The 70362-nt window shown below is 37.1% G+C and overlaps 1 protein-coding gene, 1 non-coding gene and 1 pseudogene across 2 annotated transcripts; 1 reads left to right on the top strand and 2 right to left on the bottom strand.

The window, feature by feature from the left end:
- The first annotated feature begins 376 nt into the window (after positions 1 to 376).
- Positions 377 to 1117, top strand: LOC145766714 (protein CFDP2 pseudogene; annotated as a pseudogene).
- A 16595-nt stretch (positions 1118 to 17712) lies between these two features.
- Positions 17713 to 17819, bottom strand: LOC145767720 (U6 spliceosomal RNA). Its single transcript, XR_014288871.1, has one exon. It is a non-coding gene; the product is annotated as a U6 spliceosomal RNA (small nuclear RNA).
- A 14127-nt stretch (positions 17820 to 31946) lies between these two features.
- On the bottom strand, positions 31947 to 46838 carry LOC145767582 (heme transporter HRG1-like). The gene is made up of 3 exons (XM_082579436.1): positions 46685 to 46838; positions 41975 to 42145; positions 31947 to 32080 (listed from the first exon to the last, which is right to left on the bottom strand). Exons 1-3 carry the CDS (start codon positions 46836 to 46838, stop codon positions 31947 to 31949), a joined length of 459 nt encoding a protein of 152 aa, XP_082435562.1.
- Between the last annotated feature and the right edge of the window lie 23524 nt (positions 46839 to 70362).

The raw sequence follows: 70362 nt of genomic DNA on the forward strand, positions 1-70362 counted from the left end.
GGCCTTCAGTTCGCATCTTGTCAAGGCCTGTGTATAATGTATATAGATCACTGTGCTATGGACATTGTGATTGTATTTTGTGACCATTTATTAATTTTATTTTTGGCATTAATGCGTTTGGAACAAAAAAGCTGCTACTAACTACAATAGTCGATATAGGCCTACCAGAACGACAATGAATGGAAAAAAATGGCAAAACCTTGGAAGGTTTTAAACATGCCTGAATACAGTGAATAGTATATAAATCATGTAGTAGGCTATGAGATGAACAAGTGTGATGAACGTGTGAGACTATGAAAAGATTTAATGTTTGGAACATGGAACGCAAGAAGCTTAATACAACCTGGAAAATTAAATGTATATAGTTAGTGAAGAAATGAAACAAAAAATAAAAATACTTGGGCTCAGTGAAACAAGATTGAAAGGGAAAGGTACTTTCAGAACAGCTGATAATAATTTTCTCATTTGCTCGGGGAAGGAGGATGGAAATGGATACTGCCATGGTGTTGGTGTTTTGTTGGAAAGGAATGCTTCGAACAGTCTTATGGGATCTCTCCCAGTAAATGACAGAGTTTTAATGATAAGAATCAAAGCAAAGCCTTGCAACATCACAATTATACAAATATATGCACCGACTACATCAGCAGAAAATTCTGTTATTGAAAAATTTTATGATTTATTACAAGATACAATGGACAAAATTCCAAAAAGAGATATTTTAGTGGTTATGGGAGACACAAATTCAAACATAGGAAAAGTTAATTGTGCATCAAGTACACATGGAATCCATGGACTTGGTCAACAGAATGCACAAGGAGAACAACTAATAGAGTTTTGTGAAAACAACAAGCTTGTAGTAACAAACACAACATTTGCACAGCATCCTCGTCGACTGTATACCTGGACATCAACCGATGGAAAAACACAAAATCAAATTGATTGTATCATGATCTCACAAAAATGGAGAAGCAGCATTAAAAGAATAAAAACTTATCCTGGAGCTGACTGTGGTACCGATCACCAATTGCTAAAAGCAACAATAAAGCTTCGACTACAAAAGATGACACATTCTTTGGCCCCACTTCAATTCGATTATGACAAAAGATTATTCCATTGAAACAAGTAACAAATTTGAGGTTTTATTGGGTATAGATGGGGAATCATCACCTCAAGAGCTTTGGAATAACACAAAGGAAACAATTTTAAAATCAGTCAAGAGCACATTACCAATGAAAAACAGGAAACGAAACAACTGGATTAGAGAAGAGACATTAATGAAAATAAAACAATGAAAAAAATTGAAAGCAAAAATTTCCCATTTAAAAGAGGCCAGACAAGAGTATGCTCAGCTCAATAGGGAGGTACAAAAGGCCATGAGAAAAGACAAACGAGACAATATAGAACAACAATGTTGTAAAATCGAAAAACACGCATCAAATAACTCATGTCGCGATTTATACCAAGTGGTAAAAATCATAACCAATAAGTTCAAACCAAAGCTAGACAACATAAAAAGTAAAGATGGTGAAGTTTTGTGGCAGAAAGAGGAGGTAAAAAAGAGATGGAAAGAATATTGCGAAGAATTATACAAAGAAAAAGACCCTATCGATAATGTACAAACAAATCTAATTACACGTAATGCAAAGATGATAATGATATAGAGCCATAACCACTGCTGAGTGAAGTAGAAAATGCTTTAAACACTGTTAAAAACAAAAAAGTCCCGGATCTGATGATAATTATACCCATCGAACTATTGAAATATATTGGAGAAAAGGCAGTGAGAACAATTCATCAACTTTGTATCAGAATATGGGAAACCAACATTTGGCCAGATGATTGGGTAAAGTCAATATTTGTCCCATTACCGTACCAAAAAAAGGCGATATAACGGAATGCAGCAACCACCGAACAATTGCTTTAATTAGTCATGCCAGCAAGGTAACGTTAACAATAATTAAAAAAAGACTAGAAAACAAAATTGAACACGAATTAGCTCCTGAACAGGCTGGTTATAGACCCCGCAAAGGAACAAAAGACGCAATATTCAATCTTAAAATGCTGATAGAGAAACGAAGAGAACGCAACCTTTCAACTCATTTATGTTTTCTAGACTATCGAAAGGCTTTTGATTCAGTGAAGCACCAACAATTGTGGACAATTCTGAAAGGTTATGGCTTTCCTACACATCTGATCAATTTAATGCGAAGCCTGTATATATACTGCTCAAAAAGCAGCAGTAAGAACTGGAAATGACCTCACCGAGTGGTTTTCCATTGGAAAAGGTGTCAGACAGGGATGCATATTGTCACCATATCTTTTCAATCTATGTACTGAACACATAATGAGAAAAGTTTTGGAGAATTTTGATGGCTCTGTGAAAATTGGAGGAAAAATGGTAACCAACTTTCGATATGCTGACGACATAGTGTTGGTCGGTGGAAGTGTAACGGAACTGCAAGAACTTTTGAATAGGGTCAAATCAAGAAGTGAAGAATATGGTTTGCAATTACATCCCACAAAAACAAAAGTGATGGTCATAAGTAAAAAGGATGAAATTTGTCCAAACTTATACATTGGTGGTAATGTTGTTGAAAGTGTAAGTAATTTCTGCTATCTTGGCAGTGTCATAACTGACACTTATGATGATAGCATGGAAATTAGAAGGCGAATTGCTATGGCAAAAACAGCTGTGACATCACTTACAACGGTGTCAATTCAATTCACAGAGGAACAGAGGTCAATTGGTAAAAACACAAAATTAAGATTGCTACAAACTCTCGTTTTCCCAATTTGCCACATATGGATGTGAAATTTGGACATGCAAAAAACGTGACCTTAAAAAGTTTTGAAACGTGGTGTCACAGAAGACTATTACGCATCAGCTGGATAGAAAGAAAAACAAATGAATTTGTTTCCCAACAAATAAACGATAAATGGAGTCTGATTAACGACATTAACCTTAGAAAATTGAGATATTTCGGACACATAGCAAGAAGCAACTCGTTGGAAAATTCAATGTTGACTGGGATGGTGCAGGGCAAACGAACAAAAGGACGACAAAAAAATGAAATATTTTGACAATATCAAGCAAATTACAGGATTAAAAAGCATGCCGGAAACACTAATAAAAACAAAAGACAGAACAAAATGGAGGCAGTTCATAAGGGAGATCACAGCTGATCAAACATGATCAATCTGTTGAAGAAGAAGTAGGCTATATTATGTCTGTAGTCAGCACGCCACAATACCCAAAAACAAACAGCAAAAAATAAAACAAACACACATGTAGTAATAAATGACAGCCTACTAAAAAGTGTTGTGGATTGAATTTGCCAGTTTTAATATTGTCATGGATGAGCAGTCATCACAATATAATAGCTGCTGCAGTTCCAGAGAGGTAACCTACAGTACTGCCCAAACACTTGCTCAATGCTCATGCACGTTCTAGTAGGGTGTTCCATTTCGAAAAAGTTTTTTTGTAATTAGTGATTATGAGATGGGATTTTTGGTCAAACGAAGTATCCTTTTGAAATTTTTGACCAACTCCAATTTTTTGAGGTCCCACAACCCACACCCCCCTTGGAATATTGAGAAATACCCTCTCGGTAGACATAAAAGTCAAATGTTTAAATGGTCATAACTTCTGGTTAGAATGTAATAAAGCCATCATCTTTTGATTAATTCTGCATAATTTTTCATGCTAAACAAGATTACATGGTTTTTAAAGTCCTAAAATAAAAAGAAAAAAAAGCGATTTTTAAAAATTGCAAAAAAGTAGATTTTGATATTTTTTTTGAAACAAAACTTGGTAATGGCATTCACTACTTAGAAAGCAATACAAAGAATTTCAATACACTCCACAGGCAACTCAGAAAATACACGATAAGAAAATACAAAAGACTAACCAAAGTTAATGTAAAACATTCATGATAACGTACTAAATTTTCATATTAAACTTGTAACATGCTAAACCATAACTAAACATGCATTCTTATTGCATCATTGCAATCACATATTGGCGAATATCATTGTCAGTCTTTTCTAATTTATCATTATTATTGGCATCTGTGCTAAACTCGTTTTTCGATGACACATCGTTTCAGCAGTCCAATGACTCTTTGATTATTCATCTGATTGTTTTTGAACGATCTCCATGCATCTGGTGTGCCCAATGAAAGACATGGAGAACACTGACTGGTGACATCATAAAATGAAATGAGTATCTTTTTACTTGATAGCGCAAGCATTGACTCAGTTTTTTTGGCCTTTATTGACTTTCTTGCAATCTTGCTGACGTTTTCTGGCAAAATTGGTGGTTTATCAATAAGATGCAATGTTGACATTTTTTGGGGAAGTTCACAAGCTTCCATGCCTGATAAAACTTGGCATCGCATATTGAATAACATGATCAGACGCTGCCATCAAATCTCTATTGAAAAGTGTGATGGCTGGTCCGTTTACAGCACAGGGTGCAAAAAAATGAAATAAACATTGAAGCATACAAATTACACATCAACTATAAATTGGCCGATAGACCTTAATCCAGCAAGTTGAGTGGCATTAAGTGCAAATGGCTTAAAAACTAGAATACGAAGATAGCCATTGGCCTTGGTCAACTAGCGAGCATGATGGAATGCCTCCTGTGCAACGAACAAGTATCATATTGTTTCAACTCACCAGGAATGTCCTGGGATGTTGCACAACTTAGGACTAAGAGTGAAGCTTGGTCAGCTCTTATGGATTTGTTTCCTGGAGTTGATGTTGCTATCTTTCCCAAAGATTGGATAAGAATTTTTTTGCTTTTCTCTAATAGCTTAATTAAAGTATATCTGTAATTTTGTAGTTTATCAACCATTAAATGATTTTTTGTTAGTTGGCTAATGAAATTAAACACAGCTCCATCACGTAAAAGATTCGGTGATTTTGTATAGCCATCAATAGCTGTTATGACATCTCCTAACAGCAGCTCAATGCAATGATATAAACATTCAAGCAATATTACATCATGGCCCTATTTCAGGATTGCAATATTTCACGATTTTTGTCACTATTCCTTTTTTGAGCCTGTGTAAACTGCATTACTGTCAGAAATTACACACAAGATATTTTGCATGTCATCGTCTGCAACAAGCTTTTTATAGCTGTGAAACATGCCTCCCCACTAGCGCTTACCTTTTCTCTGAACGTTTTGAGGGCAATGAAAAAGCAACCATATAAAATTGGCAATAACAGCCAGTCTTTCCAGATTGAACAGCTTTTTTTCATCGAAACAAAGCTAATGGAAAACAGCATTCCTTAATTTCAACAAACCATCATCAGTGATCTTCTTACTATAATTGGTACTATAATCTTCTTACTTCTTACTTCTTACTTCTTACTATACTTCTTACTGGCATTGCGATACCATGTTGAATGACTTGTCATTGCTGACGGTGAGCCCAAAGTATCAGCAGCACAGATAAGCAACGAACCAGCTGCTCTAATTGATACCAGCTTTTTAGCAGCTATTACTGATTTCTCAGTAAAAACCGTTTTACGCTTTGTATGAGTGGAATGTTGCACATTTTTCTTCTCCTGCTCTTGTTGCTGATCAGTATTGGCACAAAAATTGTCATCAGTACTACTAAAACCATCAGATTCTGAACTTAATTTGAGTTGTTCTGCTGTTCCATCTTGATCATGTTGGTCAACAGGTAATGGAAGTTTCAATGCTCGCTTCTGAATCTTTTTAGTTTGAAGCTTATTAACACTACTGATTACCGTGGCTCTATAAGAACATACCTTAAATGACAGATTTTTGCTTGTAAAGTCAATACGTCGCGAAATACGGTATTGCAATTTTTTTGAAAATTTGCAAAAAAAAATTCTTTTTTAATTCCTGTAAGACCTTAAAAACTATGTAATCTTGCTCAGCATGAAAAACCATGCAGAATTAATGTAAAGATGATGGTTCTACTACATTCTAACCAGAAGTTATCATCATTCAAACATTTGAATTTTATGTCTACTGAGGGGGTATTTCTCTAAATTTCAAGGGGGTCGTGGGACCTCAAAAAGTTGGAGTTGGTGAAAAATTTCAAAAGGATACTTCGTTTGACCAAAAATCCCATCTCATAATCACTATTACAAGTGCAATTTCAAAAATTTTTGTCAAAATGGAACACCCTAACGTTCTAGCTCTTCACTTTTCCATCTTTACCATTTACTGATGTGCTTGTATATCACGTATTATACTGAATTAGCAAGTGCTTTCATCACAATTCACAATGTCAGCGCTCCAAGTCTACACTGCTTTCTTGAATTGAGTTTTCAAATTCAATGCTTGATTTCACCACAGACATCTTATTATAACTAGACTGCGCTTCTCGTATTTCGATTGAAGAAATTGAAAAAAGGCGGCGGCCATTGTTAGTGTCTCAAACTCGCGTGAAAGCTGCGCTGTTAACGATAACATTTCTGAGCTGGTTGCGCTTCTGCAGAAAACTAACTTGTTAACTATAATTTAGAACTTTGGTGTAATAGAGGTTTTATTCATCTATGAAATGAATAAAAGCATGTGTTAAATTGCACAGAATTATACATACAGTCTATAATATAAAGCATAAACACTGCGATGCGAGAGCACGTATACGATACATTGAATGCAGCAGTTCAGCAGAACTCTTACCGTATTCAATTTGGCGTTACAGCTGAGCTGATGATTAGCCTATTGTAAAAATAGCAACAAACAGTTTATTACATCAAACCTAAGCGAATGATACGCTATATTATAGCGGCTATAACGTAGGCCTATAGCTCAACAAAATCAAAACAAATTAAATATTCACCAATACTGATGTGATGTCGAAAGGAAGTGGTTTATTGGTGTTTGAAAACCACTGTTTTGTTAAGCGTTTTACGAACCAATTTGCCTTGTATTTGCTTGCAGGTTTCCTTACCAATGTGGTAAAACCTAATTTTTAAATAACATTTGGACACAGTTTTGACTAGCGTAAAAATGTGATTATCGGTAACGGTGCATTCAAACACATGATCCGTGAGATTAGTAAATATCTTGGAATGATTTATATTTCCAAGCACAGCTACCGCAATAGCTTCCACAATGCCTGGACAAAGAGGTAATCTCCCAGCTGTGGTAGTTAGTAACCGTTTAATGCATAATTCAGTTTCCTCACAAATATATACAACACTGAAAGAAGGTTTAAAAAGTCCACTTCTATCTTTAAACGATAAGAAGCTGGGTTGAACAGGTAAAGTGTGTGAACTCAGTTCAAAGCGGCACCTTGCACATAACGTTATCTTTGCGCACATTTTGGCAGCATAACCAGCAATGTACGAAATTGCAGCTTTTTTGTAAACTGACAAAACGGCCTACTATATTATATGTAAAACTTGTTTGTGCGGAGGTATATAAAGCACTTTCAAAACAAAAAAAAAGGAAGCAATTACGTAATTTAAAATTAACAAATTCCAACAATATGTTTGCGATTATAGAACAGCAAAGGTGAAATCATATAAAGATTTCGTCATACTAGGTGAATTGCGGAGATATTTATTAGTTGTTATTTCACAGCAACTTGAAACTGAAGCTATTTCTTTAAAAGTTATTGTTGATGAAATCACACGAATTTACGTCATAATGCAACGTTTTGCTACAACGGAGAAAATCGAAAGCCATCAATCTCTATTGAACAGAATCCTGGTAAAAGCTGCGGTTGTGTTGTTGCATAGAAAACTATTTGTTTTGTCAATTATTTGTTCACAACAACTGAGTTTTTTAAGAAACGCAAATATTATAGGAGAATTACATTTTGTAGAAAGTTAAGTTGTGTTCAGTCGTGTTCTCATTGCTTTAAGAATTGGCGCTCCAGTTGTTTCAGGAACGAGGAGGCGACTGATTCTTAACTAATTAATTCATCTACTTCTACTTGTTTTAAAGTATCAGGTTTGGTGGCCGTGCTTAACTACTGTATAGGCCTATTTATCGATTCATATACCGCAATATTAGATCCTTTCATGCACGTCTTAAACAAACCATTATAGTTTTGCCACCTTTTCCTTTTGTTGGTTTTGTTCCTGTATTTCTTTTTCACAATATCATTTCTTTTTCATTCTGACAAGGAAAAATGAATTGAATTGAATTCAAAACAATGAAAATTCATTACGGGTCCCTACAAAAGCATTGGCAAACGCGCGGAATAGGTACACTAATAATGGCTGACGTCTGAACCTGCTTTCTTCAAAAATCGTAAACGAGAGAAGTGACGATGCGCGGTCTAGTTATAATAAGATGTCTATGGATTTCACTCATACTTGAAACAGTGTTGCCACTTCAGAATTCCATCAACGAGAATGCATTGTAAACCTGGTTGGTTGGTTTTGAATGTTTATCCTCGGACTGACAAAACCTTGATTGGTTATTTCGCATACTTGGAGAGGCTCTTGAAACAGGGCCGGTTACCTAGATTGACAGAGTGAAGTTTCCCGATTGTTGAAGTGTTTTTGCCGGGAAATTATTCCATTCACTAGGTGCCGCTGAATGAAGAGCAGCCCTGAAAATGCGTTGCTCAAGCGCACACCCCGAGAGTCGAACCTGCGCCGCGTGATCTTTAGCCCGGCGCGTAACCACTGAGCTAACGGAGCAGACCTAAACTCATTGGTCAGCAAACGACGTATATTTACACTCATCATCATCATCGGCAGGGGCGATTTTAACTGATGGAGGGCCGAGGAACTTTTAGATCGAGTATAGGCCCCGGTTAAAAAAGTTTTCGCGCAGAGGGTGCAAAAAGCTTTACAACATAACTTGGAAGTCACCCACAATGTTGCTAATGCCTTTACCACAAGCTCAGTCGCCACCTTGTGACTAAAAATTAACCTTGAAAGAAAAAGGAGGCATTTTGCAGAAACTTCAAAGGATGAAAGAAAATAATAATAATAACACAAAATCACATTTTTCCACGTCGGGGTGCCCGGGGCAACTGCACACTCTGTCCCCCTAAAGCCGGGCCTGAATTCATCGGCCATGCTTGAATAAGGCGTCGGCTACCGTGAGTCTCCACAACGATCGATTGTCCATAGTTCTTACAAAGTTTACAAAATCTTGGTTTGTCCATGTTGAAAGATTTTTGAGGATTTTCAAATGTGGACACCCCCGGTGCCTCTGACCAGGAAGTCTCCCCATCATTTCCGAATGTTCAATTCCGCGTTTGCGGTAGACATGTAGGCCTACCAAATTTATGTGCTCTATCAAAAATGAAGCTGTTTTGAAAGCAATTTTCAAAGAAAAAAGTGATTAATTGACTTTTGCGAAGGCAATTCAAATTGCTGTTGAGATTGAAGAGGCAGCTCAGGTTGCAAAAGAAACTGTATAGGGGAGACCCGGGAGAGTTGAGCCGCAAGGAGGGTTGATCCACCCCCAAAAAATGCAATTTATAGTATTGAAATCTAATATTTGGGTTCCTCTGCGTGACATATGCAACATTACTGCCATTTTGACTCAATCAATTTTGTAGTTATATCTAGTAGGCTATAATAGCTTGTTGAAGTAGTAGCCTACAATGTGAAAATCAAATCTAAAGGTGGATTTCTAAGTTACAAGTCTTTCATCTTATAGCCACAAAGTAGTGGCAGATAGTGTCCTTGTAAGATGTGTAATATATTGTCAATGTGATGCCTTTTTATCATGATAAGTAGCCTATTATTAATTTTGCAGCGCTGTTTTAATAAAACTCTCAAGTTTTACCGAACAAGGTGACATAAGGAGAGTTGAGCCATTGGTGTCTACTGTCTAGGAGAGTTGAGCTATAGCTTTTAGGCTACATGGTTTAGATAGGCAATGCCTCAACTCTCCTCAATACTATTGGTTTACTTTTTATCAAAATCATTTTTTTGGTATTAGATTTATTAAAAGCTTGCAATTGACCAGAATAACGTGAATGATCAAAAGACTTGCTCACAGCAAGGGGCCAGAGGGCAATTGTGAACTCAATATTTCCCTTTTGAAACATCTGTGACGTCATGATAATTGGATATTAATGATAACAGTATTTATTATTATTATTGATTCAATTATTTTGCTGTCAAACAATTTCCAAAGGGGCACTTCCTCTTCTTGGGCTGCAATTTGAAATGGGTTAAACTACTTTTTAGACCAAAAAACTATTGGAGCCGTCATTGATGGCGGATAACGTTACCGCAACACCACCATTTTGAATTAAATAGTGAAAAAAATAAATCTCACAAGTGACATTGTAACACTGTGTACTGAATAATATTGGATAATTTATTTTGTATTAGATCTTTTGTGTTTATATGGTTTTGGTAGGCAATGGCTCAACTCACCTTGAGACTATGGTCAACTCTCCTCCATCGGCGGGAGAGTTGAGCCAACTGACTTTTTTATGTCATCGACAAAATACACATATATGCAATGATGTTAGGTTAATTTCCTTTTTTGTGTATGAAGGTGAATGGTTACCCTTCAGTTTACTAAACAAATTATTTATGTAACCTAAAAGTTTCGATAGATAAGCCTATTTACCAAAGTAGAAAAATTGGCTCAACTCTCCTGGGTCTCCCTCAAATGTTTTTCAACAAAGCCAAACCAACATTGTTAAGCATCGCCAAGAGTATAAAAACCCAAAAAAGAACCGCTTTTCTAGTAAATATTCAGGTGCTGCTAAAAACCAAAGTGAAATGGGTTTTGGCCTAACTTGCATTCGCTGCGGCAAGAAAGGACATCTACCAAAAGTTTGTCGGTACCGTATAAAAATGCCAAGTGTCACAATTGTTATAAAATAGGTCACATTGAATCAGCCTGTATAGCCAAACGAAAAGATCAATCTGTAAAGACAATTAGCTTACTCCAGCTAAACTACAAACTGTGAAAGCTATTAATGCTGTTCCGCAATTAGAACAAACCATTCAAATTGATGGGAAAAACATTTCGTTTGAAGTTGATACTGGAGCAGGTGAAAACTTTTTGTCAAAAACAAATTGGTTGAAGTTAGGAAAACCATGTCTGCAGAACATTGACACAACTTTTGAGTCAGCTTCTGGACACAAGCTTCCTATACTGGGATTGTAGGGAAAAGTGGGGCGTGTTGTCACAATTTTTACAAATCAGCATATAGGCTAGGCTATCTCGTTCTGTGCTAATGGTATCGAGATGCTAGATAGTGCAATTGAAAGAGGTATCATTCGACTTCTTTTAGCTACAGCTAAAGTTTTTCTAGATTATTTTGTTTTTTACATAAATGCATGTTTAATGCAAGTAAATGGGCTGTGACAACACGCCCCCACCCTGGGGCGTGTTGCCACAGAGCACAGGGCGTGTTGTCACAAAATTTCTGCACATGCTTTATGATTAAAATATGACAGAAACCAATAAAAAATGGTTTTAATACAGGCTGAATGAATAAAAAATATGCGAAATGCAAAGAAATTAATTTAAAACATAGCCTATTGGTAAAAAGTTTATGCGCATTGTCAAAAGCAATAAAACTGTCATCTTCAGAATTATGTGTCACTATCGAATATATGTGTGTATCATTTATCTAATATTTTTTTTTCTCTAAAAAAGCCTTGTATTTTAACAAATACGCATATTATCTCGTTGTATAAGCAAAAATATTTTTTTATGTTTCTTAACATCGAAAATGCACACCATGGGGCGTGTAGTCACAGCTGTGACAACACGCCCCGTGGTATGAAATCACGAGGTTTCAACAACCATGTGTAGCCTACATCTCTACTTGCATGTCTTATCTGTTTGGTATGATGAAAAGAGCAGGCTTAAAGCAAACGAATGGTATCTTTCCTGATCAGTTATGATCATACCTTAGTTTGCCAGACCATTTTTTAGTTTAGTTATAAAACCTGATTTTGCCCAAAATTCAATGGCACTCCTCATAATTTCTGCTGTGGTGACAAATTTATTAACCTTCCCTGCTTGTACGAAAGAAAACTGAAAACTATGCCTTCCATTGAAAATCCGTAGTTATACGCTTGGGTTATCACATGGAAATCGTGCTGTGACAACACGCCCCTGTAACAACACGCCCCACTTTGCCCCGAGTTAACCTTATCAAAGATGGTAAGAAGCTGAATACTGACAACAACAAGGATGTGACTTTCATCATTACGGAGGTACCACATTTAAATCTGTTAGGTAGAGATGCAATTAAAACATTGAAACTATCAATTGATTCCTTAATTTTTCCTTACAAATCAAGTAGCCTAGCCTACTTCTGTAAACCATGTTTTTGATTCATTGAGTCCTGATACATTATTGCAAAAGGCATGCCAACAACTATGTCAAGAATTCCCTGAATTGTTTGAACCAGGACTAGGGTGTTTAAAAGATTTTGAGTTAAACATCAATTTCAAGAATGATGCAAAACCAATGTTTTGTCTAAACCACGCCCTGTACCTTTTGCATTACAAGATGAGCTAACTCAAGCCTACGATGCAGGTATCGCCAAAGGTGTCTGGAAAATGACCCAATTTAATGACTACGGTACTCCAGTTGTACCTGTACGCAAAGCCAAACTTCCTGGCCACAAAACTGCATCTATTCGCGTATGTGGTGACTAGGCTACTCAGCTACTGTTAATTCTCAACTAGAGACGCATAGGCAACCACTGCCACTCCCAGAAGAATTGATGCAAAAGCTAGGAGGAGGCCATGGTTTTACAAAAGTAGATTTATCTGATGCCTACAATCAAATTCCATTGACCCCTGAGAGTCAAAAGTTTCTTGCCTTGAGCACACACAAAAGTGTACTGTTACAAACGAGGCTTCCATTCGGCATTAGTTCTGCTCTTGGTTATTTTCAGAAAATAATGTCTAAACTAACAGCTGATCTTAAAGGAGTTGCCGTATATCTCGATGATATATTGGTAAGTGGTTTAAATGCCGAGGAGCACCTGCAAAACCTTCGAGCACTTTTGCAGCGCCTTCAAGAGAATGGTTTGAAATGTCGTTTAGAGAAATGTGTATTCGGTCAACCTAGTGTCGAGTACCTTGGACATCGGCTATCAAAATCGGGGATAGCCAAAGGTGAAAAGGTGGATGCCGTATTACAAATGCCACCACCTCATGACGTTTCTACATTGAAATCACTCCTTGGATTTGTACAATTCTATGGTAAGTTTTTACCTAATCTCTCAACTGTTACTGAACCACTCTACAAAATAACTCGTAAAGGCATTGCATGGGAGTGGAATCATGTACATGATGAAGTTTTTCGAAACCTTAAAGCAATATTATGTGCTTAACATGTTTTGGCACATTTTGATTCATCATTGCCTCTGAGAATTTCTTGTGACGCTTCAAGTGTTGGAATTGGTGCGATTTTATTTCATCGTTTGCCAGACAGAAGCGAACGCCCAATCGCTAACGCGTCAAAAACCCTAACGGAAACACAGCGACGATACAGTCAAAAACAGAAAAGGGCACTTTCCATAATTTTCGCATTGCAGAAATTTCATCAACATTTATACGGACGAAAATTTATCTTGATTACAGATCATAAACCGTTACTATCCGTTTTCAGTCCTTCTAAAGCAGTGATGGACAACCTTTTTGTGACTGTGGACCATAAAATTTTTTTAGAAATCTCTGTAGACCATCTTTTTTGTATATCAGATTTATAATAATTGTGGCTTTAGTTTAGAAAAACAACATATTTATAAGTAATAAATTTAACCAAATATTTATAAGTAACAATTGACCAAATATCATAAAATTTTACGTCAGTGACTGCCTTGTTCTTGATGTTTGTCACACATTAAGTCATAATTGCAAGTAAAAGTTTGATTCAATCTTAATCTTACTGTATCACGCTTATTAATATCAAGTCGGTTTCTTTATTTTACAAAAAATGCCAATGATATGTCACAAGCACAGTGAAAACGGAGTTAAATTACTAATAACTTAGCATTGGTACAATACCATAACAATATGGAAATAACTTTACCGAAAGTGTGTGTGTCTCTCGAATTATTTTATCCGTAGACCACCGAAAATTCTCTGTGGACCACGTTGCTCTACACTGTTCTAAAGTAACTCCAGCTTTAGCAGCTAACCGCCTGGCTCGATGGGCTTTAATATTGAGTCAGCATGATTACTCTATTGAATGTAGAAAAACTGAAAATCATGGCAATGCCGATGCTCTTAGTAGATTACCCGTTGGTCCGGACTTTGACTTCGATGAGGAAGAACAAGAAGAAAATTCACACATTGTCAACGCAATTAAAACTATTAGTTTGCAACTAAATCATGTCAACTCTGATTTAATAACCAAGACTTCTTGCAAAGATCCAGTTATTGCGGCTGTCATGCGTTACACTCGTGAAGGTTGGCCGGATGCAAAAACTGCTGATACGATTCAAACTGACAGCTATTCGGTGGAAGATTTCAGAAAAATCTCTTCATCTTTGTCCACGGAAAGCGGATGTTTATTGTACGGATCACGACTCGAGATCCCACAAACACTTCAGAAACAAGTGCTGCAACTGTTGCACCTTGGGCATTTTCGAATGCAACGTATAAAACAATTGGCTCGGACAGCTGTATACTGGCCGAGGATTGAAGAAGACATTATGCAGGCTTGTCGCTAATGCATTAGCTGCGCTGAACATCAGAACAAGCCTGAGAAGCCAATCAATCACCCATGGATGTTACCTGAAAAGCCATGGAGCAGAGTTCATATAGACCATGCGATCAATTTCATGGGGAGGAACTGGCTTGTTTTAATCGACGCCTTCTCAAAATATCCTTGTGTCCATTCCACAACCTCTGTAGGTAGGCTACTGAAGCTACAACCCAACTTCTTGAGCAAGACTTTGCGCACTTCAAGTATCCCCATACCATTGTGTCGGACAATGCTACAGCATTCAAGTCCGATGAATTCAAAAAGTGGTGCAAAGAACGAGGAATCGTGCATTTAACTGGTGCACACTACCATCTATCCACCAATGGTGCAGCTGAGAGGTTAGTGCAATCTTTCAAACAAGCCGTAAAAAAATTCAGCTTGCCACCACAACAAGCCCTGCAAGAATTCCTCATTCAATACAGAAGAACTCCTTTACCAGGAGGGTATTCACCATCCGAACTTCCGGAAGAACCATTCGTACGAAGATAGATGCTCTGATGCCTTCACCAGCTCATCTGCACAAGGCAAACAAATGAACAACAACCGACGAGATCAACACGACGTCGTCGTCAATGAACGGTGTTCAGTGGGCACACCTTGCTATGCGTTGACTTATGGAACGCGAAATTCAAATTCTAAATGGGTGCCTGCCACGGTAGTAAAAGAGTACGATACCCGAACTGTGAACGTGCGAGTCCAACCTCGAGGTCCGGTGTGGCGACGGCACGTGGATCAACTCCGACCACCATACGAGACGCCAAATGACAATGATCTTGCATTCGACGAAATTTGTTTCAACGAATGTATAAATTTACCCGGTGTTTCCCCAGCTAATGATAGATAGCCTTTAACCAACAGACGATCTACAACACGTCGTAAGCCACGAGCTATACATGATTGTTGACTCTTTCAATTATTTTCAAGAGTGGGTGTGAGGTGTTGCATCGCCATCAGCTTAAATTGGTAATAGATTTTTATATTTAAAAGTGGAAACACCAATTTTGTACAATGACTGATTTTGTTTAAAATGTGCTTGAAGACTGAAGTCAACTAATAAGAAGCTTACTGTAACTTAATGTGTCAATATACGGTACTTTCTAAATCATGTATATGCTTGTGCTGAGTATTCTTAGACAGTCTACAAACACAACAGTTTTGGTGGACATGCATCAACACAACATGAGTAGGCTGCGGTAAGTCTTTTTTGTGTCATTGAGCTTATCAACCACGTTTTCAGGCGTCTTAGAGCAGAAAAAGAACTTTCCGATGATGCAGCTGAAACCGAGAGGCAAAGCTCCACGAATTTTCGCGTTTCTTTGAAAAGATCTAGTGTTTGAGGCATGTACTTCTAGACTACCTAGAAGTACATGCAGTAGCGTAGCCAGGAAATTTGAAAGGGGGGGGTTATGACGACCCAACGGCGGGGGGCCTGGGGGGCCTCCCCCAGAAAATTTTGAAAAATTACTTTGAATTTGGTGCATTCTGAGAGCATTTTCAACAAAAATGTAGTTACGAATATTTCTGTAAAATGGTGGTGTCTGGTGGCATAGCAAAAGGATAAGATCATGTTTTCTTCGGCATTTTTCAGAAGTAAAGCTAAGTCTCTATGTTTTCTTGTTGCTAATTCCTGGCTGAGATGTTTGGTATTGGCAAAACTTGCTCTTTTAATGCAATTTTGTTTAAAATTAAGCAATTTTTTTTAGACTGAAAGCATCATTCTCAATATCGTGACGTCACACGCGTGCCAAAGGGGGGGGGGGGGTTGTAACCCCCAACCCCCCCCCCCCCCCTTGGCTACGCCACTGAGTACATGGTTTGGTAGTCTATAGAAGTAGGCTACATGGTTTGAGGGTTTAGTTGCGATAGTATTTTAGCAACCTTTTGAACGGAGGTTACGGATTTTCCACTTACAACATCGCTGAGCAAGGTAAGTTCCGTTTTTAAGCGATCTTTTCTAAAGGCATCAGGTAAGCTGATCTCAGTATCAGCTCTTTCCTCACCGTTTTCACAGCTCAGAATGGCCTTCTCTATCTTAGCTGCTGTAAGCAGATCCGCCTGGTCGAATCTTCGATCAAGCTCAGCTTGAACCAAATCAAGGGCTTCGATGTATTGCCGTTTCCTCACTTCTTCTCTCGCAGACGACAAAGCATCCGATTTCTGTGTGTTTCGAAATCTTGCTGAAGTTTTGCTCACTCGAGGATCCTTTGGTGTATTTAAGTTATTGCCAGATGCAAAGATGTTTGCTGCTTCCATGTGCTTGGAAACGGATTCATCTTTTCTGAGATTTGTGATCCGTTTGCGGAGAATAGTGATGGATACCACAGCTGAAGAAGCAGAGATCTTCTTGTTTTGGAGCTGTCTTGCGACGGCTTCTACAAGCTGAAAAACTTCACCGCTGCAGGTAATCACAAAATAAAGCCGCTTCGTGCGTGCTTGTCAGACATTGCAATAGGATAAGGTAGCACTTAACAACACGAGCGAGGGCAGAAGCAAGAACGCACCAACGAGTAGGACACAAACCAAGCAAAATGAGCAAATTGCAGGCAACTTCATCGGAGCCAAAAAGCGACATGAGTAAAGATTTAGCCTACGTTTAGAGTCCAGGGGTCACCAACTGGCGGCCCGCGGGCCGCATGCGGCCCGCCACGCTGTACCGCTGCGGCCCGCGGAAGGTATCAGCGTACAAGTAGGCTATAACCAAAAATACTTTTCTTGAGGAGGTAAAGAGCACGAAGGCAAAAAATACTTTCTGAGAAGCATATTTTCGCTTTGCATACGATTCCACCGACCGACCAATCAGATTATAGTTCTAGGTGGGGGTTGCTTAAAGTTATTCCAATGCGATGTCCAGCCACATTGACCCAGTGGTTGATTAAAACGTCTGTTTTCGATTTTCTGTGAGCACAGGGTTGCTTATTTTAAGTTTGCAAATATCATGTAAACACTAGTGTGTGTTTCACCGTTATTGTGTTTCACGAGCAGTACTCTCTCTATGCAAGTTTTTGTAGACAAAATAGGTCGGTGTGCCAACTCAATTTATAATAAATTGGCAAAATATGGAACGCTTCACGATTTTGCGTGTCATCCTTGCGCAGGGACCATGTTAATCTTCTCTGTATCGTTCCAATTTTAGTATATGTACTGCCAAAGCAAGTACTGCAAAATGTTGTTAATCAACAAATTCTTGCCACGCTAATAAGCACCACAAGTGACAGTTGTCTATAATAATAAAAGAAAGACGGTTTTATAGACTCTCACAAAAAGGATGAAAAACCAACTCATTGCTTTTTTTGAGGGAAGACTGTTCATGAATTACGATTTTTCGCTGATTTCCACAAACGTTTGTTTCATGGTGCCTGGTGTCTTTTACTCTGTTATTCGAGCCTAATTTTCGCTGATATGTTTGCAGGTCACTATTGTTGCCTGTATTGCGATGTGTCAAACATTTCCTTGTTTGCTGAAATTGTTAATTGCAAGATATCATATGTGAAGCGAAGTGACAACACCACTCTTGCTTGGCGATGAATATTCTGATGAAACCACTCGCCTCGCTATAAGTGCGCAAAACAAGTGGCCTCGTTTATTAAACATTGTTAAAGAAGTCAAAAGTGTTGTTAAAGGAGCTTGGCCTGGTTGTTCGACTAATTGTGTTGCTGCGGTATTCTAAGACAAATATTAACAACATGTAACGCTGGATAGGCTACTGGGTACGAAATCCGTTATTTTTTAGCATAAGAGTCAACCTACCTGAAATTTTATCAGTGCGGCCCGCCACAGCTCTCCTTAGTGCCAAAGTGGCCCGCATGCAAAACAGGTTGGTGACCCCTGGTTTAGACGATTAACGAATTACAACTGCAACACTTTGAACGAAGTTTAAGGCATCGGCAATAAGCCTCACCTCCTTTACAACGCTTTGTAAAATCAAATCGAGAGCATGATTAGGCTACTGCGGTGAATGTAGGCTATAACGATCCAGGGCATAGCCTAATGCTTTAAGTTTGGCCCGCACTCCGTTATAGCAACCAGACACATTGGCTGCACCGTCAAAACAGTAACCTTGAAGGTGTTCAATCCGCAAATTCGGTCATGAAAACAAGTCGGAATTAGTATTACACGAAAACAACGTTTCCGACTTCAAATCGGGCGCATTATAAAACTCAAGAAAAACGTTTTGCAACACGAATTCCGAATCATCGTAGCCAATTATTGTTCGAATAATTGTTTGAAAATATGTTATGCTTACCAACTGTCAGAATTGTCTAGAGGGCTGAAGCAATTATCGAAAATTCCAGGGGGGCTGAACTACCTCTAGGAGGGGCTGCAGCCCCTTGAGCACCCCTACTTCCCGCACCCCTGGGGCAGCAGACTATCCACACTGCTAAAGGTTTTATTTTGTTGTTGTTATTTTGTTCAAAATAACTAGAAGTTGTTATTTTGACTAATTCAGTATGTTTTTATTTCTGACCATCACAACGATAAACAATATATGCCAAACATAGCAAAGGTCTAAAAAAAGGTAGAAGTGACAAAACGCGGACGGACCAGCCTTGGTTGGCAGGGCCTCTGAGAGAAATTTTCACTAGGGGTACGAATAGTCATTCCTGGCCCCCCTTCTCACTCCGGGCTCCCTTTGTCTTGGGCAAAAAGTGTGATGTTTGCTTAAGCGTATTGCACACCACACAACATTTTACTTCAGAATTGGACATCTGTGCGCAATAATAGTATCAGGCTGCAATAAAACTATTATTTTGTGTTGTGCAGATCATGTGATCTGTCCCTCGCCAATTTGTGTATCCTGCATTAAATTCGTATGTCAGTTGACTGTTGATGGTGCTGTCGCTTATTGTAGCCTACATCTTTAATGTAAAATTTTTAAATTCATTTTTTTATTTCTCTTAGATGTACGGTAGCTTATAATTATTTCTGAAGAGGACACTATGTGATGTCGAAAACGTTGGATTTTGTAATTTTTACATGTTTTTTTTTGTGTTTAATGTTAAATCCGTTAACTTTACTGAGTGTTATATGTAGCCTATCTGGTACAAGCCAAGCTACCAAGGCTCAAACATAACATCTTGTTATTCATCTGACAAATCCTAACCATTCTTCATTAACTTTTGCATTCACCACATGCCCAGCACTAGCAGAGGTGAATGAGAGAAGTCACTTTTTTTGACTCCGGCTCCGGTACTGCTCCGAAAGTAGGCTATCCTCCGGTTCCTGCTCTAACTCCGAAATTCATTTTTAAGTGAAATAAGCGTGAAACTACTTTTGTCAAATAGTTTTTAAAAAACACAAAAAACACCCTGGCTTTTTGCCGTTTTTTTTTCAAACCTGCTTTTGCTACACTATGCCCCTCCCCCCAGGACAGGCGAATAACTAACTTTTATGATTTAATTTAGGGTGCTTTTAACAGACCATTTTTGCACGTAAAGCATTAAATTATCACTTTGGGCCCCTAATTTGCTCGCAAAGCACTCGATTACCTTTCTGGGCCCTTTTGCTAGATTATGGGCCCCCAGGACTACAGAATAACAACTTTTATGCTTGAAATCAGTCGTTTGGGATGGTTTTAACCAAACTTTTTTGCGCATAAACTATAAAACCACAACTTCGGGCCCCCCAACAAACACAGACCTGGCCCCTCAAGAGTACGCCGTACCCTCGGTACTCCTCTCATAGGCCTTGTTGGTTGGTTTTGAACCTTTATCCTGACAAAGCCTTTGATAGATTGTTCCTGGAGCGTCCCTCTAGGCCAGTGGTTTTCAAAGTTTTATCCTTGCATTTCATAGGAATTTTATAAATTTATATTTATTTATGTCTCTAATCATAATCTATTGCTACGGTTTCGTGATAATTAGGAATGCCGGTGTCAGGAGATCCTATAATATCTGCAAGCATTTTATTACCGCAGTAGTCAAGTTTAGTTAACCAGTTAAGTGCGTATGACGGAATATCACGTCATGGAAAATTTTCCTTACAGTGCGTATGACGTGATATCACGTCAAGGCGGGGTCTCACTACAAAGCGTTGTGCAGCTGCGACGTTTTGTTTTTTTTCGTATGAGAAGTTGTTGCGTTATCACGTTAAAGGTTTATTCTCAATCTCTGTATCTTTAGAATTTTTGTTTTCATAGATTTAAGAGGATTAATGCAAGATTTAATGCCGCCTCCACTCCTCTCATGATTTACATTATAAATTAGTCAGTTATAGTTCAACTCATTTGTCCCTTATCGCTATAAAAACAAGTTTTAGATTTCTATGTTTTAGATATTTCACGGTTGGCTAAATACACATTGGTTGTTATTGGCAATGTTCTAGCCAAGAATTGGTATAACTGCGTGCAAATGAAGAGTTATCTAACAAATATAGCTTAGGCTACCTGGCGTAGCACAGAATGCAGATTGAGAAAGGGAAGCAAGTATAGGCCTACTTGTAAAGCTAATGATAACTTTTTGGTAACGTTTCAGAATAACCACAAGTTTAGGTACATAAATATAGCTAAATTATGGCTTCTAGGCGTAAAAGAATATGTTTGTCTGATATGACTGAAGAAGATATTGATGAGCTTCTTGCTTCAAGTTCAGATGAGGATGATAGTGACGTCATTGATATGAGGCCATTATGACGTCATTGATATGACGTCATCATATTGCAGCTATTTTCAAAGATAATTTCAAACTGAACATTTTATTAATAGATTGTTTTGCTGTAGCTTCAACACAAAAAGTGTCAGAGTCGATTGAAATTAACCACTTAAAATTGCGAAAAATAATTCCGCACTGTGCGGTCGACCAGCGAAATTTAATTACGCACTTAACTGGTTAAATACGAAATAGAATGATTGTGCGACGACTTTGGAAAATTAAAACGACGCACCAGGGCATCGCGACGCACAGTTTGAGAACTTCTGCTCTAGGCTGTTAAAGGACACGTAAGGTAGCCTACGTTTAGGGAGCTTGTCTATTAATTATTCCTATCCTGTTCTGGCAGACGTATATACTCCATCAACAACTTTTTTATTATATTTTTCCCTCCATACAGAGGTACAAATTCTATAGAGTTTTACTTTACTTTCTTAAACACAAAATTATTGAACAAAAGTCACTGCCGTCCTAACGATACCTAATTTCAAGCCTTCACTCTTCGAAAGAAGCAAGCAGTTTTGAGCCTGTGCGTAATGCAAATGAGCCTCTGGAACAATTCCTGGCAATTTGCATATTTTTATAGGCTTGGAACGACTGACGCCCCCATAAACATTGGTCGTAAAGAACACGTGAAAAACACGTGAAATTCTGAGGAAACTCGTGTAATACACGTATATTTCTCGTGTTTTTACGAGCCAATGTTTATGGGGGCAGGGCCAGTTACAGAGATTGACAAAGTGAAATTTCCTATGGTTGAAATATTATTGCCGGGGAACTGTTCCACCTACTAAGTGCCGCTGAGTAAACAGCAGTCCTGAAATGCGTTGAACGCACATCATGAGAGCCGAACCAGCGCCGCTTGATCTTGAGTCGGGTGCTTAACCATTGAGCTAAAGGGGCGGACCCTTCTTGTGTGCAAGGCTTGGTCTTTTTACATAAGGCAGGTAGGCTAAATCACTTATACCTTTCCCGCCTACAAAAACTCCTCCCTAACGACAGACAATTAGGTGGTGAAAGTAAACGCTTCAAAAATACAACGAAAACCTCTATAAGAAAATTCTTCATCGATGATCAATCCAACACACAAAAAACTACTCAACATGCAAGGGGCATTCAATCAATCATTTTATTTTTCGTCATTAACGTTTCCAGGACGAAAAAGATACCACTAACTACAATAGTCGATATAGACGTAGCCTACTAGCACGTTAATGAACGGGAAAAGGAAAAGCAATCTGTCCTCGAGTCAGCTGCTTTAATTAGGCTACCATTGATTGTGAGAATCTTTGTCCTCAGACTTTGGAAGCTTCTTTGAGACTTCTCTGACAGTTTTGCATAAACGTTGTGGAAGCTTTGAACCACTGACGCGAATTATATCTGTGAAGTATTTCATCCGCTATGTGCTGATAATTGGAGAGGTGTTCTTGAAATGCACACCCCAAGAATAGAACTAGCGTCGCTTGATTTTATGGTATGTCAAGTTAGGCGCTTGACAAAATGAGATATTGGAACAGAGACATCAAGCCTTGCCGAGAGACACTGCTGTGGAGTGGTGTCTGTTTGGTTTTGAATCTTTATCCTCGAACTGACAAAAGGTTATTCCTGGTAGTTTCGCATAAGTTTACTTGTAGAGGCTTTTGACGCAAGGCCGGTAACCATATGATTATTCTGAACGATGTCACTTCGAATTTCACAAAGACGCTCTCACCACTCTGTCGCGCACTCGTTACATTTAATGCTTGTACCATACCTAAAAACACCATATTTTCGTTAGCTGCAGTGCGTCGTCAATTTTGTTTGGAGGCTATGGCTATTCTACTTGTAGGCTATGTTCTAGTATCATTTACTTTTAAGAAGTAAAAGAAAGATGAAATTATAGCAGCACATCGACTACAACAGAAGGATGATGCGAAACCACCTGCGGTCATTGTGCGCTTCAGCAATCGCAACGTGCGCAACCGCATCTATAAAAATCGCAAAGCTGCTCGAGACCAAGTATTCCCAATAGAAGGAATGAGAGAACTGTATATCAACGAAAATTTAACACAGCAACGAAAGAGGCTTTTCTGGCTCTGCAAACAAAAAGCAAAGAATACCGATATGTTTGGACTACAAATGGACGGATATATGTGAGAAAGAGTGATGGTTTCGATTCAATTATAATTAACAAAGAAGACGATCTAAAAAAGCTGTGATGGTGGGTGTATTTGTTATTCCTCTTGTCTTTTCTTTACTTATTACTTTTACCTGTTTTGGAAATACCACAACGGTATGCTTATGGAATTAATAGATGAAGACTTTAGTAGTAACTATCGAAATGTATGTGAAAAACACACAACCACCAGTGTCATAAAAGAATTACTTACTACCACGACGTCAGATCTAACTGTTTGTCATGTTAACATAGTGAGTCTAAATAAAAACATAGAAAAACTAGATCAACTCCTTTCTGACATTTTAAAACCAATAGATATACTCTGTTTGACTGAAACACGACTAACGACTAGCACTGAAAGTCTCGTTCGGCTTCCTGGGTACGAATTAATTAACGTGAATTCCAGCACAAAAGCAGGAGGAGCTGGTATCTACTTATCAAATAAATTAACTTTCAATAACTCAGACACTCTCCGTCTTAATTTAAAAAACTGCGAAGACGTCTGGGCTGAAATCTCGTTGCCTAACAATGAGTTCCTTATCGTCGGATCGATTTACCGCCATCCTTCTAGCGACATAGGCTCCTTTCAGGAAAGCTTTATTAATTTGATTAAATCATTCAAACCTAAACAGAAGTATCTGATCCTAGGTGATTTCAACATCGACCTTGGAAAGTATAAAGAAAACAATAAATTAAAATTTTACTTTGATGAAGTTACCGCTGCGGGTGCGTTACAACTAATAAACATACCAACTAGAATAACTACAACTACTAGCACAATTATTGATCACATTTACACCAACTGTTTACACGCCCATAAAATGAAACCCTTTGTAATTTCAAGTGACGTATCGGATCACTTGCCCATTATGGTCAAAACAAACTTTACGGCATCACATAAAGAGCAGTCGAGGCCATTGATTAGAAAAATCACCGCACAAAGGCTTGAAAAATATCTAGCTGATCTTGACTCTAACCTTCAAACTTCAACCGCAATAAGCAATAATAGTATTGAATGGCTTATTGCTAAAATGATCTTCTTAACAAACCTACATTTTCCTAAAGTTAAACAAACACGTAAACAACATTCCTCATCAGGTAAACCTTGGATTTCTAATCGTATCTTGAAGCTTATCAAAAAACAAAATAAACTTTTTCGAAAATTTCTCAAAAATAAGGATCCCACAATACACAATGAATATAAGCAATTTCGTAACAAACTAACTCGCATAAAAACCAAAGCGAAAAAGGCTTATTACAAAGAAATATTCAAATTAGGTAGAAGTTCCTCAGATACTTGGAAGACTATCAACAAGATAATACGTAAACAAAACAAAACTAATGAATTACCATCCAAAATCTTGCTTAACAATCACACAACTACAGAAAAACCAGAAGAAATCTGCGAGGAAATGAATAACTATTTTGTGAATATTGGTCATAAACTAGCCAAAGGTAAACAAATAAGCACAAATTACAGAAATACTTTAAAAAATGGACGGTCTAGCCCTGTTACTTCCGTCAGCCTGCAACCAACAGATAATAACGAAGTAATAAATATAATTGATGACCTCAAGCATAACAAGTCCCCAGGATACGACGACATTCCCTTGACCATTATAAAGAGCTCCAAGTTCTTAATAGCTCCTTATCTTACCCGAGTCTTTAATAACTGTATGATTAGTGGACACTATCCTGAAGCTTTGAAAATAGCCAAAGTCATACCTATCTATAAATCAGGCTCCAAGCAGGAACCTCAGAATTACAGACCGATATCGATTTTATCGCCTTTCAACAAAATATTTGAGACAATCATTCACAAACGCTTGGCTAATTTCTGGGACAAATATAAACTCTTCTCCCCTTTGCAATTTGGATTTCGCAAAAACTACTCAACCAATTTAGCAATTACTCACTTTCATGAAGATATCATAAATGAACTAAACAACAATCACATTGTGTGCTCAGTATTTATAGATCTCAAAAAAGCATTTGATACAGTTAATCACGAAATCTTAATCGACAAGTTGAATCATTATGGCGTAAGGGGAAACGTTAAAAACCTTATTCATTCCTATCTAACCAATAGGCAGCAATATGTACATGGCGGGGAAATCAACTCTTCTCGCTCAAATATTACTATTGGAGTTCCTCAGGGCAGTGTACTTGGCCCCTTTTTGTTTTCAGTTTACATAAACGATCTTCCCGATGCAACTAATTTGAAAACTCTACTCTATGCTGATGACACAGTTCTCTATTTGGCTCAAAAAACTACCAGCAACCTCCAACCGATAATGAATAAAGAATTATGTAAACTCTACACTTGGCTTGATAACAATCAGTTGACACTCAACTTGAGTAAAACTAACTACATACTCTTTAACAATAAAAAGACTACACTCTCCGATATGCAAATAAAATTAAATGATACAATAATTAAAGAAGTTGACCACACGCGCTACTTAGGAATCACAATAGATAACAAACTCAACTGGAATAAACACATTGATAGCCTCTCCAAAAAACTATCCTCTTCTTCAGGCGTACTCAGCAAACTTAGAAAATTCACTACTAGAAAAGTTCTAATCAATATTTATTATAGCATTGTACACTCGCACCTACAATATGGAATTATCAACTGGGGATGCGCACCCACAAAATACTTGAATAGAATTCAGGTTAGACAAAATAAGATAATTAAAATTGTTACAGGAGCATTTGAAATGAAAACTAAATTACTGCCACTCTATCAAGAAAATAAAATACTAACTGTTAATTCTACTTATAAACTAGAAATAAGCAAATTTATGTACAAATTTTATAATAATAAACTACCGGAAAACTTCAAAACTTTCTTTACACATGTATCATCTATTCATTCGTATAACACCCGACGTTCAAGTTCCAATTCACTTTATACTAAACTGGCAAATATCCAATTATTTCAAAAAAGTTTAAAATGCATGGGAATCAAGGTATGGGACAATTTACCTCAAAATATGAAAAAAAACATGAACAAAGGCTTCAAATATTTCAGTAAAATGTGCAAAAAACACTTCTTCAATAATCAAGAGCTATAAAAACGACATCCACTACCTGACTATGTTAATTGTTATTATTGTTTGTAGTATCTGTATTTGTTTTGTTTTTTCTGTTCTTCCTTCCTTCTTCTTTTTTGTGTCAATTTGCAACAATATTATCAACGCAATACTTTCTTTTGTGTAACTATTTGAATGAGAGAGTGCAGACTCGACGACCTCCTACGCCTTCAGGGCTACGGTCTTTCGCACTCTCTCATTGGATGCACACTGTCAGTTTTTGTTTTATGTGTGTTTCGGCGTTTCGCATCCAAACAAAAATAAAATGACCATCCATACTGTACTAGTACCGTATTTATTCCTCAAGCATTTTAACATGTTTATTTCTTTTAGGTGTCAATTTGGGGATCGCCTTGGTACAAGACCAAAATTTTATTCTCCTGGTGGTCCTGTCAACCAATTTACGCCTTGGTAGTGGGCTACCCAGCACTAGCATTACCCTGGTGCCAAATTAATTATTAGAAGGATTAAAAACCACTGTCCCAGAGTAAAGAGATATAATCGTTGTAATCCCACCCGAATTTGCATTGGTTGCACAGCACTTTGATTACAATGGAAATCTTGCATGGATTGGCTTGGGCCTGCCCTTCATTGGCTACTTTGTTGGCTACTACGTCATTGGGCCTGCCTTTCTTGGCTACTTTGTCATCGTCGTCTGTTTTCAACTTTTATTGTTCGCATGCAAAGCAAAGCAATAGGCTACAACATACGCACACAACAATAATGGTAACTAAAATAAAATACTTTGGAAAATTAATAATTATTTTATTCTCATTTTAACGTTGCCGCAATGACTACTTGCGATTTTGTGCTGACAGTGTTGCTAGCCAGCAAAAGTTGCTATATTTACATCTCTTAAACATCTAACGTTTGATGGCAGACCTGCTGGCTGCAATTAAATAAAAAACACATGATAAACTTGTAAAGGAAAAAATAAATGTTAAGCCGCTAAAAGCAAGCAGGAAGACTGTGGTAGAAGGTTGCATGGAGTTACTACACAATGAAAAAAAATCACAAGACAAGCTCCAAGTACGCCTATTATTTATAAACAATATTTCATTGAACGCTGCGTTTTAAGCTCTAGTTAAAAATTAGCAAACATACTTGCGGGTGACAACTGATTTTGTATACAGTAGTTCAGATTTTTTTACTTTTATGACAGTGCAAGAACACAGACCGACGGTGCAAGTGAAAAAGAAGCTTCCTGTGTTTCGATCTAGCCACTTCACTAGCTAATCTTAGACCTGCATGTGAAAAATCGGTCGCTTTATTCAATGCAGAGAAAATGAAGAGACTTGGGGTAATTGAGTGAAAGATGATGAACATCAATAATGCATTTAGGCTACAGTAGCATAGGCTACAGTAAATGAAACATATGGTGTTATTAAATTGCCAAAAACGTGTTTAGATATTATAGATGCACGAATCACAGAATTAAAATATTCGCCTACGCTACGCCCTACAGGTTGGCAACTTAGATCATATGGGAGAGGTAAAGGTTAGGTGAGTCCCATACTTCCAAGCGTCGGGAGAAGATAAGGTTCTCATTATACTAAGTTTTCGGCAGTAATGAGAGTAGGGTGGCCAGTTCCTTTCTCTCGGCTGCCTTTGCTTCACCAACTACGCCCACCCAATTTATTTTACCCTAGGTAGAGATGAGCGGTGTTTGTCAACAACCAGCTTAAGCCGGGAGTCGAACCAGGATTCCCTGATTGGAAAGCGAGCGCCTTATTCACTGCGCCATCTCAGAGAAAAAGGAAAAAAAACAAGAAAACAATATTCAAGATAATAAATGGAACAACCCCTTGTTGTAAAAGTATGAATTCCACAATTTAAAAATTTACAATCATGATTTATTAAAAAAAGTACTCAAAATAAAAGCCTCCACACTTCAGTATTTTATAAAAATTCTCATCCTGTACAGTTAGTATTAAGACAGTTACAAAAGCGCGGATACGACAGTCGCTGACTGCAGCTCATATAATAATTGAAGAACGCTATTTTAGTTGCAGTCAAATAAGAAAAATGTAAAAAAATGAAATGCATACTTCTCATATCTGAGAAAAAAACATTTCGATAACGTCACTGTGGGCTATGAGAAACCACGCACACATTGTGACAAAAAGCAATGGAAAGGGCACAGTTTCACTGAAGGACTATTTTAAACAAGCCCCAACGCACATCAATGAACCTCATTTTTTTTTCCATTAATTTTCTATATTTGCTCGTCCCGGAGACTACAAATAAGTTTTGTACCACACAGAAAGATTCAAAGCAGTGGACGCCAAATTATGCAAGTAATTATGTTAACTTAAAACGTTGTGTACAAAGTTCTTCGGTTGCTATTTATCATCGCAAATTCGCTACACGAATGCACAAAAATAACCAACTACTTGCGTTTGCGACAGTCCTCAGCCATAACGTAAAACGACATGCCACAAATGTAAATTAGTAGGGTCAAAATGGGAAATATATGGGCTAACCCGAAAAAAATTGCAAGAAAACGTTTTATTGGTTTTTTCTTTGGCTTAACCTCAATAGAACAACATATGAAAAGTTTACCAGGATTTGAGCATCACAAAGTCTGAAACATGACGTCACAAAAAGTGGCCTATTGCAGGTAAACAATCTCTCTAGCCTGCTAATTTTCAAGGGGGCCTTGGATGCATTTGAAAAATAATAATTTTTTTAATTTATTATCTCTAAGTCCACTCCAACACTATATATATATATAACAAAAGAAATAAATTAAAATTTAATAAAAATACTAGTACATTTTGCCCAAATCTGTGGGTTTTCAACAATGTTACTGCTGAAGACAAAGCATCGCAGTGTCTTGGATATTCAATATGACATACGGCTTGCTCTTTCCACCAGCAATTAAGACAATGCCACAGCAAAAACAAGCTCAACCATCACATTAACTACATATGTAATAACTAATTAATGTAATGTACTATCATGTTTATTGTGTGTTGTATTTATATCATTTTATCATTCTAACTACTGGTTACTGTATCAACAAGTTTTTTTAATTAAAATAACGTTTCTTCATTTTTCAAAAGGTTGACAAAAATAGGGGGGCCATTGATTTTTCAAAATTTTCAAAGGGAGCCACGATGTAAAAAAGGTTGGGAACCCCTGTTAACCGTTAAGATTACCGGGGTACCGGTAATGCAGTTTATGGTTAAATTTGCTATTTTTAGTGGTTAAGAATCAGTGTTTTTTGGATTTGGTAAATATACGAGTAGCTTATTTCAGTAAAATGGCGGCCATCTTGAATTACGTAATATTTAGAGTTTAGACCCTTTGTGACGCTCGAATTTTGGAAAACTTTTTATATGTTGTTCTTCGAACTGAAAAATATTGGAAAACATCAAAAAACGTTTTCTTGCCATTTTTTTCGGGTTGGTCAGCATAATGACCAGGGCTACTAAATGGCCACACATGTAGCATACGTGTCTTGTTCGTTGTTGACAATATACAAAACATAAAGTCTGCTATAAAACAGGGGGTCACATCAATTCACAGAAGAAAGTCGTCGCGACTATTGTGTTTGCCTTGATGTTGCCAACTCAGAACACTGCATGCGTATTTGGTCGGGCAGGTGCTATATTATGATTTCATTATGATTTATGAGGAAAAATTTGTGACTCTATTTTATCACAGACAACCGCACATGCTATAAAACGATTTGGGCAAAATATCAGTTCAAGATTAAAAAACCAGAATAGCCTATTAAAGCACACAGGTTATTTTATCCGTTTTGTAAATTAAACCAACACGCAACTGTTAAAACACTGGCACTTCGAAAAAACATTTGCAACAAAAGCACACAACCTAGAGTTGCTAAATTTTTCGGAGATCCACATCAAAAACAGTTGAACAAAACACTTGATTAATATTGTCAAAAGCAGGTTGTACATTTTAACGAGCATTGCAAGATACAAGAGCAATCCCTCGACTACATTGTTGAGAACTTTTCCAAAAAGAATTGGAATGTCAAACAAGGTCAAAAAAGCAACAACTGTTACTACAGTCATTTCGCTATGATTGGAGGAAACGAAAAGATATAATCGAAATTGAAAAAAAAACATTTTTTTGCTATCACAGACGTAGCAAAATTTGTAAAAATAGCGTAAATGTTGGCAGTACTTTCAGTTGCGGTAACTTGGTGTTTAGCAGCATCGCTCAAACAACTGTACAGTATATTGCGCAACCATCATCTTGTTTGATTGTTTACTGTTTAGGCCTAAAAGCCACATTTATTTTTATCAATAACTGTAGTCAGTGGCACACCGTTTCGGCCAAAATAGCCTCATCAGTGCAGTAGGTATTTATTATCTACTGTATATTTGTGAATATACAGTATATTTGTAAATATACACTATCGTTAATGTCAAAATCCTGAAAAACCTGTTATATCAGAAAATTTGAACGTTTTAAACGAGTACTTTGAATTCCATCTTCCACAACGATTGTTCATAAACCACTCGAATAAGGCTACCAGTACCAACTGAGATGACGAAATAAGAGCTCAATTCCACACGTCTGTTGTTTTATTTAGGCTGAGTCATTGACTGTTAGACATTAACAGAATTTACAGAAGGAAGTTATGGTGAACAACTGAACATATCACGTTTTAAATTAGTTCCTGATTCAACTCCTTAAAATACCGTATTATCCGTGCTGCTAATATATGGTTAAAACCGGCTGCAGCTGGAACAATCTCTCAGCCTGCAGACTTAGCCTTCGTTAAAACAATGACCTTTTTTAAAAACACTGACAGGTGGATGAAACCAGACAATTGAAGAAATAGCGAAGTTCCCGGCCGACTAAGAAGTTTTTGTTTGTCAGCGTTGGAGGGATTGTATTCATTCATTCGCAGGAACCCTATAACGTTGTAGCAATTACCCACTAAGAAAAGGCAACAATAGCGATTTTTGAGCTATCTTTCGAGACTTCCTCATGTTTCGCACTTGTGATTCACAAGCTACCTTGCAAATGTTAACTCGACTGTACTAAAAACTTGTAAAAAGTATCGGAAAAACATGTTACATCATGGATACTCATAACAATTACCAAACAAGCATTATCCATGATTCCATTGTTTGATTGGAAAATAAGGTTAATATATATGTTATAAACAAAAGAAAGTTCAATAAAAAACAAGGTTTAGAAACCTGTTCACGATCCCATCATCTCAGCTAGCAAACTTCGTCTACAGACGTTGAATCAATACAAAAAAAGAAAATTCCTAGTTGCGATATGAGCCCAGCACATTGCACTAATAAAGACGCAAATAGCTTCCTAATGCGAAACTACGCATATGTCCAACATAATGCGAGAAGACATCAAAAACTTGCTTCACTGGTGGAGGTGTGTTAGAAATCCAAAAGAGCTGTTAAGTCGGCAAATTCGTTTCTATATCTCTTGGAATGCCAGAAGAGAAGCACAGCCCACAGAGTGCACCACGCACATAATATCACTGTGACGTAGAAACTATCTGCAGTGAAACCTGTAAGAAACATACGGTCGTGTAATTTCAGATCGAAGTAGTTTGAGTCGACCTCTAAGAAATTGCGACAACCATAATAATGTATCTGTTGAGATACGCCCAGCAGGGATTTAAAAACTGTTATGGGAATATTTTGATTACATGTGCTATGATTTGAGTTTTTGTCTTACTAGTGGACACCTTTTGAAGTTTTTGTTACTTTTTACATGCTTGAAGATGTTTATTTAGACGTATGAATGGTATAGAAGTTAGCACTTCATTAGAGCTTCAAGTGGATGTTCCTATTTACAATGCAGCAAGCATCAACCTTCCAGTTGAGAAAATTTATTTTGACCAACCATTTTCAGCTGCGATTTTGAATTATTTTAATACAGTAATTTTGAAAGGGTTTTTTTATCAATCGGGAAAATATATTCTGCTTGACAGGATCAAGCAATTTTACTTTATACAGCGCAGCAAAACCACGTGATCACTTAAAGTCATTGCGCAATGAAAGCGCAGCAGCTGACGTTTGACGAAATAGAAAACACACGCACGACCTCACGTTTCAGTAGGGGGTTGCCCAGCCAGCAAACTTGCCTTATTTTACACAGATTGGACGTTTGTTCATATTGAATCAGAGTAAAAAATGATTTGCTGGTTGGGTAGGGTATATATTTTGATTTGTTGCCGTTTGTGCCGACTTTTAAAAAGCAAGATCAAACGTAAATCTCAACCAATTATCATGGTCAGGAACTATGGGTCTGCGATGCTTATTAATAACTTGTGTTCTCACATTCTGGTGATTGTATCCACGCCTATGCAAAATTGCAAAAGACAAACCCTAATTTAAGCAGTGGTGGTCGTACGAATCTTTTTTCGCTGATCTACAACCACGAGGTTTTGCCTTTTACCAACCTCGAAGTAGTGAAGCTGACATGGACTCAAGAGAAGTGTCATCATAACTTAGTTTAACCTCGATCGATACAACTTCGTAGAAGCAAAACTTTCTATGTCACATGTAATCAACTCTGCTTAATGAGGCGACCGGTCACTTCGGACAACCGCTTTATTCGGTTCAAAATGCAGGAGATCGGAGCAGAAGAAACTAGTGAACAAAGGACTCTCGTTCATTGAGCCAATCCTCTCTGTAAGTCTGCCAGAGTTGCATTAGCGTTGGAAATTTGATGGATGGTTTCTTCATTTCACCACAAGATGCAATGGTTTACAAGTGATTATGGTGTAACAGAGACTTCCGTAGTTACAAATTGAAAATGAACCAATATGGCCGTGCCATGTAACATGGCTATTGTCTCGTACAGCATTTGCAAAACCGCTTGATGTCGAAGTCGGTCTACGACATTTCGGTGCCGTCCAGTTTGGAGATCTTGTTTCGTTGTAGACATTCTCGAAAATACCGAAGCGGCTTCTCTTTATTCAGAGAAATTGTAAGAATCATTTAGGTAGGAAGTTCAAGTTCACTTGCCACATCCATTGAATATTGGCTTCCTTGCCTTCCCGTCTTAGTCTTAATCTAACTTAATCTAAATCTTCAATCACCGTTGTAAGCCTGGATACGACACACACATCAATTCAAGACGTTAAAGTTGGTTCAATAGCATTAGCATAAAAAATATGGACTGTTTTAGTATTGCCTAGTTGTCAATACAATTTGCTACATAATTGGCAAGAAAAACCTTGGCATAAAGTGCAATGTTCAAAGTACAATGTTTCAAACTACTGGCATATGACTATTTACGTACCGTTTGTTCTATTCTTTATTACCACAGTTAACATGGGTTATAGGTAAATTGTTCGTAAACAGTTGTTCGCATAGGCGCCGAGTTTTCAAAATAGCTGGGCGGGCGAACACACTGTCACGTCATAAAGGTTATTTTGTGCGTTTTTCAAAAGGACGATTTTATTAGGTTATTAGGCTAGCCTAGTTTTACATTTAAGTCTATGTCTCCTCTAACACGATTTGGAAACAAGTAATAAATATAATTGGTACGCAACAACGTCTGGTTCTGGTAATTCAGTTCCGCATATTTTTTGTGATTGGTATGTGCGGGTTGCGGGACGAAAACTGCAATACTGTACTAGTTCCACTACTATTGTTGATACAACACGATAACACACACACTCACACACAATACATCCATGGACTTCTAAATAGTAGTATCTGGACAGGACACGAAGCTTTAATTTGGCCATTTCCGGCAACTCAGTGGAGCGAACTACTTCATATCTATGAGACAATTGTACGAAAGTGACAGAAAACTGCGTGCACTGTCACTTGTTAAATACTCGAAAGTATCACTTAAGGACATTGACAATGCTGCTAAGGCAGTAACGTCAGATCGAACTGCACAAGAAGTGATTGCAAAAGCAGATTCGATTGCAGCTGATCTGCAGTTAACTATTTGCCCCGATGTAAACGATGCTTCTGTTATATTTTATGTATCGGGCTATTGCTGCCGTTCACTTGTGAAAGTGAACAAGTGTGAATCTTGTAAAGAGACAACAGTTGCTGATGTTGAAAGTGAAAATCATCCACCCGCAGGAATTCCTGCAAACGCTCTCGATTTCTTTCCGGACATAAATCGTGGTGGGCTTTGGAAGCCAAACTTAGAAACCTTTAAGATTGGAACACTCTGCTGGCGTGTATTTGCTGAGGTTTCACAGCATGACGAGCTGCGGAAAGCAGTTTTTAACTTGTTCTAACCAGCGCAATGTTTTCAAAGAAATTATAAACATTGTATTTTATGAAAATTGGGCTAATGAGGCTTGGTCAATTACTACCATGTGTGCCAAAGGCCATAACATTTTGGAAGGCATGGCCAGCCGGTTTTTCAATTGTATGGTCAAAAATTTTATGCGTGACTTACGTGAAGATGATGCCCACAAATCTTCTAGAAAAATTCGCAAGCTTACTAGCTGTTAAATTTTGAATAATTCTGTTTTAATTTGGCTTTGTTACTAGCGAAAACGCAGTAACGATTTACGTGTTTTGGTTTAATTTCTATTCTCTATACAAATCCGTTACCAAATCAGTCATTTCTCTTTTTTTTGTTTTTTCACTGGGACTTTTTGTTTATTGCGTTACTCGCCATTTGCTTGCGTGTGCTTTTTAATTATTATTATTATTCTTTGCTGATGTAGGTATGTATCTTCATGGCCATGGTAGAATAAATAATTGAAAAGTGTTGTTTATAATATCATGATGATATTCTAACTAAAAAGGAGAATATTTCAACTTAGTATAGTACCAGTTCTGCTGCTGGAAACGAGTTAGCTCGTGCAATTGTGATGTAATTTAATGTCACATGACGTCACAATGCCACAAAAATCCTAATGTGTTGCCAGTCTGGGGGCCTGACAGGTTGCTTTAATTTTAAACCAAAAAAAAACGATTTTTAACCTATTTCCCCGCCAAATTCTTAAAATTAAATAAAAGTCAAAACACCAATCTGTGTGAACAAAGCTCGAAATACAGCAATGACTTCGAGGTCTAGAAATTCTTAGACTGGGATCATGATGCCAGGCTACTAGTATATTGATCAATGCACATAGGTCATGTAAAAAAGCTTACTTTTTATGCAGCAAGGTAATTGAAATATTCTATTATTTTTTAAGGTTTAGACTAATTTACCTATTCATTTAGAGTCACTAGACTAGACTGCTTACTGGTACTAGCTAGAAGTCCTGTAGGCTATCTAACCCTAGTCGCTAAAAAAATCCAAGCAAGCATTTTCTTATGAATATATGCTATGACTATGGTATGATGTCAACAAAACTTTTGAATGTACTGTAAAGGCAAACCAAACGTGGTAGCCTATAGGTTTCATCGAAAGGAAATATGTTTGCAATCGCCTAGTTGGTTAAGTTAAACTTCGGTACGGTACAGTAGCCTAGCTACCGGCCAGCAAAAATTGTCATTTTTACATCGTTTCATCGTCGCCAGACGTTGAAATCGTGTAAAAAAGGAACTTTTGCTGACCAGGTATAAGTTGCAACTGAGAAATATTTACAAAAGCCATTCGATTTGTTCAAAGAACCGAATTAGCCTAACAGTTCGTATTTACATTGATTCAATGTTTGAATACGTTGAATCACTCGGCCTATCGTTTTTCTTTACATTGATTTCACGTCTGAACAGGTTGATTCAATGCAAAAAAAAAAACTGTTTTGCTGACTGGCGCGCTTGTAAATGCAATGGTCATTTCGACGATCAATTGCAACACCGATTTGCTCCAAAATTTCAAAGTGCGTTTCAATAGTTTGGCAACCCATTTTTTCATTACCATGGCAACCAGAGAAAGAGGAGAACTATTCTCACTTTTTCAAAACGCTGGCAGCTAAAGTGGTACAGTAGCTTAGTTTGGCACGGCTCAAGTTACGGTACGTAACTAGAATGGGATTCGATCCTAGATTTCTGCATTAAATACAAAACTAGTCCGAAAGTCATTTTAATTTAATCGTGTCAAGATCTTAGCGCAATTTTGTCATTTTGCGGTTTCGACATTATAGGCCTCATTGTGTACACAACTCATTAGTCGTGTCCTGTCCAGATACTACTATTTAGAAGTCCATGATACATCGGTGGGTTCATACGATAAGTCGCTCCTAGCGGGCGCAGAGATAAGAAACAAGTTGCTGTAATGCAACGCAGAAGCGATTTTACAGCAATTCCGCTCCCGAGAAGCCATCTAGCGATACACTGCGCTATTGAACCGAGCTTACATTGAATCTACAATTAGAAAAGTCATATAACGAAGGAGCTGAATTGCAACTAATGACAACCAACGCCCAACGGTTTCATCCGGCCAAACCAACAGGTGTGCACAGTTTAATATCAGTGACGTAACAGACGCAACTATGATGATTGAGATGACAAAATAGAGCATTTTGACAGCAGAGTTAATTGATAACGTCGTTTGAGAGAAAATAACTCATTTGAAGAACAATGCTACAGTTTTTACACCGATTTAACATCTGGCGATGTTAAAACGATGTAAAAGCAGTGGAAATTGCGGTCAGACTATGCCGCGAATGAAGTTCCTCGCATGTTTGCGCAATTTACTTTATTTTATAGCACGAGTGGCAGAGTGGAGATAAACGGCGCGGCCGGACACTTTTGCTCGTTTAACGGCGAATCAACGTTGTCTAACGTTGCATGAATGTAACAATGGCAATAATTGACGAAAACTAATAGCTTAATTAGTAGGTCTAGTAGGGCCTATCATATGGCGACAAAATCCTGCAAATAAGGTAAGTAGGCTAGTATCAGAAGGTGGCAGATGGTTACAGAATTTTTGGGACTTAAATTGCTTTAATTTTTTTTTTTTAATTCCTGAAATGTCCGGCGGGCTCGGCCCGCCCGCCCGCCCGGGACTCGGCGCCAGTGGTTGTTCGTAAAGCAATTGTTCGTAAACTGTTGTTCGTAAAATGAAATCCGTAAAACAATTCTTCGTAAAGCATTTCTTCGTATATATACATCAAATTTCAACTGCATGCACGAAAAAATGCTTTAGGAACAATTGTTTTACGAAGAATTCATTTTACGAACAATTGTTTTACGAACAACTGTTTACAAAAAAAACGTTGAACACCGTTAACCATGGGCTCTATCCAAGGGGGGGTGAGGGGGGTGATCACCCCCCCACTCATTGTAGTGGGGGGGTGAGCAATGCAAAATCACCCGCCCACTCATTTGACTTTGAAAAGGTTGTGTGATATTTTAGTGATCGAATTTTAAAAAGAAATATTTTGGCCGTTACTATTCGGCTGTTGTTACTCATTTGGCTTTGAAAAGGATTGTGATATTTTATTGATCGAACTTTGAAAAAAAATATTTCGGCTGTTACCACTGTTTTGAATTTTTGATTTGACAACCCTGAACTACGAGCCAGGCGTTTACACTGTGGAGTTTTAACGTAGTTTGCAAACCCAAAAATGCCCTTCCGACAGTGATGCCGAAGTTAGTTGAGAATTGGGGGGGGGACTGAATAAATCACAATTTTATCAAGTTCTAGACGATTATGAACATTGGGGGGGATGCATACTTTTATACACAATTTTAGTGGTAGGCTACTGGTATTTACTATTCAATTTATTAAACAATCACCGGACCTCGGTAAATTAGCTGCTAACAGCACAATATACAGACAAGAAATCATAGAGATAAAAGCGCTACCAGTGCCCTTGTGAATGACTGCTGCAAGATTAAGAAACAAGCAAAGAAAAATTGGTACCTCCAGCGAGATTCGAACCTATGACCTTCCAATGAGTACTTAGTTTTTCCAAAAAAAAAAACCGAAGATACTTTTCTTCTTGCCCTCTCCTTCACTGGAATCACTACACTTATTACACTATGGGACAAAGTCACTAGTCAGGAGACTGAAAACAATCGAAGCTACAGAAGAACATCTGCAAATTTATGACAAAAATAATAACTTTCAAACACATCACAAGAACTTGTTACAACCGAACATAATGCGTCTTACAGTATTGCGCATTGAAAACTCATTAGCACTGTCATTTATGCTGATGTCATTAAAAATATTTTGGTGAATGTTGCAAACAATGCTAGCATTCAACCTTTCCTGTCCCAAAGTATTTCTCAGCCAGGTTTCCAATCTACGAAGATTAGAAAACGACCTCTCACAAGCAGCAGAGCTTACAGGCAAACTAAGAAGATCTTAATCAGCTGGAGTAGTTGAGTATAGAGAGATTTTTCCAACTTGGACAATGCCTGGTAAGCTCTTTTAGCATCGTACAGAGATTTTGCTCCTGTTGCCTTGCTGAATGAATAAATTTGATAACTCATTGATTGTCTGTTCAGCTCTGGATAATTTTTGACCATTTCAGGAACTAAGCCGGTCTTGAAAATTCGTGTAAGTTCTTTATACTTTGCCGAATTGGAATTCAGGCTACTTTTAAACCTTTCGGTCAGTTTAGAGATAACTCTGTCCATGAACTGATTGTAAAGTATTTTGTAATGCAGTTGAGTGTCTGCAGTAGTTGCCACCGAGCCTCCACCCAATCTTTCAGGGACTTGTGTACTTTGTGTTATTATACCCGATATGATTCATTATTATGCTTATGTTTTTCCTAGCTGGTCTTGATTCATTTTCCTACAAAACCTTATATGTTTCATTTAGATTTCCAAGTTACTGTTCAATCATGCTGTTTATTGATTTAGCTAATGTATAACTTGTAATGTCTAACGCTGCAATGTATGATGTCTGATATCAGGCAGCACCTTGACTGGTTAACCGCAAGGTTGTTCGGTGCTGCCAGACCTTTCTATTGCTATAATTTGATTTGTATGTAATTGTGTTTCTTTTTCTCGACTCGTATTAGAAAGGCAAATAAACAATAAACAATCATCTCTCTTCTTTGCCGTGGTGCTTGCAAAGGCGTGATAAAATAAGCAGCAAATTTTTCCGGAAGTGAAACTGCATTTTTGTTATTGTTCTCAAACTCCAAATCATTTTCAAGGTTTGAAACAGCTCTTCACAATAGTCAATGTCAAGCTTTTCTTGCAACGTGATACTATATTGCTCTATAAGTGCAAAAGGCTTCAAAATCAGCACAAGTTCCAAATATGTTTGTGCAGTTTTTTCATTACTGCAGTGCCGTGGCCAGTGGCCTGGTCCAACTCGTCCTTAATACCTTCAATGAAGTCCTGCATTGTCTATCGTCAAATCCAAGACAACTTAGAACTGTGATCAAACATCAATAAAAGAAAAACAACAGCAATGCAAGATGCTTGCAAACAACTAGATCGAAGTAGCCTACAACTTCATAGCAAATAATTTTTTATGAATTATTGGGAGGGGATGCTGCCAAAATATTGGGAGGTATATCCCCTCCCCCAACTTCGGCACAACTGCCCTCCAAAACATACTTTCTGAAACGAATTGGAAACCCTATGCACGTGGATGATCAATGAAGCTGATGCTACAATGGGGGGTCTGGGGGGCGTAGCCCCCCAGAAGTTGAAATGACTATGACGTTTTTAGCCCACTGTCCAAAAATCACCCCCCCAAATTCTAAAAGTGGATAGAGCCCCTGCCGTTAACATGATAAGTAAGGTACCAGAAAGTTTAAGTAAGGTCTTCTTTTACACTGACTGAAAAAACTGAAGTTACTTAGCACTACTGTATTGCGATTTGGATTCGGCCTGTTCCACATAAAATAAATTTTTTATTTAAACTGTGCCAGAACTTGGGTACAAACTATTTGAGTATGGTAACTTATGGTGAATGATTACTGTCACTTCAGGGGATTTTTCCTGGGGTAATGAATCTCGGTCTACGACTTTATGCCGCAGCCCAAATGATGAGAACGTGAATGACGCTATCCCTAGGCCGCAAGACATGATTGACCCAAGGCCCGAATGCCGCAATGCATGAATGACGCAAGATTTGATTATTTCGTACTAAAATTAATTGAATACGGTAGTAATTTCACTTGTCACGGTAGCAATTTCAATTTTTATTTTTTATACAATCAAAAATATAAAAATTGTTTTTTGCACTTAACAAAACAAAGATGAGACTTGGTTATTTTTTATTAAAACTAATTGTTTTTTTTTTTTAAATGGTAGTGTCAGTGATTTCATTTGCCACGAGAGCAGTTTCAATTTTTTCCACTTAACAAAATAAAGGTGAAGCTGTCACTGATTCATTTGTTGCTTTTTAATCTTAATGGACACGTCTGCAGGGAACTCTTACTAATCAGAAACTTTTGGCAAACTCGAACGGTAGGCTAAGTCTGGCTTTCCGCAGTTAATCTCGTTCCTCGCTTCTTCAGAAACAACACAGGAGGTCAGTTAAACACTATTTTGTTTTCGAAAACCGATTAGGTTTGAACGCACTGTCAAACAGCGTTTCGTAATTAAAATTACAGTTCAAATATCTTGATCAAGCACTTATGCAAGCTTGCTCCATGAGCGCTTCACAACTTTTTCTGCTTTGTAACACTGTCCTGTATTTTCAAACGCATAAAAAAACCAAATTGCTACGATTTCTAAATGGACGACAAAGATTTTTCTGTTTAAGTGAAACAAAAATTTTTAACATAAAAGCAATAAACTCACCAAAATCAGATCTTATCGAAAAGCCAACTTTTTCATGCTAAAAATTAAACTGAGTAGTCCCAATATAGCTACGTCAAAACTAAAGCCTACTAAAAATCAGATTAGCCACCACCCACCAGTGAAAAATGGATCAGTCAACAATTATATTCAAACTGTTGGTTTGCATGGGTTGATATTAGCCTAGTTTTGCTTCATGCAGCTCAAGTAAGCTAAAAATAGGCACAAAATCTAGAAATTTGAAAAAGACGGATTGCATTTTTCAATTCAACCCGAAAAATTGATTCAGAAACAGTAAAAACATATTTATTATAATGATTATTATATATAATTGAAAATTGAAATATTGGCGCTGATAAAGAAAAATAGATAAATCAATGTGAGAAAGCCATAGTTTTACCGCTACTACTATTTACTACTTCTACTAGGCAAATAAAACTAATGGCCAAGTCTCATGTTTATTTTGTTAAGTGCAGAAATCAATTTGTATACTTTTGTTTGTATAAAAATTGAAATTACTACCGTGACAAATGAAATTACTAGGCCTACCGTATTTAAAAAAACAATTAATTTTAGTACGAAATAATTAAATCTTGCGTCATTCATGCATTGCGGCATTCGGGCCTTGCAGCCTCGGGATCGCGTCGTTTGCGTTATTCGGACCGCGGCATAATGTGGTGTATCCGCTGTTACTTTCCTTAGTCGGTATAAATGTTACAATGTAACAATATGTCCAACCATGACATGCACATGCTAAAAAACGTTAAGCTCATGCATAGAATGCCAATCATAATAAAATAACAAACACTCACTCTGATTTTTGTTTGTGCAAGCTAATATAAGAAATATCAGGAAAGATAGCACAGAAATTCCTATAAAAACAGCCCCAATTGTCACAAACAACCGAAGACCTTTTAACCAAGTTCTCCACAGATCTTGTAAGTGCATAACATGCAAGACTAAATTCCACGCTGCCAAAACACCTGAAAAACAAAAGCAGAGCTTTACGTGACATCAGCAAGTTTAACATTAAAATTATATTAGCTGAAACTAAGATGCACACAGGTCTGTAGTAATAATCGTATTTAAAAAACTCGGAAATCAAATTATAGGAAGCTGAGATCCAGGTCTGGCATCCATTAGCTTGAACAAGTCATGAGATGGAGAAGGCTGTGGGCACGGACACGTGTAATGCATGAGAGGCTGCGTGGTCGAAGATGATCCAGTTCTTTGACGTCCACGAGGATCACCCTAGAGGACGTCCTAAGAAGCATTAGCTCGACAACATTCGGGAAGATCTGCAATTAAAAGATTTTGTTTCGGTCGACCCCGGGAGTGGATGGCGTGGAGAAATGCCATCAGACAAAGTAGACATTCGTTGGCATCTAACCCTCGCAATACGGGTAACAATGAGACATTAAATCGTATATCAAATAAACAGAAAGTCCTTGGACATTTTTCTTTTTGAATTTTGCTCTGTTTATGGTTGAAGAAAGTCACCTCTTTACAAAAATTGTACTTTTTCTTATTGTTATTAAACATATTGGATGTCACTTATATAATATGCCTTTTAATATGCTAAATATCTTGCTAAAGTCTCTAAAACTTAGGTCCAATTGTAAAGTCTAAAAAGAGCCAAAGAGAAGCAATCATTCAGCTCCATAGCCTGGGAAAACCAACTCTGAAATTATTAAGCTTTTAAAAGTTGCCAAATCTACCGTTTACCATGTTATGAATAGATTTAAAAAACTTGGTAGCTTACATCTGAAGATCATCCTAAGAGTGAAAGACCACAAACTGCTCAAACAAAGAAATTGGTTAAGGCTGTCAAAGAAAGAGAAAAATCCCAAACAGATCAATCTGTCTAATGGCCAAAGACATGAATGTGAGCAACACTTCAATGAGAACTATTGTGGAAAAGGATCTTCAGTTGTCTCCTTACAAGATGAGAAAACGACAGTTCCTTACACCTGTCCAAAAACAAAAGATACTTGAAAGAGCACAGATTCTTCTTGGAGAGCTGAAAGCAGGCATGGCAGGGCAAGAGACCATTTTTTAAACAAAAAATTCTTCACAATTGAAGCTTAGTTCTAATCAGAATGACAGAATTTATACCAAGTCTTCACCAGATATTGAAGATTCCGTGAGAACGGTTTACCACCGTCAACAACTGTTTTCTGTCATGGTGTGGCCCGCCATCTCCAAAACATGAAAGTCTCTTCTGGTTTTCGTGGAACAAGGGGTTAAAACCAATTCAAATCGATACTTCCACAATATTTTGGTGCCAGCTTTTAAAGAGATGAAGAAGCACTACAAAGATCAGGCCTTCTCATTCCAACTCTGGACTGGTGGTTACGTCAACTTCCAAGATTCTGGAGCAAGGAAATGTGGCCTCCCTCATCGCCTGATTTGAATCTCATGGACTTTTGTGTGTGGTTGTTATTGGAGGCAAAGGATTGTTCCATTGCTCACCCAAGTGTTGATGCTATGAAGCAATCACTCCTGCAGTTATGGGCAAAAATACACCAGGATGAGTTACATGCGTTGGTCGAAAACTTCCGACAAAAAATTTATAGAGTTATCTAAGTAAAGGGCGGCCACATTAAAAAAAAAATATTCCTAATATTGTACGGAAAGCTTTCATTGTGGTACCTTTTTGATGAAACCTGTTAATAAATCGATCATAACTTGGGCCTAGGACTTTCTGTTCACCCTGTAGAGATAGATTAGTAAGAAAGGAATCATTTCACTCATTTAGTGAAGCACGGGGAGTTGCATTGGGTGAGGTAATATTTTTTTGGAAATGTGTAAACAAAAATGTAGTTTTAATTATTAAAGCAAAGCTTGTGGCAAGCTTACTATGACTCACAACTCTACGGCATACTCAAGTAGCCTAACATTCAACCCAAACGGTATGAGTCTTGGGTATTCATTGTTAGGGTTGGTAAAAACGTTTTTTAGTGGTCGTTTTCTATAATCATTTTTTGTTTGTTTTATTTATTTCTTTGCTTTGTATGTATACTATTTCCAATCGTTTCATACATTTTTCAAGTACCAACTGTTTTCAATTATCATAACAAAGAACTACAATTTAAGAACGTGTTGAACAAAAATATACATATACATATAGTTTGGAGAAGCAAAAGTACAAATTACGTTTCAACATTTCAATTTTTGACAGATTGTTGGTGCAAAAAAAAACGATCGTTCATTTATTCACGTTTTCTTTCCAAAAAGCATGTTGTTAAAAAAAAACAAGAACAAAAAACGACTCACATCTCTATTCATTGTGTCGTTGTGATGCTCAGAATAGCACACATTTCTTGTTGAATTTTCTGGAGAAAACTGTTGTAGATTTCCGTTTTTATTTGTTGCGTCATTTTGTTAAGAAATTATTACTACCTCACATCATTTGGTTTAAAACAGGAATTGAAATTCTGATTTCGAAAAGTACTTAAGCCACATCCGAAAAGAAAAATTTCAGAACACTGTAATTAAGCGTAGAATAAACCTTGACCACATTGTCGGTATGTAACTGAAAATGGTATCTAATTACTTTTCCGGTGTAAATATCTTTCTGGTGTGTTCGGAAGTACACAATATTTTATTGCAATAGCACATAGACCTAAAACAAACGTTTGAAATTTTTTTGACATAAAACTAATAAAACAATTGCAGTTTATTTTGCATTGAGAAGTTTGTACATAAATACAAGCTCGCCAGCTTTTGCAGTGCCCAATCGATTTCGAACTTCTGATTGAAGCAGAACAAAAGTGGAAAAAACTTGCTCAAAAGCTATGTTTAGTGAACAACACTGTTTGTGAACTGCCAAGTAAACTAAGTTGCCTTTCAAAACATGCATAGCCTATAGCCTTAAGTATTTAAATATAACTTTTGTATTACAGAGAAGCAGTGAAATGTTTGTTGATGTATTTATTTTTATTTTAGCAAATAAAAAATCATTTGATTCTTTTAATTGATTTTTTTGATTTTTATTGTTTTATTTAAACCATGACTTAAATCAATGATTTAAATCATTTGATTTAAATCAGCCAACCCTGAAAACATCAGCATGGTATTGCATAAATTCATTAATAATAGTAAACATATTTAATTAAAAACAGAGAGAGACTGTTCACCAGGCATTTGGTAATAAAATTAATTTGCGTTCTTCTGGTGACTATTTACTAGGTTACCTCGTGATGTTCAAGATGATAACTAGCTTTTGTATTTCCGACGTTTCGTCAGTCAGCACGACTGACTTTATCAAGGTGGCTAAAACAGGTTAACACAACCTGTTCAGCAACGATGGCACAACACAAAAACGTACTGATAAAATGAATAGAGTAAAGCAGCAAGAATCAGAATTAAAACACGCCACAAGATACCTAGAGGTTAAACTAAATGCGGTGAATGCCTAAAACCAGTAGGCTAGTTTACAACAGCGTAAATTTATCTATCTATTGGGCCACTGTCAAGAAACGTTGAAAAGACATCAGACAAGACAGAAAACAATGGGATTAGCAATAACAATGGTAGAGAAGACGCACTGAGAATGGAAAAGGTGAAGCTAAAGTTAAAGTAATATTTTGTACACAGAGGGGAAATTCTGACCATCTTTTTGGTTAAGAGCATGTTGTGCCTTCTGGTTTATGTACCATTTTTCTGTGAACAATCTTTTTGTATAATCCTTTTCAGTTTTAAGAATGGTGGCGTTGGTCCAAGTAATTTTATGGTCTAAATCCATAGAGTGTTTGCAAAGAGCGGAATGCTCCGGACGTTGAAATTTAATAGTTGAAATTTAAATTTAAACGTGATCTTAAATCTAGAATCAACGAGCACCAAAGAGCTATTAAATTTCAACATCCGGAGCATTCCGCTCTTTGCAAACACTCTATGGATTCAGACCATAAAATTACTTGGACCAACGCCACCATTCTTAAAACTGAAAAGGATTATACAAAAAGATTGTTCACAGAAAAATGGTACATAAACCAGAAGGCACAACATGCTCTTAACCAAAAAGATGGTCAGAATTTCCCCTCTGTGTACAAAATATTACTTTAACTTTAGCTTCACCTTTTCCATTCTCAGTGCGTCTTCTCTACCATTGTTATTGCTAATCCCATTGTTTTCTGTCTTGTCTGATGTCTTTTCAACGTTTCTTGACAGTGGCCCAATAGATAGATAAACTTACGCTGTTGTAAACTAGCCTACTGGTTTTAGGCATTCACCGCATTTAGTTTAACCTCTAGGTATCTTGTGACGTGTTTTAATTCTGATTCTTGCTGCTTTACTCTATTCATTTTATCAGTATGTTTTTGTGTTGTGCCATCGTTGCTGAACAGGTTGTGTTAACCTGTTTTAGCCACCTTGATAAAGTCAGTCGTGCTGACTGACGAAACGTCGGAAATACAAAAGCTAGTTATCATCTTGAACATCACGAGGTAACCTAGTAAATAGTCACCAGAAGAACGCAAATTAATTTTATTACCATATTTAATTATTTAAGCTTTTCTTACCTGACAGGCCAGCATACGTGACTGAAGCATATCGATTATTTGAGTCTAAGTTCCAAGCTACCAAAATTGCCAGTCCAGCAATACCAAGCAATATTCCAAACACGGAATACAAGATTCTACAGCACAGTTTAGAACGTGAGGCTGTCTCAGCCATTCTCTTTGTTCTTTCTAATTTCAAATGAAATACAATGCAGAAAGCTTGATCTTTTATCAATGATCAATTGCAAGTTATGCTAAGCACATTGTAGTAATAATACAATACCAAAATAGAGCAGCAATTCTATGTCACCATTAAAATATTTTCACCTGCTAAAACATACAATCAAAGGTAATACAGACAAAATCAGGTAATCACATACTGCTTTGTATTTGACATTAAGTAACGTTTTGTAAACAAAGGGAAAACTCTGATCATTATTCTGGATAAGAAGCCTTCATGGTTTATGTACGGTAATCTAACAACTTTCTGAAAGCGATATTTTTGTATATTATACTTAAGACATTTTCAGTTTTCAGAATTGTAGCGTTGGTCCAAATAGTTTAGGGTATAAATTTATGGAATGTTTGTAAAGAGCAGATTTCTCCAGACGCTGAAATTGAAAAGCTGTTTTGTGCAATTTGAAAAGCTTTTTTTGTAGAATTTTACAGCACAGTATATATCAACAAGTGATTGGTGATGAATACAGATGCAATTCTTGAAATATCATCAAACCATCAACAAATCTTACCATCACATGAGCCCAAACTAAGGTCTCAAACATAACCTTAGCTTTATTACATTCAATTAAAAAGAAACTCTATCTGCCACAACAGGAGCCTTTCACACTCAACACTGCAGCCTAGCCTATCAATTCTAAATATACAGACTAAAAAAATCTCAAGGCTATCAATTGCACAAGCTTTCTCTAAGTCAGGGGTGATGAACCTTTTTGCTGTCGCGGGCCACTTTGTCAATTACACATGAGTTATCGGGCCACACCGCTTTTTAATCGTCAAAATTCCATGACGTCATAGTTTGGAATCAACCAAAAAATACAAGGTGAAGTTGGTGAATAGTGTTTTCACAACTTTACCTTATAGCGTTCCTATTTTCTAACTTTAAACCCTGAAAGTTAGTGTTTAGGGCAGTGGTTCCCAACCTTTTTTATCCGGTGGACCCTTTTAGTCGATATTTCAATCTAAATAATTTAGTTTGTTGAAAACTCGTTTATATTAATATTTTAATCTAAGATAAACTAAACTTTCACTAGTATTAAGCATTTTAGCCTGTATCATTCCTTTTCAAACTAAAATAATTTAATTAAAGAACGTAGCTGAAAAGTATTTTATTCAAAGAATACGCATTCAAAATCCTAAGAGTCAATGCATTTAACAGTCTGTGTGAATCTTGAGATTTTTTTGTTTCGATAACTCATGAATGTCGTGGAAGAGTATTGGAAAGAGCACAACAAATATCATTCTCCAAGTCTAATCTGTTTCTTTGTTTTGTTTTCATTTGCAAGAGTTGAAGAACCTGATTCGCATAGATAAGTGGAAGCAAATGGAAGGATACTTCGAATAGCTTTCTCTGCCACTTTGGGATAGGAATTACACATTAATGGCAAAAATCCAGTGATTGATATCTTTCTGAATAAGTCTCTTGCGCAAGAATCCGTTTTGAGTTCTAAAAATTCATCCTGCAATTTATCGGAAAGTTTTTTCATCAACAATGTGACTGAATTTTGTATTAAATCAAGCTCATCGTCATAAATTTTAGGAAAATATCGAATGAATTCCAGTTCTAATGCTGTGAGATGTTGCAAAATCAATTCTTTTTCCAACTCTGGAAGAACTTGTTCTTTGCCATCAACAACCAGCACCAATGATAATTCTTTAAACATGGGAACATGCTCAATTGTTCATTCTAACCTTTCTCTTTCAATTATTATCAAGCTTGCTGGTGAAAGCTTCCAAAGCATCTTTAAGTGCTGAACGGTATTCGTATCGGGCGTCTTTAAATGTCGCAAACCTAGCAAACGTAGCAAACCTCGCAAACCACAAAGTTGCCAGATGGTATTTTATTAATTGTATTTTTTTTAATTTCTTGGCGTTTTATTTGTCTGGTGCCTGTTTTTTAAAACCCTTTTAAATATGTTATTTGTTTAGTATTGATGTGCTATTATCATCTATAAAATGATATCAAAATCTCTGCTTTGTTGTTTATGGTTAGTTTTGATATAAATACGTTTAAAGCAATGCTTTTGCGATCAACATTTGTGAGATGTTGAAAGTTAATATTAACGCAATATTTGGTAGTCAGACATTCGGGAATCAGTATTCCCTCCCTTAAACCATGGTTGGGTGAGTTCACTAATCACTGGTTCTCTAAAAACCGAGCTGCAGACGATAAATAAAACTTAACTTTTGCAGGCAACCGTAGTTCCTGCCCTTGGCTACGCCGTGTGACACACAACGAACAACGAAGAAGTTCCTAATGACAAGTTTTTGTGTGTGTTTAGAAAGTAAGGGATATTTTGTGAACGAAACCGGTTTTTCCAAAAGTCTTTGTTATTTCAAGTGTGTTTAAAATACCTATATGCTTTGACTCCTTTTTGGGCTACTTGCAAAAATATTGGTTTGTTTTTGGGATTGGTTTGAAACGTGTTTTTGGCTGGGTAATTTTTTAGAATCTGGCAACTCTGCAAGGCTTGCTTCTTTAAATGTAGCAAACCTAGCAAACCTCGCAAACCCGACAAGGTTTTACTATCTAGGCTATGACTTTGAGGAAGGTTTGTGCATTTGTCAATTGATAGTAATGAGGTTTTCTCAGCGGGTGTCTTTAAATGTCGCGAACTCCGAATTCCTCGTAAAGCTTGAGAAGGTTTCTGCATTTGAAAGCTTACCCCAGTAGGTTTTCATAGTCTCTCAAAAGAAGATAGATTTAGATTAGCAGCAAGTAATGGTAAGGTTGTCTGTAGTCTAGGCCTATCTATTTTATGCAAACTATAAACAGTTGAAAACCTCATCGGCCATCAATTGTAGAAACCTTTCTCAAGATTTGCAAGGTTTGCTACATTTAAAGAAGCAAGCCTTGCAAAGTTGCCAGATTCTAAAAAATTACCCAGCCAAAAACACGTTTCAAACCAATCCCAAAAACAAGCCAATTTTTTTTTGCAAGTAGCCCAAAAAGGAGCCAAAGCATATAGGTATTTTAAACACACTTGAAATAACAAAGAATTTTGGAAAAACCGGTTTCGTTCACAAAATATCCCTTACTTTCTAAACACACACAAAAACTTGTCATTAGGAACTTCTTCGTTGTTAGTTGTGTGTCACACGCGTAGCCAAGGGCAGGAACTACGGTTGCCTGCAAAAGTTAAGTTTTATTTATCGTCTGCAGCTCGGTTTTTAGAGAACCAGTGATTAGTGAACTCACCCAACCATGGTTTAAGGGAGGGAATACTGATTCCCGAATGTCTGACTACCAAATATTGCGTTAATATTAACTTTCAACATCTCACAAATGTTGATCGCAAAAGCATTGCTTTAAACGTATTTATATCAAAACTAACCATAAACAACAAAGCAGATATTTTGATATCTTTTTATAGATGATAATAGCACATCAATACTAAACAAATAACATATTTAAAAGGGTTTTAAAAAACAGGCACCAGACAAATAAAACGCCAAGAAATTAAAAAAATACAATTAATAAAATACCATCTGGCAACTTTGTGGTTTGCGAGGTTTGCTAGGTTTGCTACGTTTGCTAGGTTTGCTACGTTTGCTAGGTTTGCGAGGTTTGCTAGGTTTGCGACATTTAAAGACGCCCGCGACTAAGACAGCAGAGCCTTCTAGTACCTTATAACAATCTCCTTATGACGATGACATAAATCAATCACTCTCTTCCAACCTTCCTTGAGCCAGCATGGAAGCAGTAGCCTACAGTTTGTAAATTCCCATGGTATCAATATGTCAATGGCTCATGGATACAGATAACCCATGTTGATGAGCAATCTGCTTTAAACGGAGATGGCAATTGAATACCGTATATTTGTGTTTTTCCCTTACATTTTCAGATTTAGTTTATTCAATGGACCAAACATATCAACCAAATAAGCAAAGAATCTAATCCATCTGTCATTATTCAGCAATGAAACAAATTCCAATTTTTATTTAAAGGTCAAAAAATAATTTAAGCTTGTCTATGAGCTCAAACACTCGTTTGGTTACGTTTCTTCTTAAAAGCCATCTAGTATTTGCATGAAACAGAAGTAGGCCTACTTGATGGATTGCATTCATGTCAGATTGTCAGTGCACAGTTGCTTAAATAATCAAGAGTTAATCTAATAATAATTTCCACTTGAACGGTCTAATCTAGGGCAACTTACATAGCCTTAAAAAGGTTTACAATCCTAAAACCAAATTCCCTTCTGAAAATATTATTGCAAAATTCCTCCCTAGTGGGGAATTCTTCCCCGGTTGGGAACCACTGGACTTTAGGGCAAGAAAATAGCAAAGGAAAGGTGTACCAGTGAAGGCATAAAACAGCTTTGAGATGTCTTTTGTCTTTAATGCATGAGCGATTGTCAAATTGTTTTGCGGGCCGCACAAAATTCTATGACGGGCCGCATGCGGCCTGCTGGTTCGTCACCTCTGCTCTAAGTTAAAGCCTAGTTACCAACTGCACAAGCACTATCTACCACAATCGGAGCCTTTTACAATGGCCATTTATCTTTTATCTTTTTACAGCCACCAAACTGTTAACAGCACAAATGTTGAGTGTCAAAACAAAGATCACGACCAAGTTTGTTCGACAAATGTGTTTACTTCCCCTTATGATCAACGAAAACATATCCAAAGAAATTGTCAAATTCCAGCAAATTAAAAAAAACCCAACTTCATTAGGCTTCTTATATTTGAAAGGCCGATTGAGTCGTTTCAAATTAGATTTTATTAAAAAAAAAAACTCTTCTGGGCAGTATCAAAGTGGTATCTAGGGATGGGCAAAATAGAAGAATAAGCTATTCTAGAATTATTCTAGAATAATTTTTCGAATTTAGAATTTCGAATACCTATTCTAGAATAGTTTATTTTAATTTCAGAAAATGTCAAAAAGCTTTGTTTTTATTCTGGTTTTATTAAAGATACATAATGGAAAAGTGGCAACCAAACGAAAAAACAGCAGTAACTGCCTAGGAGAGCAAATCTTAGTTGCAGTGAAGAATGTTTAACGCTTTTAATTGCTCGCCAGTCGGCCGCAATTGCAGTTTTGATGCTGTTAATCCAGCATTCGAGAAGGATCTCTTTGAGGATGCAGGAGTGACTAAATACTTCTTCGCAAGATCAAACAACAGCGGGAACTTTTCTTTATTTTTGTTTCACCATTCAATTGCATCGCTGTTTGGCACTTTTGCCTTAAGGTGCGATCGGTTTTCTTCAGCAGCTAAAAGCTGTTCGTTGTCATCTTTACTTGATGCTGAAGTATTTGTCGCTTCAACACCGGAGCTCAATAGATCACCCATTTCATTGGATTGCTGCATTGTTGTGGAACTTATGACACTAGGTGTAGCGGTAGCCTCACCCAGAGTTGAATTGTGTTCCATGTTTAGTATTAGCCTACGATGCAAATCCACAGCACAACGGTCTTCCGACGTCTACAAACTGCACTGGTAAAGAGAGCTGATTAGCCGTTTTCGCTAGAGCAAATAGCTATCGCTGAGCCGAACGTAACTGATCGGCGAAAAATCAATAAAAAATTTTGGTAGTCGGAAAAGCAGATATTTTCATTTCGGTTTGGAAAATTCGATTCAAAATGTCATTTCAATTCGAATAATTAGATATTCGGATTGCAACTATTCGAAATTCTATATTGCCCATCCCTAGTGGTATCCTTCAGAATACCAATCCAAGAAACTTTTCATCATTGTTCTTCCTGTGCTCTTTATTTCAAATCAAAGAAAAGAATATGTCACGCTCGAGTGGACATGTGCAATTGTGCATATAGTGTCAGAGGCTGTAATATTCACAATATATGGTAAAAATATCAACTACGTACCAATTTTAATACACACAAAAATACCATCACATTATTACATATATACCGGTAGGCTACTGGGATGCAACCTAATTCGTACCATGAACAATTCGTACAGTCAGTTCGTACCTTGAAAAGGTCAAGAGAAAAAATTAAAAAAGCCGAAGTTGCTCATTACAGTTTCCGCAAACATTTTAAAATTTTCCGCAAACGAACAAAAACTCTTAGGAACATTACCAGGAATTCGAAAATGTTTGCGGAAACTCCGATCAACCTTAACCATTCAAAATTTTTGTGGAAACTCCAATCAACCCTAACCCTTTTAAAATGTTTGTGGAAACTGCGATCAGCGACTTCAGAAAACTCTTAGGATCATTACTGGAAATTTTAAAATGTTTGCGGAAACTGCGATCAGCAACTTCGGCTTTTTTAAATTTTTTCTCTCGATCTTTTCAAGGTACGAACTGACGGCACAAATTGTTCATGATACGAATTAGGTTGCACCCAGGCTACTGTACTTATATCTTTCTAACAAGAAAAGAGTACGATAACAGTTTGAGTTAACAAATATGATTTTCAGAGGTCCTTGAAAAAAATGGTTGCAAATTCACACATGAACTTTAATTATATACTACTATCAAATAGCTCACTGCTTTACGGTACTATTGTTCATGACTGGTTTTTCTTTCTTTTTGTTGTTTCTGTAGCCTACTGTACTTATTGTACTTTTTGCGTATTTATTATATAATACCCAGTAAAACATTCTATACGGTGGCATCTTGACTTAGATAACTGCATGTATTTTCGATGCCTCTGTGGTGTACCGGTAGCTTCCATATCAATAAATAAACATATTTTCTGCTATTTGTACTGGTAATATGAAATGAATGTGGAGCTGTGCAGAAGAAAATGCGGTTGATTGATTAGTCTCAATTTTTTTACGATATGCCACAGTCAATAAAAGTCTTGTACAATCACACGATCAGCTTAGCCTATCTAAGTATCTATTCCATTTAGGCTAAGAAAACCTCAAAGCTATCAATTGGACAAGCTCTATTTGCTACAATAGGAGCCTGTTTCCTATTACAGTTACCAATACAGCCAAACTTGGTTTGGCTTTGAATCTTTATCCTTGGACTGACAAAGCCTTGATAGGTTATTCCTGGTAGTTTCGCATACTTGTAGGCTCTTGACGCAGGGCCGGTTACCGAGATTGGCAAAGTGAAGTTTTCCGATTGTTGTTGCCGGGGAATTATTCCATTCACTAGGTGCCGTTGAATGGAGAGCAGTCCTGAAATGCATTGTTCAAGCGCACACCCTAAGAGTCAAACCAGCGCCATGTGATCTTGAGCCGAGCGAGTAACCACTGAGCTAACGGAAAGGACAAACTTATCTATTCCATGCAGGAAGCTATCAATTGACAATGCACAAACCTTCACCAAGACCATAGACTAGTTACTATCACCAATTGCGATGTTTAAAGATCCCCATCTTTACCGTTTGAGTGACAAACCAGACTGTCCACTTAAAAAGTACGGTATTTTGTTTTTTCAGCACCGCAACAATTCCTTTTTTTTCAGCAACACTGTTCTGATTAAAGAGTTGCCAGATTGGCAAGTGACAATTTTTTTTGGTCAAACAATATTTTTTGTAATGCATTGAAAAAACGGTTTGGCAGTTTTCTTAAAACCTTACGGGTGCTTTATGAGGCAATGTAATTACTTATTATGTATTTTTTTTAAATAACGTTCATAACTGTTGTGAAAACTTTTATAAAGCAATTTGAATTTTGAATCATTACTAACGTCTCAATTTTCATTGGCAGGAATTTTTTTTGTGGTATCCTCAAAATTTTAATGCCATGATATAGCAAATTTATGGGTAAATGAAAGTAGAAGTAGCTTTGTAACACTACTGTATTTGATGCTTTATAGAATTTATTTATAGATTTATAGAATTTTTTATTACGGCGATTAACAAAATTTTTCAAAGAATATAAATGAGAAATATGAATTAGAATTTTTTTAGTAATAAAAATGAACAAATTGTTATTTGGCAACTTTGATAACGACTTCACTGACCACTTTCTTAGGTTTAGCAACTTGAAAATTGAAATCTTGAATTGTTGAGTTTGAGTTAAGTACCCTGCTGAGGTGATTGGATGGTTGATGTTAAGCAGTCAACATTTCCAACGAAAAGTTGTGACATTGAAAAATAACAAGTTATTTCGCATTTAATTTAAGTTTAATGTGTTTAATTTCGCGTTTAATTAGATTTGAAAACCATTTGAAATTAATTTTGACTAATAAATTAATGGCAGTGGCTATTTGACCGGCGCCGGTCTTTGAATTCGAAACACTCTTTGACCGGTCATGACGTCACTATATAGGCATTTTTTTCTTTTTCTGTTTCAAAGCAAAAGACAAGAAGAGTGCCTATATAACTTCTAAATTCAACGCTTATGTTCAACTGATTCTGTGACGCGTAGGATTCGTGTGGGGCTGGTGCTCCAGAGGGAATGAGTTCGATAGTTCGCGGAAGCGTTTTTTTTTTAATTACCCGAAGTGACTCAATCGTTAGGCTTCTGCATTCTTGTGGTCAATTTTTAATTTGAGTAGCCTACAGCCCAATTTTTTATGTCTTTTCAAATATGAGACATATCTTTCAAATCCTGCAGACATATATATCTTTCTTAAAATCAATGAACCTGATAGCGACAGGACAGTCAGGACAGCCACAATAGACGGATTTGACTATTTCATTCGCATGATTCAGAAGGAAAGAAAATAGGATTCTGAGTGCAAAAAAACGACAAAAATACTGTAAAAAAGAAACATAAAAACTGCTTCTACTGTAGCTCTTAAGATAAGGAACTTCTCTGGTCAGCTTGTTTACAATGTTTATATCACATCGGTGAAATCGTTGTGTCACGTATTTTTGAAGACTTAAAGCTACTGGAGCATTCCACGTCAATCCACCAGGCCATGTAACCCACCATCTCATTTTTATCTATAAAGTTTACAAGCAGGTAGAATGTTCTATTCTGAATCCAAAAACGCTTGTTGGAATGAAATTGGTCAAGCAGAACAGAAGTTACAGTCATTTGAAAATTGATTGTTTTTGTGACCGTTCATCCGTGACGCGATGTTCTTTAATTTTAGTGTATTTTTAAATGCTTGGTACGGTATATCAATTTTACTTGATGAAATAAGTTGCAATTATGTACAATTAATGTATTTGTTGTTGTGACTCCAAATGTGCACCTAATTTGTGTTTATCCACATGGTGGCAGTAATTATGGGATAATTTATAGCTGGAGGCGCTAATAATCACTCAAGCGTAACGGTATTTTCAAAAGATTGTAACTCAAAATGGACAGCACCTATGAACTTAAATTTGGTGTTATTGGAAAGCCCTGAGCCAGGAGATTTAGCTGTGAAAAACTTGTTTTGTATATTTGATGATATATAATAGAGTGTATAATATGATTAGTAAAAATACCAAAATACTGATAAATTGAATTGATAGCCTAACCTTAGTACGGTATATCAATAGTTCGATGTTAATATGACATTCTTTGTCCTAAAAAGTAAGAGTGCCAACAATAAATTTGAAGTGCCCTATAAATTACATGAATATTATAGTTGTTTGTGTTGGTTTACAATGGGTACTGGGTAGTACCCGTATCCATGTGTCATTGATTATGTTGTCACCAAAATGATTGTAGCGAATCATTAGAATGAGCATGGTAGGCTTGCCTATGTAATATACTCTTGCAGTACAAGTTGCTCAGTAAATTTTGTCATTGCCACAAACAGAAGCCTACTTTCCTTCAAACAGGGTTTGTTTCTTTTTACAGACTTAGTAATACAGTCACTCCTGTGTGAGTTTTGTGCTGATAGGCTGTAAATATTAATAATGGAGAAGTGTTGTGTCGGGTTGTATGATGGGTCGGAATGCAACTTGACAACTTACACTAAAAAAATTGGCTTTGCGTCTTCTGCTGATTTATCATCCGATGAAAATGAGCTCTTACGGTATAACCATTGATGCGGTACATGACAACTGGGCGAGACAAAGTGGGCGATACCCACTTGGGCGAGACCAGGTGGGCGACGAGTCAAGTGGGCGACGAGTCAAGTGGGCGACGAGCCAAGTGGGCGACGAACCAAGTGGGCGACGAACCAAGTGGGCGACGGCCAAAGTGGGTGACGGAATCGAAAGTTTAGCCGTTCGGAAAAAATATGACTTTTAATTTTTACTTTAAAATACAATGGTTGATTTGTAGAAGGGAAGCCATGAGAGTTCTCACGCTGAGTTTCACGAAGCATTAGAAGCAACATTTTCATTATTTTTTGTGTAATAGCGCTTTGCATTGTGACATCATCTTGTCTCATTATTTTGCAATTTGCGGCGTCAGGGTTTATCGTGAAGCTTAAGAGAAACCTCTCAGGAAAGAGACAAACGAATGGCCAAAGAGTGGTTGAAGTCAGTTATGAACGTTCCCTAACCATTATCAAAGCTTGTCAGTATAAAATATGACATTTAATTTTTACTTTAAAATACAATGGTTGATTTGTGGAAGGGAAGCAATGAGAGTTCTCACGCTGAGTTTCACGAAGCATTGGAAGCAACATTTTCATTATTTTTTGTAGTCTAGTAATAGCGCTTGCTGTTTGATGTTAATTTGCATTGTGACATCATCTTGACACATTATTTTGCAACACACAATCCAGTCTCTGAATAATATAAACACTTTCGGTAGGTCACTAGGTCAGCCAGTGGTGAGATCTTAACTACTGAGTAGCTGGTTTGGTAGGTACATGCATTAGACATTTGAATGTTTGTAGTGATTTTCAAGCGAAACAGAAGTTTTTGTTAGTTGTTCGAGTGTGTTATTGTTTAAAATACATGTAAAAACTTACATACGAATCATTAACTACGGAGATTAGCATAAATTTGATGCTCTAAAAATAATCCATTAAAATAAAAATTTTGACAGAATATCTAAAACTAAAGTCATATTTTTCAATTTTTAGATCATAAACAAAATGGCCCTAGTAATGACTGTCAGTCACAATGAATGTGTTCTGTAAACTGCTGATGCGGCTACGCAACGTCTAGACTAGAGCATTCGGGTTAAAGTTTTATTGGTACTTTCACATACAACATTGTAAATGTAAGGTAATGGCAAGTCTCTATGAGACATTGGATTTTCCGCGCACATACGATTTATAGCGTCAAGAACACTAATTGTGCGCTGTTTTTTTTTTGGTCATTGACCGATTTTTTAGAAAAATGTCCGAAAAAAATATAGCCTAGCCAATTCGGTCAAAATGTGCAAACAAATATATAGTCAATTCGGCCAGGTGTTGCAAGGTTGAGTTTCGCTGATGAACGTTGAAGAAACATTTGTCTGTTCCAACTTTTCTCAGGTAAAACACGACAACGTTTCTCAGCGAAACTTAATGTTGTAGCGAGTCAGGAAGTGCAAATTTTGGTTTGTATCAGCTACTTGAAGGGAAATATTTTCATCAGAAAAAATGACTGAAATAAATAAAAAATGACCGAATTTTTACAAGTCATTTCGGACAAATGACCGAAAAGTCTCAGCGAAAAAAAAAACAAACAGATTGCGCGTGCTATGTTGGTGGCTGCAGCGTTTTTATTAGCATCGATGGTGACCGGAAGTTTTTGCAACATACTCCATCGATAATGATGTTTGAAATTCTTGATGATACGTTGGTCTGAAAAATGGACAGAAGAAGTTGTGTTTGCTGGAAATAAAACACAACTTCTACTTGCTTAAGGTGAGTTTTGTCGATGTTGTTGTTACGATGGTTGTTCAAGAGCTTTTCCCTTGCCTTCCATATCCGTGAAATTTGCGCCTGTGCCACATCAAATTTTGCTGCAGCAACTCTCTGCGGCGTTTTCCTTTCTAACTCTTTGATTACAATTAGGCTACTCTTACTACCACTCTTTGACCTTTCGTTTGTTTCTTTTCTGAGGGGTTTCTCTTAAGCTTCACGCAGGCCCATAACTAGCTTGGAGCAGCAGGGGGGGCAAAAAGTATTCTAGAGGGGGCCCAACTTTTACCTTCCGTATCATGTACGAAAACGACGTTTGTACACAATGTGGGTATATTTACGCAAGAACATTAATCGTAGGCCTAATACAACGTTTACATTGGACTAGTTTATCATAGAAACAGTCAGTGGCGTAGCCAGGAATTTTGAAAGGGGGTGGGGGTTGACGGCCGACGGGCAAAGACCGACGGCGTCTTCGCCAAAGGCGACACCCAGCAGCGGGGGGTCTGGGGGGCCTCCCCCAGAAAATTCTGAAAAATTACTTTGAATTTTGTGCATTCTGAAAGCATTTTCAACAAACATGTGGGTATAAATATTCCTGTAAAATGGTGCTGTCCGGTGGCATAGCAAAAGAATAAGATCATGTTTTCTAGGGCATTTTTCGATAATAAAGCTAAGTCTCTATGTTTTCTTGTTGCTAATTCCTGGCTGAGATATTTGAATGTTTGGTATTGGCAAAACTTGCTCTTTTAATGCAGTTTCGTTTAAAATTAGGCAAACTTTGTTTTAGAGACAACATTCTACCACACCCTTAAACACACAATGTTTACAATTAAATAACACAAGAAAATTGAGTATAAAACTGAAAAGTCAGCAAACAGAGCTAATTAACATAATTTTTTCCAGGGGGTGCCAACATTTTTGCAGGGGGGGCTTCGCCCCCCTGCGCCCCCCTAGTTACGAGCCTGGCTTCACGATAAACCCTGACGCCGCAAATTGCAAAATAATGTGTCAAGATGATGTCACAATGCAAATTAACATCAAACAGCAAGCGCTATTACTGGACTACAAAAAATAATGAAAATGTTGCTTCCAATGCTTCGTGAAACTCAGCGTGAGAACTCTCATTGCCTCCCTTCCACAAATCAACCATTGTATTTTAAAGTAAAAATTAAAAATCATATTTTATACTGACAAGCTTTGATTAATGGTTTGTTTTTGAATTTTCATATATTTACCCTGCATTGCGGGAAAGCGGACTTGAGCGCTATGCATCGGTGTACGCCTTCCGACGTACACCTGACCCACGCTGCAGCCGACGGCAATGTCTGTTTCCGATTGTCTACTCTACTTATAACTTAAATTTGGTACTACCCATTACTCGAAATCGATCACTAGGTAGAGGCAATTATCGTAAAGTTTCTTGCCCAGAGAAACAACAGCAAGTGCGAGTGGCTGGAGTCGAACATGCAGGCTCTCGACTGCGAGCCCAACGCGCTAACCACTTGGTCATTGCTGCCGACTCCGAAATACAAGAACACATTAGGCATTGCTGCCGACTCCGGTTAGGGAACGTTCATAACTGACTTCAACCACTCTTTAGCCATTCGTTTGTCTCTTTTCCTAGAGGTTTCTCTTAAGCTTCACGATAAACCCTGACGCCGCAAATTGCAAAATAATGTGTCAAGATGATGTCACAATGCAAATTAACATCAAACAGCAAGCGCTATTACTAGACTACAAAAAATAATGAAAATGTTGCTTCCAATGCTTCGTGAAACTCAGCGTGAGAACTCTCATTGCCTCCCTTCCACATATCAATCATTGTATTTTAAAGTAAAAATTAAAAGTCATATTTTTTCCGAACGGCTAAACTTTCGCTTCCGTCACCCACTTTGGCCGTCGCCCACTTGGTCCGTCGCCTACTTGGCTCGTCGCCCACTTGACTCGTCGCCCACCTGGTCTCGCCCAAGTGGGTATCGCCCACTTTGTCTCGCCCAGTTGTCGTGTACCGCCATTGATGGGTCAGAACCACCTTTCATTAAAAGAATATGCATCCACCATAAAGCTTACTATCTGGACAGATTTAATTTTTTGCAACGAAAATGCTGCAATTCATTTTCATCTCACAAAAAAATCATAAGGAAGAATTTGCGCACAGTAAGCCTCAATGAATCAAAACAGTTACGTTTACGTATGACCAATATCATTCCCGGCCATAAAGTATGCTGCAATTGCAAATTTAAAATCTGCCAGATGATCGATGACGATACTTCCAGCATGTCATCACAACAAAGTTCAACCGACGAAGATTTGAGGAATAAAACATCTTCAATCAAGACATTGACAAGTTTGTCGGAGCTAAACACTAGCTTATCGGGCATGCAAGAGTCCCCAGTCAAGCTCCACAGCATGCCGTTAACCAGTCGAATTACATATGGAAAACGAAAATTAAGCAAGATCAAAGAAAATTATAAAAAGAAAATGACAGAAATTTTACAGGTGCGTTTTCCGGATGAAGTCGATGTTGCGGCCCAAGACCCCAAAATCAAAGAATCGTTCAACCTAATGATGGACAAAATGAAAGTAAAAATTTGCGATACGAACACAACAAAGGCCGAAAAAATTCGAATACTTACCTTGGCGCCACCGAACTGGTCAAGATCAAAAGTTGCCACCTTTTTCTCTGTAAAAGAAAATCTTGTGCGAATTGCCCGCACTCTGGAGTCTACCCATGGTATCTGCTCTCTGCCACCTCCGCGAAAGGGAAAAACATTACACAGCACATCAGCACAAATGGTCCACAACTTCTATCTTGACAATGCAAACACTCGCATTATGCCTGGTATGAAGGACAAAATCAGCATAAAAAAAAAATCATTATGAACAAAAACGGCTAATTCTTTCAACTCTCAAAGAACTGTATCTGTCATTCAAAGAAAATTAACCGGAAATCAAAATTGGCTTTTCAAAATTTTGTACGTTACGGCCGAAGTGGTGAGTCACAGCAGGTTCTCCAGGAACCCATTCGGTGTGTGTGTGCACGATCCATCAGAATGTTGTTCTTCTGCTTAATGCAGCGCAGATTGAAGAGTCGTACCATGACCTGATTGACGTAATGGTATGCAATAAGTAAAACAGAGATTGCATGCTCCAGCGATGTCCTTCTTGTTCCGGATTAGATGCTGTGAAGTCTATTGTGATTGGAAAATTTGAAGACTGCGATGAGGACATCACATACAAACAGTGGTTGTCGACAGACCGAACTGAACTAATTACACAATCATCAACTGTTTCTGATTTTATATCACTTCTTTTAAACAAGTTTCTTGTGCTAGTTCCTCACCACTACATATCAAAATCCCAGTCTTCCTACCTTAAAACCAGGAAAGAGGCGATTGACAACAACACTGTTTTGATCTTAATGGACTTTAGTGAGAATTATACCTTCCATATCCAGGGTGAAGCCCAAGGATACCATTGGAACCACAACTCCTGCACTGTACATCCTGTTGTATGTTACTACAGAGACGAGGAAGTCGGGTTATGTCATCTCAGTCTCTGTTTTTTATCTGAGGATATGCAGCATGATGTTCCAATGGTATTCCAAACCCAAAAGCAAACCATCGAATACCTAAAAATGAAAATTCCTAATGTCCAAACAGTTGAGTATTTCACAGACGGGTGTGCGGCCCAGTATAAAAATTGCAAATCCTTCCACAATCTCTGCCGCCACAAGGATGACTTTGGGATTGATGCTTCATGGTCATTTTTTGCCACAAGTCACGGCAAATCTCCATGCGATGGCATTGGCGGAACTATTAAAAGATTGACAGCAATGGAGAGTTTGAGAAGGCCCCTTCGAAATCAAATTACAGACATATATACATAAAATGTTGGAACATTGCCAAAAAAATATTCCTAGCATTCATTTTCAGGTAATATCTACAGATGTCCTTGCTGACACAAGAGAGCAATTGAAGGAAAGATTTGCAATTGCAAGCACAATCAAAGGAACACGGGGTTTCCATTATTTCAACCCACTGCAAGGATCGTCAAAGATTGGGATGAAGCGCGTGAGCTGTGATTCAGAGTATTCACTGGTGGTTGATCTACATGTAAAGAAGCGCAACAATCTCAAAGAATTGAATGAAGGGAAGTTTGTATGTGTGGTTTACGATCACAATTGGTACATCGGGATGGTTAGCACAACAGACCAAGATAATGAGGATGCAAGCATAGATTTCATGCATCCACAATCCACATGGTCCATCAATCTCTTTCCATTGGCCAGAAAGACAACTGTTGGGTTCCTTTTGATCACATCTTATGTGTCATTGATGTACCAAACTTGATATCCATACGTGGACAGTACAACTTGTCACTCGGCTCATTCACAAAGATTCAAGAAGAATGGGCGAAGCATTCGAATCATAATTAAATTTGTCACTGTTGAACTCCTGAAAACATTCCCTTTACTCATGCTTTCTTTCTTCACATTTGTTGCTTTGTCTGCTTGCTAGAGGCTACACAATATACCTACACTACAGTTGGATACTCCGTCAAAATTCTCCACGTTCGCAAAATTTCTATGGTCTAGTCCAGTGGTTCTTAACCTTTTTTTCCCCAGCGCCCCTTTTCAGAGATTTCCATAGTCTGGCGCCCACCATAATATAAGGGCTGTAGCCTACTAATGACATTTTCTTCCAAGACTATAAGGCTAGCCTACAGCCAGTAGCAATTAGTTAGTAAGAAAAAACTAGTTTAAGCCGATGTTAGTTTTAATACTAAAAAATCAGCACAGATGTGCCTTAAGGCTCTTAACTTAAAAGTCTTAAGGCACATCTCTGCTGATTTTTTAGTAGTTAGTAAGAGTTACACTAATAACCATTATTGACTGACTATTATTATGACCAGTCCTTATGGTTTTCTTGCACTGCCTGCCCGCTGTCCCTGCCAAAAGCTGACCACAAAATGCCATTTACTTACTACAAGGAAAGGGAAACAATGCCCATTATCAACAACAAAGGCCATGCACAACACCATCCGACGTCCACGCTTGTCGGATGGTGTTGTGCATTGTGCTGTATAGGCCAACATAGAATGCTCTGAGAGAGAATCACTACTTCCCTTGTTAAACACAATCTCTATACTGTATATAGCTCCTCATCCTCGGTGGATTCTCGTACCCCCAGCAGAACTACTAAAGCAAATTTGCAGTGAGGAAAATATCGTTACACCTTCTGAATGTAGCGCCCCCTATAACGCCCCCTGAATATTTCCGCCCCTTTAAAAGTTAACAGCGCCCAGGTTAAGAACCACTGGTCTAGTCAGACTCTAGTGGCTTATGTTATAAAAGGTTAAGAAGTATATATATATATATAATGGAATTGAGAGCAAAGTATTGCCAGTGAGTCATTGAAATACATTTATTCTTGTAACTTTTCATATTGTGAGAGACAAAGTTGAATTAAATTATTACGAAGGGTCTTATTTCTTCAGAATTTACCTTTATTTGTGCATAATTTTTTCGATTTTTTAAGTGCTGAATTGAGACCCTCAATGTGTAAAAAACAAAACAATGTTTTACTGAGTAATTGACCTGTTTCAGAGCTTTCAAATAAGATATTACACAACTTTTTTCGATTTGTCCATTTAAAGTTATTATCATTTCAAATATGTGTCATGCTTGAGTGACTCCGATAGTATATCGTATGTGATGACCCCCCATGACCTCAACAGAAATGACAATTATTTTTTTTCGACCTTAAATTCATTATTGATACCTAATGAGTATGTGTTTCAAATTTGACTATTGTATATACATAATTAATTGTGCAAGTGACAGCTACTACAAAATTTGACTGTGATTTAATTGATTTTGACATGCTTGAATGATCACGAAACGCATATATATATTTTAAATTGGCATAACTCGACTTCCACTCAACCGATTTTCTTTAAACTAACTTTATTGGAATCAGAATTGATTGGTCTTCCAGTATGCCAAATTTCAATTAAATCAGCCACCATGGGTTACATTTGGAGTTTTTTCAGGTGGCTTGACGTGTAATGACCCTACTACTGCAGTATCATAGCCGATGCGGCCTTTGATTAACTAGATGCTCAGTTCGTAAATTCTTCCAATGTTCCCTTTGTCGTGCAGTGTCCCAAAGTGTTCTAGTTTGGCTGATTGATGTATTTCGTTGAAAATTAGATATAAATGTTGTTCGCTGCCTGCCACGAGCACGTCTCCCGAGAAGGCGTCCGCTTAGACAAAGATTTTCGAATTCTTCTTTTCTGATGATGTGACCAAGAAATTTGAGTTGCCTTTGAGTTATGTTGTTCAATAGTTCCTTATCTTGATGTACCTGGTTTAAAGCTAGAGGTTGCAAAATAACCAGAAATGAGTATCTTCATGAGACTCCGCAAGAACTGGGATTCTATTCCACAGTGGCCAACTGCTAAGTACACTGGATATCAACAGCTTTCCAGTAACAACACACGATCTCATTCAGAACCTCAAAGATGACGTTGTTCAACTTTCACAAAGCAAATTGTTTATTTGAGGCAACTATAAAGAACTTACGAACTTCTTCGTTGCTTATATCAGTCCTGGTCTACAAAATGTGAAATTCTACCGTCCTGGGGCCACACACAAGGCCAGATGGATAGCCAAATTGATTCATTCCTTTTAATTGGTGCTCCTGGAAAATCACATGGCTAAGTTACCTTAGGGAACTATCACATCAGTTCCACAAGTGGCTAAACTGAAAGATCTCATGAACTTTATTTCACTTGTCTAGTGTACATATTGGTTTCAGTGTAGTGTTACTGTAGATGCTCCTCGGAACTGTTTGACTATATACAATTGTACAAGAACATTCTCAGATACGGAGCAGTGCATAAGTTGATATCAGATGCTGCTGAACGTAGCTTCTAACGTCACTTTTGGTATCTCTCTGCTGAGATGGTACCACTGGCACTGTTCAGCTCTGAAGTTCAGGAAGTGGAAAAACATCAAATGGCTGATGAACTTATACATGTAAAGCCTACAGATCCTGTTTTTACACCAGCAGATCGGTTTGGCACTGGCTAGCTGCACGAAACCACGTTTTCCATTGGAAATCAACCTGGAATCAAAACTGACAGATTTTATCACAAACGACTCTCGTTTTTTTTTCTCTGTTTTAGAGATGAATGATGATTTTCTTCCTTTATCAGTAGAGAAATGGTCTAAGTCAAAGTCGTACCAGAAAGCTGTTTACAATACAATGTTGGTTCCATCAATGTCACAAATGATGTGGCTGAATGTGGAGTTAAACTGAGCACCGATTACCGACATAGTGCCAGAAACGAGGAACACTATCAAAACACTTTACAAATAGTGGAAGCCAATAGAAAAGACACACCTAATGTGAGAAAGAGAAAAAACTAATATCCTCTTGCACAGATGAGACTAGTCGATCACATTGCCTTCTGTGACAAAGTGTGTTTGTAAAAGTTTGCAGTTATATTATACAGATTCAAGTTTCATGTAGCAAACTTACTAGCCTATTGGTAACCTTCTAGATGTGTATTTGATCTATTTCCAGTGCGAATTTTAGTAGAATTTTTGACTACATCCGCTCACTGAAGTTGTATTTTTAGCTATTCCAACGTGCATAAAATGTGAATTCACAGAGAACTCGCATAGACAAGCATATTCTTTTAATTCCCTGTACAATAGATGGTCGAACTGGCATACTTTTCATGAGTTTTACGCATATTATTTTGTTAAAACATGGCAAACCGGAAAATTTGAATGGATGGTGGCCCACATAAACGTGCCCCAATTCTACTGATTTTTGGTCCAGCAAAGATTCTTGGCTAGTGGAAGAATCTCACAAATCTACAAGTCAATTAGTACTAAAAAAGGAAAAAACAAGGGGGTTGTGTGCACTGTGCACGCTACCCAGGATGTGTTTAATGGGATGCTTATTCAGAAGCCAAATGCAAGTTTTGCCTCTAGTAAACATCATATAAACTCAATTGAAAATAAACCATTGAAATAAACAATATCTAAAGCTGTGATAAATGCAATAGTTAAGTTTACACTTGGACCTCACATCACCACCACCTCGACCACCTCATTGGACTAGAGGCCAGTTTGCACACAAATGGTCATATAGTGTGTTATACCTAGGTTACACTTTTTTTTAGTATTTCATCCATAAAACTGCCCAAAATATCTAAAAATGCCATTTCTTCCCCATAAAATGCGTTTTTTAGAGCAAAAATGTCATTATGCAATTTTGGCTGCCCATGCATCATTTTAGACTGCAGAATTGACTTCCCAAGACTTGATTTAGTGGGGTAGACACCAAAATCATTAGCCTACACCCACTAGAAAAAAATTTATAGTCAATTTAAGGAATTTTGGCTCGGCGGCCACTAGAGAGCTCTTGGATAGGGGTCAAACGGGGTCAAAAAATGTTTTTTCAAGTACCAATGTAAAAGATAGCTCAAACTGCAACTTTTGGCAGATGCACTAAGCTGAAATCAAAAATTCATTTTTTTTTATCCACCCTAATACGTATCCTACGCGCCACAGAATCAGTTGAACATAAGCGTTGAATTTAGAACTTATATAGGCACTCTTCTCGTCTATTGCTTTAAAAAAGAAAAAAATGCCTATATAGTGACGTCATGACCGGTCAAATAGTGTTTCAGATTCAAAGACTGGCGCCGGTCAAATAGCCACTGCCTAAATTAATTGTTACATCTTCTGATGTGTAGTGTGTACAAACATTGCAAATAAATGTGGAGCTATGCCGAAATAAACTTGATGGATTGACATCCACCATAAAAAAACGCAGTAGCTATTTTGCCATTTATTATACTGTAATTGTGAAACCTCTGATGCTAACAGACTCACACGTACCGTACCTAGTTATTGCAAGGGCTTTTTTATATGCATCGTGTTATTCCATTGTTTTTTGTTTTAAACAAAATTTTATAGATATGCAAACATAGGTGTTTACGTTTAGTAAAATAAATGATTTTTCATTGCTAACTTAACTTACTTTTACACAATGTCACTCAAGATTGAACCGACTGTTTTGGATGATTTATGCAGTCGATTTTTATTGAACATACCACAGTCAGAAAAAGAGGATATGGTGCGACTTTGCTTTCAAATAGAGTTGGCACACTGGTTTTATCTTGACTTTTTTAGACCAGAAAATTCAAGGTTGCCTGACTGCAGAATGCGTGAATTCGCCAAACTTATTTTCAAAGAATATCCATTCTTGCTGAGTCCAAAAGATAATAATGTTGATGACATTTTAGAAAGGTGAGGTATGAATTGTTATGTACATTTAATCTATTAGTCCAGCTTTATAAATCAACTGTAAATGTATTGTACCATAAACTGTGTGACAGTTCAATCAGAAATGTCCATAAAAAAGTAATTAATAAACAAGAAAGTATGTATATATATATGAATAAAACTGATATATATTGTACAACCTCGATTTTGGCTTCTTCGATCTTTTGAAGAATTTTAAGCAACATATATAAACCTGTAGAAGGATTTAAAATAGTATAATATGAGTTTGAAATATATCATATAGGCTATTGGTATATATAGTTTGTCTGTTGCTGTATTATTTCCAGTTTTATTTGTATTGATGTAACAGTGCAGTGTTGAAGTAAACTTACAATTTTGAACTGTATTAGTAGTGTTTAATTTATTGACAACAACTGCTTTTGTCAACGATAAGTTTACAATTTTACTTTTTTAAAGGTGGAAAGAATATAAACGGAATGTTCCCACATATGGCGCTATTTTGTTAGATTCCACTTTAGAGCATGTATTGTTGGTACAAGGTTTTTGGATCAAAGCTAGTTGGGGCTTTCCTAAAGGAAAAGTTAACAAAGCTGAAAATCCTGATGCTTGTGCTGTGAGAGAAGTTTTAGAAGAAACTGGATTTGATATTGCTGGAAAAGTTGATAAAACTCAATACGCAGAACACAGTCTTAACGAACAACTGAGCAGGTTGTATTATGTCACAGACGTGCCCATGGACACTGAGTTTAAGCCAAAGACCAGAGGAGAAATAAAAAGTGTTCAATGGTTTAATGTGAATGACCTTCCAGTCCATAAGAAAGACAACACTCCCAAACGCAATCTTAACATGAGTCCAAATTGCTTTTTTATGGTAATTCCATTTGTGAAGCAAATCAAACGATGGATTGCACTTCAAAAGTTAAAACTTGAAGCTCCAAGTTCAGTTCCTCGTGATGATAAATTGCCAAGCTCTAAAACTCGACCAAACCATTTTAACGAAACAAATTTGTCAACTCAAAGTTCACTATCCACCTCTGCACAAAACACAAACATTTCCACTTCATCTACATCACTCGACAGTGATAAAGATTTGTCAGAATCTGCTAAAAGACAGATACAGCTATTTCACCAAAAGAACAACATGGAGCTAGAGATGATCAACCATATCACCAATAGAAGTCCCAATCCAAGAAAAGTTGTACAGCAAAGAGGATTTGGTCGTGGAAGTGGTGATCATCTTTACAAACCGCCAGGCACAGAGCATCCTATTTCAAATGCCCCTCTTGCTAGAGGAAGATCACTCTACAGTGGCACTCTGCCAGATGCTTGGAAATACTTTGCATTTGATAGAGATCATCTTACTCAAGCAATTAATTCATTCCATTAATCAGTTAATAAAAATTTGAAATTGCACAGTTGCTGTTACATATTTCTATGTTTTTAAATACAACTGCTGCAGAATCACTTGTTGAAACAAATTTCTTTCACTATATTAGAGAAATATAAATATTTAAGGCTTTCTTCAGTTTTGATGTTGCCAACGCTTTTCATGGTAACAACTGTGCCTTTTTATATTGTGTTTTTAGGCATAACAAATGTGGAAGCATCTACCTTGGTTCCAAATCTTTAAAATAACAACTATTTTCAACTCTTGTTTTATAAAAGTTATAATTCGCTACATGGTAAGGATTACAAGTCTTGTATTAATATACTGAAATTATAAAAAAATTTTGACAAACAACCAAGATGGTGAAACTTTATTTCAAATTTTTTGGGACGCAGTGTAGTTGGTTTTTATGAAAATAGTCAGTTAATTATGGTTGTGAGAAAGCGCATGAAGAACTGTGTTGTTTATTTATTTTTTATCAATTTTTGTAGGTATCGTAAAGTTTTGTATTATTTTTCAAATATATAATCTCAGTAGATAGTATCAAAGCTTTAGGGCTATTAAAAATATGTAATTTAAATAAGACCAGTAATTTTATTTTTCAGTTCGATTTTGCAAGATACTGATCCCGGTACACTTAAAGTTAATAACTTTCCAGTGAAGTTTATCCAAGAGCACTTCTTTTAATTCAAATAAGATATTGCACAATGTGTGATTGTGCGACCATTAGACCATTAATCTTGCAGTGATCAATATTGAACATATTGCTGGTTAGTTAAATTGTTGCAGCTTGTATTATTTTCAATGCAAGTTTAAAAGCATTTTATTGTGAGTTCTGACTCACCAAACAAGTGAAAATTTTGTTTAAATTCTTTATAATACTGTACAGTGTACAGTACTACCTATTAGAGGTGGACAATGGACATTCTCATACCCACAATGGATTTCCTTCTTGTTGCTTATGAATGAATTACACTTTTCAACTGCATGAAAAAAATGATTCTTTTGATGTTTTGTTTAACATTCCTATTTGGAGCAATGATTAAATTCAAGTGGAGTCCATATTGTCTATTTGGTAAATTATGCATCATGCACTTTGTAATTCAGTAGCCACCTATCTTTTCATCACTAGTT

This window comes from Aplidium turbinatum, chromosome 3, assembly GCF_918807975.1.
Source record: "Aplidium turbinatum chromosome 3, kaAplTurb1.1, whole genome shotgun sequence".
Taxonomy (NCBI): domain Eukaryota; kingdom Metazoa; phylum Chordata; class Ascidiacea; order Aplousobranchia; family Polyclinidae; genus Aplidium; species Aplidium turbinatum.

Excerpts from the sequence above, each read along its gene's own strand:
- LOC145767582 (XM_082579436.1), bottom strand. The coding sequence starts at position 46,838 with ATGGCTGAGACAGCCTCACGTTCTAAACTGTGCTGTAGAATCTTGTAT. Across the intron at positions 42,146-46,684 it reads CACGTATGCTGGCCTGTCAG|GTGTTTTGGCAGCGTGGAAT; the intron begins GTAAGAAAAGCT and ends TTTGTTTTTCAG. Across the intron at positions 32,081-41,974 it reads TTGCACAAACAAAAATCAGA|GTTTCACTGCAGATAGTTTC; the intron begins GTGAGTGTTTGT and ends TGTTTCTTACAG.